The 72089-nt window shown below is 41.2% G+C and overlaps 1 pseudogene; it reads right to left on the reverse strand.

Annotated features, from left to right (window-relative positions):
- Positions 1–71864: 71864 nt before the first annotated feature.
- LOC125156692 (meiotic nuclear division protein 1 homolog) overlaps positions 71865–72089 on the reverse strand; it is a 1945-nt pseudogene continuing 1720 nt past the window's right edge.

Below are 72089 nucleotides of genomic sequence, written 5' to 3' on the forward strand. Positions count from 1 at the left end.
TGCCCCTCTCCCGCTTGCGCACACGCTGTGCATGCTTTCTCTCAAAATAAATAAACATAAAAAAAAATCTGAAAGACGTACAGTCATAGGTTAAGATGTGTTAGAGGTGGGTAATGGATAGCTTGGGTATTCATTACCTTGGTATCTATACTTCTGTGTTTGCTTGAGATAGTTCCTATTTTTAAAAGGAAAGTTGTGATCAGGTCTCCAGGACATATGAATATGCGTTCACACATATTCATATTGAATGTTTATTTGTTGGCATTACCAGGGATCATAAAAATAAGGAAGAGACAGTTCCTCCCTTTTAGAGATTTAATCCTGATTAGGAGGCATAAGAATATTATTCAACAGGCTACCCAGTGGATAGGAGAGCAGGGTACGTCACCTCACCCCCCCCTCCCCTCCCCTCCCCTCACCTGGAGTTTAGCTCGCCTTGTCTGTGGTGGGGAGAGGCATGAAGAGTTGTAACTTCCTACAGTGCCGAACTTTATATGAACTTTATATGAACTTCACCTCGCAGCACTGGACAGCAGATGAGGAAACTGGCCTTTCCCTTTTAATCTCATGATTTCTCATCTGGCCCAAGTAATGCCTTACTGCCTACTCTATTTTAAAGTGTCCTTAGGTGGCCTTTTAGGTCCTTCCAATGAAGATCCTGACCTACATGAGGGAGAATTGTGGGCGGACTAAGGACTCAAGCTGGCTTTGGAGCCTACGAATGCTTCCTACTGGCTGGATGATCTTGAGCAAGTACCTTATGTCTCTGTGACTCTGTTTCTTCAAATCTAAAATGAAAACTGTATCATGATCCCAGGGTCGTGGGACGCAGCCCCGTGATAGGCTCTGTGCTGAGCATGGCGTCTGCTTAAGATTCTCTCTCTCTCTCTCTCTCTCTCTCTCTCTCTCTCTCCCTGTGCCCCTCTCCCTGGCTCCCGGACTCATGCACTCTCTCTCTTAAAAAAAAAAAAAGGGGGACACCTGGGTGGCTCAGTCGGTTGAGCATCCAACTTTGGCTCAGGTCTTGATCTTGTGGTCCGTGAGTGGCCCTGTGCTGACAGCTCAGCCTGGAGCCTGCTTCCGATTCTGTGTCTCCCTCTCTCTCTGCCCCTTCCCCGCTCATGCTCTGTCTCTCTCTGTCTCTCAAAAATGAATAAACGTTAAAAAAAAATTTTTTTAAAAAGATTGTGCAAAATGAAAACCATAGCACTACTTTGTCAGGATAGTGTAAAGAACACTTATAAAGAGTTGGAGATGATACCTACCCTGTGGTAAGTGCTCAATTAATTCTGTCTGTTATTCACCCTAGATATAATCTTTCCTGTTTTACTTTATGCCTTTGCTCAGGCCACCGCTTTTCCTGGAATTTTCTCTGGCCACCTGTCAACAGGCTACCAGTTTTTCAAAATTCTTTTTTCTGGGTCTGCCCAACTGAATGTCATTTCTTTGTCCTCCGAAACTTCATGGAACTACAAACCTTCTAGGGTGCTTTTTACTCTGCCTTTCTGAACTCATCTGGGAACTTGTCTCCTTTCCCACTTTATAGATCTATAAACACACACAAATGCACACACTGACAATGATCTAGCAGAATTCTTGCTGAAGGCAGGCCAGGGTGATCAGACATCACCTGGGGGATGGTAGAGGTCACATATATATCTATCTCCTTACAGATGTTTTTCGAAGTATATATATGCATGCATACACACATACATCACTAGACAGATTTTATTGAATTTCTTTCAATACCTTTACAAACTTTATGTTCCGTGTACTTTCTCTGTAAGCCTCTTTGCCATAGACATCTTTCCCACAAAACATTTTTTCTTTCGTTTTTGCCAAGAACATTTTTGCTGCATAATTGGCTAAAAGGCAAATTTTCTATAAAAGATAAAAGATAACTGGTTGACAGTTTGGTTTCATTTCTCCATTGACGCAGTGCTCCCGTTTTTATATATGTCTTCACAGTGGTGCAGAGTTTTGAACCCCCATTTCCCATTGAACTTGGGAACATCTATCAATGGACTGGGACAAAACGCCAAGAACAAATGACAGTGTAGGAGGCTTTCACAATGCAAGACTGAGCTCAGTTACAAACCCGCATCCTAGTATTTGGAAACGGCTACCTCTCTTAATAAAGGAAGAGATTTTAGTGAAAAAAGAACAAAGTGTGATGCTGAATGAGGGGATGAATTGATAAGCAAAAAAAAGAAAAAAATGTTTAATACTGTGAGAAATGAAATGAAATGGGCTCATGCATGACAAGAGTTTTAAAATGGAGCTGGCAGGACATTAAGGACAGGGGCCTGATGTACGTCCCCGGCAGGGCCACCATGAAATTTTGGACTGGGCCAAACCACAAATATTCCAAGGATTCAGCCTGGACACCTGCAACCTGCTACAGTAAGACATTTTGCTTCGTAACAGCCTTAGCCAGCAGTTATATTCAGTCAAGATTACTTTTCTGCTGTCGACACCAATCAGAAATTCTTCTGTAAATAACACACATATGTGTTCCCTTTTGCTTTAAAAACCCATGACTTCTGTTCCCTAGTGGGACACTATTTGGACTGCCACCGAAATCTGTGTGCCCAAATCGCAACTCTTTGATCCTAAATAAACGCTCTTGCTTAACTATCGCTCACAGACAGTTTTAGGTTGGCACTACCACGAACAAAAGGCTTTGGAGACAAGTGCTTAGATACAATCCACAAAATGAATCAGGGATTTGCACAGTACTCCATGAAGCTACACACACTTTAGATGTATTCAGATGCTGTTTTCAATTTTTTGACAGTCTCTTTAAATGTCACTCATCTGTCACGTTGCACCACGTCCTTTTGAACGAATGTCCTTTTCTGTGTGATTTTACGTCCTACGGCAAAATTGCCTCATGGTCAGCTAGTTGTGTGGCGAAAATGGCTGTGGAAAAAGTGCTTGGGGCAAAGATGCTTACAGCGAAAATACTGGACATGCTTTGTAGTATTGCATCATATGGAATATTTCTATATCCATCTGTCCCTACAGTTTACAATCATACGATTATTATGAGGAAATGTGTTTTTTTCCCTTTCCTTCCCTTTATTCCACATTAAGTCACGAATAAACTACGCACAATCATAAGGTTGCTCCATATAGCCCAAGGTCTAGGGAGTGAAGAAATATTGCTGTGATTTCTATCTCTGAGGAATCACCCACCTTCTGGAAATACTATTTAGAACACGTGAGTGCTTTTTTTGCTCTTTCTCCTTTGGGCGTGTTGGTTTGGCCACACTTTGTCTCCCTTCACTTGCCCCTTTGGTCTGTCTAACCCAGTGACAGTTCTCTCCTTTTGCTTGCTTTTGGTGTAGTATTTTTTTTTTTAATTTTTTTTTTTAACGTTTATTTATTTTTGGGACAGAGAGAGACAGAGCATGAACGGGGGAGGGGCAGAGAGAGAGGGAGACACAGACTCGGAAACAGGCTCCAGGCTCTGAGCCATCAGCCCAGAGCCCGACGCGGGGCTCGAACTCACGGACCGCGAGATCGTGACCTGGCTGAAGTCGGACGCTTAACCGACTGCGCCACCCAGGCGCCCCCGTGTAGTATTTTTTCATAACCCTGGCTTTTAGGAAAATTGGTTGCCAGAAAGTTAGTGTTTATTGCCCCCAGCTTTTGTTTCCATTTTTTTTCTTAACCACCTCTTTCCTCTCTCCCATCCTTCAATTTCAGGCTCTTAAGAAAAAGGTAATCATAGACGTTAGTAAAAATGTTCGCATTTTATATCGTCTCTTATACTTTTGTAAGAACCCTGTGTTCTAATACGGAGTTTCAGCAATCATCTGAGTAACCAGGGGAAACCTCTTGGGGTCTGGAGTGTTCTTACAATCCGAATTTAAAAACCCATAGACCTGTTTGCATGTTTGACCTTATAGCTATGCCGTAAGCCTCGCACATCACCTTACAACTGCTGTATCTCTCCATGGGCTCCGTGAACTACCTCCAGGGTGGAGTACTACTTTCTGGAAATACACAATGTTACAATTCCCACGTATATGGTCTCCCTACAGGGCTAGCTGATGGAGCGAGATGACATTATACATGTTACATTATACATTCTGCAGAGTTTTACTCAGTTAACTTTCGATAGATTAATGAAATTGCCAATATCTGATGACCCTTTGACCAAGGGTCTCTCTCCTTGACCGAACTTAAATCAGACTCCTCTGAATCCTTTTCCTTAATACACCTCGACTTTCGGGCTTCCATGTTTGTCTCTGTGTTGTCCTGTTTTAGCAAGAATCCTGCTGAATCGGTTTAGCCAGTGTCCCCGTCCTCAATATCTGACCATCCTCCCTATCTGACTGGGGTCCTTATTCTCTAGCAGCCCCAAGTGATCTCTGATTGCCCTGGCCTGCCTTCAGCAAGCATACCGCCAGGTCAGGTTGGCTAGGCTCTCCCACTATCCCTGAGGTTTCTTCTTAGTAATTTTTTACCTGCTGACCCCCACCCTGCCCCTTTGCTATCCAGAGTTGAGGCCGATCTCTCTCTCCTATTGCAAAACCCACCATAGTAGTCCCCCTGAATAAAGTCTGATTTACCGTCCTCTAACAAGTGTCATTGAATAATTTTGTTTTCTTTCAACACCTTTCATCTGTTCAACCTAATGCATGTTAGGCGTTGCAAGAGGCCCAGTGAACTCAGTGGTCATTAAGCCCAAACTCACAGGAGGCAACTGTCCACTTAACATATATTGTTTTCTCTCCTCTTCCTTCCTGCCTCCTTTCTTCTCTCTTTCTCCCTCCTTTCATCTTATCTTTTTTCTCTTTGTCCTTCTCTCCTTTTTCATCCCGCCATGTTCCAAGAAGACGCGATGTGAAAACTTTGTTCTCATTACCAATAGCAAAGTCAGAAGTAAATGTTATGGCGCACGGTACGAGTTACCTAGATTTCTCTCTCATTATTTAGACAACCGATTTCTTAAATTTGCCATTCTTGGGAGAACACCTAATTCTGCGTGATAATGGATTTTAAGACGCTTGAACGATATCTTTTATCTTTTATCTTTTTGGATAATGACTTCTATTACATTAAGGGATAGTTAAGTTTGAATTCCTATGATCACTTTTGTTTTTCCAATTAATTGCTTTGCTAGTTGAGATTTGATAAAATGAATTTCATTCCCAAGAGGTTTTCTTGTAGATTTTTCAAATAATGTGTACAGATATTACCTAATATAAGGTTGCTTTTTTGTATTTTTAGCGCACAGAATCTAATTTCCAAGGGAGAAATTTGCTCTTTACCCCATCGACTACTGGGAACGAACTGTTTTATAGAGTTTGCCCACTCATGCAAAGAATTATTGCAATACATGGTCTTAAAGAGGAGAGAGTATACCATACTGCATATTTTTCAAAATAACACCAGGGGTCGCTGTGGGCTAGAAACCTTCAAACATGTTCAGACATGTTAATCACAAAATTTTTATCTGAATACTTGCTAATTGATGAGATCACAGTTCATCCCTGGTTTCATAACAGCCCATATTACCTTTAATCACCTTTAAATTGTCCAATTTTAATTCAACAGAGAAAAACCTCTCCCTTTGGACTTTTTAGAAGCACAGCCATGATAAGATCAGTAATAACTAAGTGTTACACTTCCAAGAAAGCCGGGAATCCCTTTTCTTCCATCAAAATTAGGTATGATAACATAGTTCAGTAGACAAAGTCAGATTTAAAATCAAGAAAGACGAATTTTACATCTTTCATTTCCAAATCTTACCTTTGCTGCATGTAGCATAACCTTTTTGCCTAAATTTCCATTTGGTAGGGAGAGACTAAGTTAGAGGATTTCTAAAATCCTATCCAACTGGTTGTGATAACACAATTAAACTTGAAGTCTATTGCTTTCAGTATTTTTTTTTAAATGTATATTTTTATTTTTGAGAGAAAGAGTGTGTGCGCAAGTCGGGCAGGGGCAGAGACGGAAGGAGACAGACGATCCAAAGCAGGCTCTGTTTGCACTGACAGCAGAGAGCTCAGTGTGGGGCTCAAACTCATGAACCATGAGATGATAACCTGAACTGAAGTTGGTTGCTTAACCCACTGAGCCGCCCAGGCGCCCCTGCTTTCAGTATTCTAATATCATATAGAAGGTCACAGAACTTTCCTCAAGTTCACAGAGGGCCATTTTGCTTTGGGACGGGGTTGGGGAAAACTGAACTAAACCTAGGGCTCTTTTAGAGAGGTAAGTCCAAAAAAGAGACAGTTCTAGGATTCATGACCAGAGAGGACAAGCCTAAAATCTTCCCTTGAAAGGAGCTGAGTCTCCACAAAGCTTGACTCTAACGCTTTCCTTCAGGTCATATGTTCACACACACTTCCATGTCCATTAAATACAATATAACTCCCTCTCCGTCCAGCTGTGCTTACCCTCTATTCCCCACCACCCCCCCTGGACACACCCAAGCCAATGGATGAAGCCAATGAAACGTTTCTTTACGTCAAGGTCTTGAACCCAGAGTTTTAGAGGACTTCCTCAGGGTTGTTTTTTTTTTTTTTTTTTTTTTTTTTTTTTTTTTCCGGCCATGTCTTCCAGCTTCTCCAACTGTCTTTGCTTACGCCAGTCTTCTTCCAAAGGACCGTCCCTTCCATAAGTTGATAAATCACTTTTCATTTCCCTGCTAACACGCATTCCCTCAACGGTTTTTGCTCCTCCTTTATTACTTAGCCCCAAAGCACGAATTCATGTGCTTAGTGAACTTTCACAGAAATTAGTGTCACTGAGCTATTGTCTGCCAGCCACCTTAGCACCCTCACTTCACTTCATGCACATTAATCTAGTTATTATACACAGGGATTCTTTGCATCTGCAGTAAAATTTTAAACCTGCATGACAAGTGGCCGAGTCACATACTATAGCGCAGACCCTCAATCAATGTCCTGGCAGTGAACGACTTTCAAAGTAAATCTGGTGGACAGAATAATTGTTTATTTTGACCTCTCAGGATTTCTTGATAGCGTTATGGATTATGAATTATATTAACGGCAGAATTTCGTGCTTTTGGCCACATCTGATTTACCTTGGTTTCACTTAAATCTGGTTACATACTTCTTCGGGATTAGATCTCACAAAAACCCCCAAAACTTCTCAGTTTTTCACATGCCTCAGGACCCTCTAAGTGAATACAAAGGCGATGCCTAGCAACACATTAGTCTCTATACGTGTTTAACAATAAATGGAAGAGAATCATTATCAATCCTAACAACAAGAGAATTTTTCTTAGTCTTATCTAGTTCAAAAATGGGGGGTGGGGGTGGGGTTATTGAAGATTCACAAATATTCTTTACGAGTATCTAGGTTTAATGATGGGGAGTCCACAAATCAGAGACACGCCTAAAGCTGGTTTCATTCCAGCTCGAGAAACGGTTGCTTTTCTGCTTCCTCCTTCCAAAAAGTAGTCTTTACTGAGTGGCAACTGCTGTCCTGGTGATTTTATGGTGCTTCGCCTCGAGCAGTTTTATGAGACCTCACCCTCTCTTTCTTGAAACAAAGCCAGAGCTTGTTTATCCGTTGCGCTCCAGTATGGAGCTTCCGCTGCAAGGCCTACCTTCCTGACATGATGGTGTTGCAACCCCTATTGGTAATTCCAGAGACAAATTGCTGTCGTTGGGAATGTAGTAGAGGAAAGGTGTGGAGACACTCGTTTGTATCTCGTGTTGAAACCCTCGGGCATTCACGACGATGCTCATCTCCCACTCTCCCCAGACGGTTGACAGCAGGATTAAAGGTTCAAGTGTAAGCGTCAGAACCATAGTCGTAGTAGAAGATAAGTGTGAAGGGAAACCCACTCCTGGGTCTCGTCCATTTGACATCCTACTGCAACACGGCTTCACTCACACACCAGGTGTGATGGTCGTCTACACATCAAGAAATTCTGCGACAGCAGTGGGGGGTCTTACAGTATAACGCAATTAATTATACACTATCTGCCTAGAAGGGCGTTAGATCCCACGGGTTAAAGGTTCAGTCCTACAAGATTGCTCTCCCCCCAATTCCCCTTCTCGTGCAACACAGATATACAAATGAATCTTACTAAAGGCAAAGGGATGTAGGATATGTTGAGATCCCATCTACTTTGGTAATTCCATAGTCAAGAAAAGATATGCCCCACCATGGCCATAGCAGCATTATTTACAATTGCCAAGACAAAGAAACAACCTAAGTGTCCATCGACAAATGAGTGGATAAAGAAAATGTCGTACATATATAACGGAATATTATTCAGCCATAAAAAAGAAGGAAATCCTGTCATTTGTGACGACATAGGTGCATCTTGAGGGCATTATGCTAAGTGAGATAAAAAGACAGAGAAAAAACAAATACCACATGGTACCACTTTTTTGTGGAATATAAAATAAAATAAAATAAATAAAATAAAATAGTCAAACTCATAGGAAGAGAATAGAAAAGGGGTTGCCAGTGACTGGGGTGGGGGGAGGAAATAAAGAGAGGTTGGTAAAAGGGTACAAATTTTTAGCTTGAAGATGAGGTTATGGAAAAATTATTAAGTTTTTTTTTCAATTTTTAAGTTTATTTATTTATTTTGAGAGAGACAAAGACAAAGAGAGAGACAAAAAACTGACAAACCACGAGATCACGACTTGAGCCGAAACCAAGAGTTGGATGCTTAAACGACTGAGCCACCCAGGCGCCCCTACGTTTGTGTAGAACAACTTGGATATACAAGTTTACTATTTCAACTGTAAATTTTTGAAATCTAGATATAGATCGGATATTTGAATAAAATCTAGGGTCTGAATTGAGATGCACTTCAAGGGTAAAACAGTGGATTTTGAAAGGTTGGCATGAACGATTATAACATATCTGGACAAAACTATTTCGTATTAACTACACATTGAAATAATATTTTGAATATATTGTGTTAAAATATATTAAAATTAACTTTAGCTTTTTCATGCGGCTGCTGGACAACTCGTAATTACAAATGTGGTTAACATTACCTTCCTACTGAAGGGTGCTGACCTAGAGTCATTTTTGGAGGAGCTCATACATGTTACATATTTTTCCTATGGTTTTGGGCATCCTTGAACTAAATGTTAGCCGCATGTTTGAGGGTGTAGACCTTCAAGTGTTGGGGCTTCTCTTAGAATATAGAGCATATGTCTTATAATTTGATTTTCATGATTATGCTTAGAACACCAAGAAGGGCTGAATTCAAACAACTCCTTGTTTTGGTTGTACACTATTGAGATTTTCCACTTACGGCTCATTGATTTGCTTGTCTATGGATCTTTGCAGGGACCTTGGAGTTTCCTCCAAAAGGGTCAGAGGAGGACCTCGTGACTGTGAAGGAAAGTAAAATATCCGTAAAATGCACATTACGTGATGATATGGCTTCATGTGTGTTCTCTTCAGTCATAAAAATCATACGCACTTCAGTGATAAAAATCACATTGCTGGGAGAGCCTGGGTGGCTCCGTTGGATAAGCATCTGACTCTTGATTTCGGCTCAGGTCTTGATCTCACAGGTTCGTGAGACTGAGCCCCGCATTGGCCTCCATGCTGATGGTGCAAAGCCTGCTTGGGATTCTCTCTCTCCCTCTCTCTCCGCCCCTCCCTCACTCGTGTGCATGCTCTCTCTGTCTCTTTCAAAATAAATAAACTTAAAAAAAAATACATGTTTAGAAAAAAAAAAAATCACCTTGCTGAAAATGTGTTAAATAATGCCCGCAGGCCAGACATGATCACAGACATTTTCTGCATGACTCTAGTTTTTAAAAAGATTACTATATTTGAAAGAGCGTTTCTAAATGATCTTTGTGCTAAACATGTTAACGGAATTGTATTGGATGTTTGATATGCAATACGTGTCTATTCATGTTAGCAATTTAATACATCCATCAAATAATCTACCAGGTCAAGATAAAGTTGATGTATTCATCTTAATTTCATTTCTGAAGAGGTAATACGCACATTTGGAAAAAATCAGGAGATACAAAGTATTCAGTGAAAGTATCTTTCCCAGGCCTGTTTTCTCTCCATCTGCTTCCCAACAACCTTCTAAAACACACACTTAGGTGACCACCTACCCAGTGTTACTATTTTTGGTGGATGTGGGCAGAGTTTCTTTAGCATATTCCTATAAATCCTGATAGTCTTAAATTCCCCTTTTTATACAAAAAGAAGAATATTGAAAACATTTTTAAGCCTGTTGCTTTTTTTTTTTTTTTCTTTTTTTTCACCTCATGGCTTGGAGATCTTTTCGTGTCAGTAAATGGACCCCTTCCGTTTCTCTGTTTTAGAACTATCTAGTATTCCCTGAGCAGATATCCGATAATTTATCCAACCGGGCTCCCATTGACAGACACTTGGATTGCTTCCAGTAACAATTTCACAGTCAACAATCTTGGGCACAGTCACTTCACATGTACAGCCACGGAGCTAGAATGACTGTGCGAAAAGTATAATCATCTTTATTTTTAGAGGATGTTACCAAAACGCCCTCCAAAATGGAATTTGGACTTTTACCGCAAGTATGAGTGTTTATTTCCCCATTGGTGTTTTCTAACTTTTACTTTGTTTGTTTGTTTGTGTTTCCTTACAAAATCACGACCAGGATACTAATGTTCACATAGTCAAGATATAAAACATTTCTGTCACCACAAAGATCCTTCCTTTGGCCCTTTTGTAGACATCCCACTTACCTCTCACTCAAAGCCTCTCCTTAACTCCTGACAACCACTAATCTGTTCTTTGTTTCTATAATGTTGTCATTTGAAGAGTGTTATATAAATGGAATCATGCAATATATAATATTTTGGGGTAGGTTTCTTTCACTGGCACAATTCTCTAGCAATCCATCTAGGTTGTTGCATAGATCAATAGTATCATTCCTGTCTGTTGCTGGGTAACATTCATTGTATGCATGTTCCATGCATACATTTAGTTAGCCATTCACCCATTGAAGGTTATCTGGGTTGATCCTAATTTTTGGCTATTGCCAATAAAATTGCTATAAAAACTCATGAGCAAGTGTTTGTGTAAACATACATTTTCATCTCTCTGGGATAAATGCCCCAGAGTGCACTTTTTGGTCACATGATCGTTACATGTTCAGATTCTTAAAAACTGCCAAAATGTTTTTCAGAGTGATGCTGCCATTGTTATAGCCCTATCCGGTTTCTCCAAATCTTCATCATCCTTAAAAAAAAAAAAAATTTTTTTTAACCTGATAGATGTGAACTAATATCTTGTTTTGGTTTCAACTTGCATTTCTCTAGTGGCTAATGGAGCTGAACATCTTTTCAGGTATCTATTTGCTACCTGTATATCCTCTCTGGTGAAATGTCTCTTCATGTCTTTTGTCATTTTCAAATTGGATTTTCTGTTTATTTTAGGGTTTGAAAGTTCTTTATATCTTCTAGTCCTTTGTTGAATATATGGTTTGTAAATATTTTCTGAGATCCTTTCTTGTTACGACATGGTGTGACTTATGTTTCTAAACCACTAGAGTGGAGATAAATTAGCAGATTAAAGCCCAAATTACACATTATTTTTCGTAGATTTTCAGTGCATAGTCCATTTCCAAATCATTGGTTCACCATCTAAACCGTGAGATTGGGTGTTATGACAGAGTACTTTATCTTTTGATGTTTAATCAGTATCCATTATACAGTTAGCATACTTAGTAACAGTTACATGTTTGCTTTTAAGTTTCTCTGAAATACAGCCTGCCTGATACCTGACATATTTAAGGAATCCGGGGCTTTAAATTATGATAATGACCCCAAATATGCTGTATTCCTTATTTTACTTAATCTACCCAACCACTGAAAGATACTATAGTTGACCCTTGAACAACACAGGGTGCCCTGTGCTGTTGAAAATCCATATATAACTTTTGACTCCCTCAAAACTTAACTACTAATAGCCTACCGTTGACTGGAAGCCCTACTGATAACATAAAACATCAATTAGCACATATTTTGTATATTATATATATTATATATTGTATTCTTGCAATAAAGTAGGCTAGAGAAAAAACGTCATTAAGAAAATCATAAGGAAGTTGGGGCCCTGGGTGGCTCAGTCGGTTAAGCATCCGACTTTGGCTCAGATCATGATCTCATGATTCATGGGTTCGGGCCCCGCGTCAGGCTCTGTGCTGACAGCTCGGAGCCTGGAGCCTGCTTCGGATTCTGTGTCTCCCTCTCTCTCTGCCCCTCCCCTGTTCACAGTCTGCCTCTCTCTCTCTCTCTTTCAAAAACAAACATTAAAAATACATACATAGTAATGTATTGTAAAAAAAAACTCTGTGTATAAGTGGACTCCGTGCAGTTTGAACTTATGTTGTTCAAGGGTCAACTGTACTGTTACTTTTATTTTACAGATAAATGAATCAAAGCCTAAAAAGATTAACTAGCTCAGGTTGCACTGAAACAGAAATAAAATTTAAACCAGGTCTCAATCATTCCAGAAACTCTTAGCTACCATTCAGGATTGTCTCTTTGGGGCTAGGTCTTGTTGTGGAATGGTCTGGCTTGCGAAGAAGTCATGTTACAAGTTATCATGTGCCTTCACCCAGAGAGGGTCTGAGAGAAGTACCATCAAAGAGGCTCTGATTGGATTTCCATTTTGACCAAGATGGATAAACGGGATTGAATTTGCCCTCAGGCCCGCCCTAACAGAGTTTAAAAGTGAGCCTCGGACACAATCCAGTGGATTTCAAGTAAGTTACCTGCATCTTAGAACTGAAACCTACAAGTATTGAAAGGAACACCAAAAGCCAACATCCAATAACATGAAACTGACAATGTTGGCATCTAATCGTAGGATTGCCGGGTGTACAGACAGATACTACACCATGTCCCGACGCCAAGGGGAAAAGAAATTAAGACACAGATGCAGAAATGACACAGCTAATACAATCAGCAGACAAGACACTAAAACATTGCTAAAAACGTACTTCATATCTCAAGAAGGTTAGAGAAAAACACGCGTGTGATGAAGAACAACGGAAATTGTAAAAAGACCCAAATTACACTTGTAGAGGTGAGAAATGTAATATCTGAGACGAAAAAACTGTAGACGGGATTAACAGCAGATAAGGCATCACAATACACCCCTTGAAAGGACTTGAGAAATTGAAGACAAAGCAATTGAAAATATCCAAACTGAAACTCAAAATGCAGGGGAAATGATTTTTAAGAAAATGAATAGAGCAGGGGCGCCTGGGTGGCTCAGTCGGTTGAGCATCTGACTTCGGCTCAGGTCATGATCTCATGGCTCGTGCGTTGGAGCCCCGCATCCGGGTCTGTGCCGACAGCTCAGAGCCCGGAGCCTGCTTCGGATTCTGTGTCTCCCTCTCTCTCTGCCCCTTCCCTGCTCATGCTCTGTCTCTCTCTGTCTCTCAAAAATGAATAAGCAAAAAAATGAATAGAGCAACATAACGTGTCCTAAAATACATCACACGTAACTAGTGTCTCACAAAGGTGTAGGTGGGGGTTCAGACAAAATGCTTGAAGAAATAATGGCTGAATATTTGAAACTCAACAAACCCCAAGTAAAAGAAACAGGAGGAGAAACCCAATCAGGCACAGGACACTAAAAAGTAGTTGACAAATTAGCACATGAAAAAATGCTCGTAATTATTAATCATTGGGGTCTTATAAAAAGAACTAACAGATCCAAAATAGAGTCACTCGTGCTCAGCCCCATGTCAGCAAACAGATTTAATACCTAACCTGACTATAGGTCTCTTCAAGGAAAGTAACCTAATAACCAGCCAGTCTGGAATGGCCTGGTCAGGACTAGTGACCTTATAAAGCCCTGCCTTTCCTTTCTTTCTTTCTCTTGTTCCCTTTCTGCCTAGGAAAGCCTTCCATTTTGTACAAGTCTTTGGAGTGCCTTTCTATTTGCTACACAGGATATTGTCCAATTCATGAATTGTTAAATGAAGCCAATTTGATCTTCAAATTTACTCAGTTGATTTTTGTTTTTTAACGAGGGAAATGAAAATTAAAGTCATAATGAGAAACCACTCCATACCAACTAAATGCTCAAATTAAAAAGACTTCCAATACAAGAAGTTGGCAAAGATGCAAAGCAACTGTAACTCTCACACTTTTCTGCTGGGAATGTAAAATGGCACACCCACTTTGGAAAAAGTTTGGTAGTCTTTTATAAAATTAAATGCTTCCATACGACTTAGTAGCCCACTCTTTTGTATTTAGCCATGAGAAATAAATTCCTATGTTCACACGACACCAGTACAGCAAATCCTCAAAGCAGCTTTACTCACAAAAATCAAACCCTAGAAACAGCCCCAATATCCTTCAATTGGTGAGTGGATAAGTAAGTTACAGTATGGCCATTCAATAGATGTGTTAATATCAAAGGACCGAACCAGAGATTCAGGCAACAATGCGGAAAAATCTCCAAAGCATTATGTTAAGTGAGAGAAGTCCAACACTGAAGTACTCCCCTCACACTACTCCTGGCCCTACACCAAAGATTACATAGCGTAGGGTTCCGCCTAAACGAAATTCTAGAAATGGACAAACTATAGTGACAGAAAGCAGATCAGCAGGTTCCAGAGATGGAAGCAGGAGACTGACTTCAAAGTGACCCAGTGGAAGTTTCTGGAGCGAAGGAAATATTTTATATCATAATTTGGGTGGTAAATACACAACTGAACACATTCGTCAGCATCAAATTATACACTGAAGGTTGGTGTGTCTTATTTTTTGTAAATTATAGCTGATCAAAGTGAGAGTGAGAGGACATTCTAGAAGCTATGATCCAAGCAGTAAGATGGGGAAAATAGGGCAAAGTGGGAGCCTGAAATCTCTGATAAGCGCTGCTTGCTCTGAAGCACTGGTGAGATATTTAGGCTGAGACAGTCTGTTTGCCAGGATGGAGTTGGTCTGTTTGCCAGGATGGAGTTGAGTTGGTTAACATTTGTCCAACCTGGGCAGAAGAGGGGAGTAAATGTGGTCAGTAAGGCTTGGGGCAGGGACAGAAAAGGGAAACAGGTCCCATGAGTGATTCAGAGAACTGCAAATAGATCATGACCGTTAAGTACATTTTTGGAAAGAAGTAGACGCAAATACAAGGAGTGGAATGCTGTAACAGAAAAGCAGTAAATGCTTGTCCCCTTTGCTCACAGGGCACACTTCCCTGAAAGGCACTTCTCTAACAGTGCTCACAGTCATTTGATGGAAGACATTTGTATTCCACTTCAAAAGATAATAATACTCAAGATAAACACGCTGCCTTTCTTAACACACTCTAGTGAGCCAACGGTTTCAGGATCAATTGAATATATCATTCCTCAGATAAAACCAGAAAAGACTCCTCTGGGGAACGGTTAGTAAGCTAAGAATGATTCTAAGAGTAACTGCTTTTGACACATTTGATCGACAATAATAATAGCTTATTATTCTAGAATCATCCCTCTCCGTAGAACTCTTCTAAGGGTTGATTTGCAAAGAAGTTTCTAGCCCAAACATTTCTGTTTAGGCTTATGGCTGTACGTGCAGACGTCTTGAAAGACTGAGAAATCCCACAGCCCAGGAGAACCCAAGCCACCTGAAGAAATTTCAGATCTTTCTAAAGTGTGTATTCCAATCGCAGGAAATGTATTTCAGTCGTGAAAATTTGTACAATTTCCGCTAAATGCTGTTCTTCTCTAAGGAAGAAAAATGTCGTTTTGCTCTACCTCAAGTTTGTACAAAGACCATGCAGAAGTTAATTTTACTTTGAAAAAGTTTTGGTTTGAAGAAGCTTTGATGGAAAGCCCAGTTAGCTTTCACATTCAAAAAAGAGTCTTGTGGGGCGCCTGGGTGGCTCAGTCGGTTGAGCGGCCGACTTCAGCTCAGGTCACGATCTCACGATCCGTGAGTTCGAGCCCCGCATCGGGGCTCTGTGCTGACAGCTCGGGGCCTGGAGCCCGCTTCGGATTCTGTGTCTCCCTCTCTCTGCCCCTCCCCCATTCATGCTCTGTTTCTCTCTGCCCCCAAAATAAAAATAAACGTTAAAAAAAAAAAAATTAAAAAAAAATAAATAAAGACAAAAGTACTTATTAAAAAAAAAAGAGTTTTGTTTGAAAATTATCTAATTCACAGTTGGATAGAATAAACTGCAACAATGTTTTTAATAATTTTATATACATTTTTTGAAATTTCTTTGATTTAATAGCAAACCAAATGTTCAAGAAACCAAATTTCCCTCCCCCCCACCCCCCCACTTTTTTTTCTTTCTTTTTTTTTTTTTTTTTGGCCTGGCAAGAAATAAATTCAGTACTTTTTGTTTAGTATTTTAGATACAAAGCAATTGGAAAAAAAAAATATCTCAGTAACATTTGCAAAATCTAATTTCACTCACCTTTTCCCGGTAGATTGTCAACAGGCAGAAGAAAGCAAATGCTGTAGAAGTGTTAGTGTAAATTAATAATCTTCTTCACATTCTCTTTGGGGTATTTAACCATAAGCCCCACCTCTTGCCTTTTGATTTAAATGTAAAAGACAAAAGAGCTTGTTGGTCTTTGGGTAGGAGTTACTAATACCTCTGAGGAGATGGAGTACAGATTTATCCCCAGAGGCAACCTTACCTTATAAAATTCTGTGCAAAGGGTGTCCAGTGTTGTGCTAGAATAGTTTAGATTTATACGTTGCCTCAATGAATAGTTATTGGGTCAGAATATTTACTGTGCTCCAGGAATTAGTAGGCACTAGAAATGTAAAAACAAAATCCAGTCAGGCCAGGTCTTGTCCTCAACTAATTTAGTGTTCTAAAAAGGAATGATAAATGAACTATCAGGCACAATGACAGTTCAGCAGGGTAAGGGCTACGGTGTGCCAACGCACTGGGTAGTTGTGTGGTTAGCAGGAGGGATGCTGACTTTGAGGTATAACAAAGGGTAGGAAGATGGGAGTCCGAGAGGGGGGTTGGAAAGGCATACTTTGGGAATACTCTACCAAATTGAAAGACAAAACTGGAAAATCTGGCCCAGAGGGAAGGAAGGGCCTCTTTCCTCTCCCCAGGCTGAGGGTCAGTATTTACAACACTCCCAGGCTAGAAAGGGAAAAAGGACAAGGTATCATTGGAGTTGAGAGTTTTGATAGTAGAGGATGTAGTATAAAAGGCAGGTGGGAGAAGATGTAAATTGAGTCAGGATTGTAAAGTTAACTTACGACAAACTGAAGGCACTGAATTTGATGAAGGGAGCTGTTGAAGGTCTTTTAACTGGTTGATGACATAATGAGATTGATGCTATAAGGGAGATGATGCCCCAACCCTATCTCCGATCGGCTTGGATTAGAAGGGTGCCGGAACACGGAGTATTTACAACGTGCAAGAATTCCAAGGTGAGGCCATGTGTACCTACGGCCAATAGAGAGGACATAAAGGCCATGGAATGGTTCCCCGCCAGAGTGTCAAAGACTAACGTGCAAATGGGTGAATTGTCCATTTTATAATAAAGCCACTTAGAACGATGGCAAGACTTAGGAAAGAAAGACTCTGAGTCCAAGTTTAAAATTAATAATAACAATAGCTAGTAAGTATCAAGTCATTAATATGTGCCTGCCACAATCCTAAGAATCTCATATAGATTGTATTATCTAATTCCCAAACATACCATAGATGGTGAGAAGTAATCAGGAGATATATAGTTGGCAGTCATAACTGGGAGTATGGGGTGGCTAGAGATTTAAGAGTGTTTCTTGAGCACGAGAGCAGTTAATGATCTGGAAGCAGTTTATGGGAGTGACATCACTGATACGAAATGATGAGAGGGCCGGGGGGAGGTGGTATCCTCAGAAGAGAGGCAAAGGTATAGAAAGGACTTTGTGGGTTTTTTGTTTTCAAATTTTCATTTAAATTCTAGTTCATTAACATATAGTGTAATATTGGTTTCAGGAGTAGAATTTAGTGATTCATCACTTACATGTAACACCCAGTGTTCAACACAAGTGCCCTCCTTAACCCGTCACCCACGTAACCCATCCCCCCCACCTCTCCTCCATCAACCCTCAGTTTGTTCTCTGTAGTTAAAGTCTCCTATGGTTTGCTTCCCTCTCTTTTTCCCCCTTTCCCTATGTTCATCTGTTTTGTTAGAAGGGACTTTGAAAACCCAGTTGTGGACAAGAGCTGGCTCACCATAATGTAAAATTGCCAGAGGGATAGGTTCAGACACAGAGTGGACAAGCTTGGGAAGGTGAGAAAAGGGAGACATTCAAATTTGGGAAAAGGAAGCACAGAGTTACAAGGAGCTGGTCTGAAGATTTGTAGTGTTAAATAACAAAATTTCAGCCGAGTATATTTTAAAGAAATTGGCATTGATTGATGCATAAATCAGGCAGCACCCCATCTAACAAGTAGAAGGGAATTTCAAAGGGCTACACAATGGGAAAGTTTTAAAGGAAGGACGAGAAAGTCATAAACAGAAAAAAAAATTATTTCAGATGAAGTAACCTTTCTTTGGGGGAGAAAAGGGCCTTATTAGGTGGATTACATCATCTTCCTTTGGGGGATGGAGAGGACCCATGTGCCCAGGTCGGCACCTTATTATTGGTGCTGACCAGAAAATTCTGGACTGACCACTTAGGACTACATTTCTGGGAGAGGTTGAAACCACAATAAAGTAAGGTATTAAGCCCTGATTTGGTGACTTGGCCAAGCATAAGTGACTCCGTTTTGGACCTGTGGTTTTCTTCTTAACAGCAGACAAACACAGAGGACTTGAAGATACCTAGCACCCAGCAGGCCTGCCCAGTATTGGGGAAAACTGAATTTTTACATATCCAGACAATCCTTGTGTGTTTAACAGCCACTTCATAAAATCTACCAATGTTTTATTGTAGTTTTGTTGTTGTTGTTGTTATTGCCGCCCAATTCATGTTTCTACCACTAAACCCTGACTTAGGATCATTACCTGGATAATTCCATATTTACAGTAGCCACTTGATGAATGTACCTGTTATGGAAAGCAGTGAGTTTTCGTAGAAGCAGTGTGGGGTTAAGATCTGAATCCTATATTCCCCATGCCTTAACTTTGTGTAAATGATTAGCCTTTCCAAGTTAAATTTCCCATCTATAAAAAAGGGATGAAAATATCTACATTTTTTTCTATACTAATTTTTTTCCATTATACTAATTTTTTCCATTATACTAATATTTGGCATTTGCATGCTTTTAAAGAATGAATTTCAAATTCATTTATTTCTCTCCATCTACTTCTTCTGCATTATTTATTTATATATATTAAATATGTATTTTATATTTTATAAATATTATATATTTATATTTTATATTATATATATTATATTTCATAAATATTTTATATTTATATATTAATATATATTTATTTATATATATTAAAAATAGTTTCAAACATAAGTGGAAAGGATGAAAAGATCTTTTATCTTTTACAAGAATACAAAATATAGAAGACAAAAATATCTTTTATCCAGATTCCCCAGTAGTTACCATGTCACACATTTTTTTTTTTTCTTCTTTCCTCCTTTCTCCCTTTCCTTCTCTCTCTCTCTTCTCTCTTTCTTCCTTTCTTTCTTTCTCTTTCCATCTTTCCTTCCTTCTTTTCTTTCCAGTTTTTCCTAACCCATTTGAGAGTCAATTGAACGTCATTTAATATTTCTAAAAACAAAGACTTTTTAGAAGGACTCTACAAACATCGATACAGTGCCATCATCCTATTGTATACATTGACATTCCTGATTCAGATTTAATATTTCTTTTTGTTTTCATCTTGCTAATTGAGGCTTGTTTTATGAACCAATCTAATTTTTTTTTTAATTTTTAATAATTGAATTAAGTTCATTGTTTTTTTTTTCCCCCTATGACATATTTCTGGTCTCAGACCCCTCATATTATTTCTGGTTAAATTTACTTATATACTATGTTATATTTATTATGTATTTTTCACTAGGTGGTATATATATTTTTTTAATTATTTTTTAAGTTTATTTATTTATTTTGAAAGAGAGAGAGAGAGAGATTGGAGAATGCATGCTGGGGAGGGGCAAAGAGAGGGAGAGAGAGAAAATCCCAAGCAGGCTCTGAGCTGTGAACGCAGAGCCCAACGCAGGGCTCAATCTCACAAACTGTGAGATTGTGACCTGAGCCAAAATCAAGAGTTGGATGCTTCACCAACTGAGCCACCCAGATGCCTCCTGGGTCTTAATCCGTTTTGATAGGTGTCCTGCACCTGCGAGTACTACTATATTAAAAAGGGGTCATACAGGGCCCAGGGCCTGGCCCTTCAGCAAGTGTTTTTGGTGCAGGCTGCATGCACCCTGTTGTTGCGTTTTGGCTGCTCTATCCCACAGGTTAGTCCTCTGCAGAGCTCCTCCTCGCTTGTAGTGGAGACTGTTTGGACCTTCAAACGGGTGTGCTTTAATTTGTTTGTTGAAATGAACCTGGGGGAAAAAAAAGAAAAAGGGCGGCATTGGAATCTGGGGGGGGGGGTGGGGAACCTGATCCCATAAAAAGAGAAAAATGAAAGGGGTGAAAAGAAGACCAAACAGAGAATCAAAAAAAAAAAAACCCAAAAAATAAAAAACCATAAGGCTAAATCCAGAGAAAGAGAAAGGAAAATAAAGAAGAAGAAGAGAGAGAAAAGGTGGAAAAAGAAGAGTAAAAATGCCTGATCAAACTATGTATATATATAAATTAATTATATATTAATTATTCTATATATTACGTATATAATTAATTAGTATATATTAGTGTATATGCATGTATATATACACTAAGATATATATGTATATATATGTGTGTGTGTGTGTATATATATACACACACACACACACTAAGATATATACACTTAGAATTGACCATATATACACATATATATGTGTATATATATATATATATATATACACACACACACAGATATATACACTTAGAATTGACCAAAAACAAATCAGAAACTATGAGCCTGATTCCAAAAGAAAATGAGGGTAGAAAGAAAAAGAAAAGAACAGAGAAGGAAAGAAAAGAAAGCAAACAAAAACAAAACCCAAAACGTTTGTCTGCTGGTGCCTGGGACAGGTGGCTGTGCTGGTCTGGAGGAGGGCCCCTCTGGTTGGGTCAGTGTCAGTCCCATCCGGGTACAGAAGCAGTTGCCAGGCACGGAGGGGCGGGGTTTGGTGTAAGTCCCGCCTCCACTGGGGGTCGCCGTGCTGCTCTCCGAAGCCCCGCGTGTTGTTGACGGGGAGAAAAAGGGCGACACCCCACTCTCCTCCCCAGGACCGGATGCCTCCTACCGGCTGTTCAGGCCGCCCTCACGGAATCGAGAGGGCGGTGAGCGTGTCGTGCCACACGGCCTCCGGGGCCTCCTAGGCGATCGGTTGGGCTGGGGTTCAAAACCCAATGTCCTAAAGGATCCTGCAGCGCGCAGACCCTGTTCTGGCGTAGCGCCACTCTGCCCTGCCGGTAAGAGGCCTTTGGCTCGCACCTGCAGGATCTTCTGTCCTCGGAGAGGCAATGAACCCTCTTCCCAAAGCACTCAAGGAAGGGGACTGTTTTCTCCCCGTGCGCCCCTGAGATCCCTCCAGCGCCCCGACCGGCTCCTTCCTCCCAGGGGCGTGCCTACGGCTCCCGCCTTGCTCCTGAGAAAAGTCCCGCACTTCTGCATCTCCAAGTTTCATCACCTAAGGCTGTTCACGAAATGGCAACTGGCGCTCTGCGTATTTCTTCTTCCCCGGTTCCCGGTCTAGAGACGTCTTCCTCTTGTGCTAACGCGATTAGAAAGCCCTCTCTCTCTCCCTTTGGTCTCTGCACAGAAGAGGTTCTCTCCCCTCCATGCCCCTTCTATCTCCCCCAGTTCACATACATGCACTGGATCCCACCAAGCTGTCTCCCTCCAGCTATGGAGATCCTTCTGCCTCTCCACAGATTGATTCCTTGGAATTGAGGTGTTCCAAGGATCTGACCTCAGTTCAGCTGTGAACGAGATACAAGGAAAATCCCGGTCCCCCTACTTCTCCACCACCTTAACTCCGCCCTCTGGTCTTCGTCCATTGTGAGTTGATTTCTGTGTCTGGTGTAAGAAAGTGGTCCACTTTCATTCTTTTGCACGTAGCTGTCCAGTCTTCCCAACACCATCTGTTGAAGAGACTTTTTCCCATCGCATAGTCTTGTCTCCTTTGTCAAATATTACAAGTATGTTTCTGGGCTTTCTATCCTGGTTTATCGATCGGTGTGTCTATTTTTGTGCCAGCACCCTATTATTTTGATTACTGCAGCTTTGTAGTGACTTGAAATCTGGAATTCTGGTATCTCTAGCTCTACTCTTCTTTCTTCAAGATTGCTTTGGCTCTCAGGGCCTTGTGTGGTTTCATACACATTTTTGGATTGTTCTAGTTCTGTGAAAAACGCGGTTGGTGTTTGGATAGGGATTGCGTCAAATGTGTACGTTGCTTTGGGTAGCATGGACATGTCAACAATGTTTGTTCTTCCAATCCGGGAGCTTGGTGTATGTCATCTCAGTGTTTTTCATCGGTGTTTTATAGTTTTCAGAGTACAGGTCTTTCACCTTCTTGGTTAAGTGCATTCCGAGGTATTTTATTATTTTTGATGCAATTGTAAATGGGATTGTTTTCTTTTTTTTTTAATTTTTTTTTTCAACATTTATTTATTTTTGGGACAGAGAGAGACAGAGCATGAACCGGGGAGGGGCAGAGAGAGAGGGAGACACAGAATCGGAAACAGGCTCCAAGCTCCGAGCCATCAGCCCAGAGCCTGACGCGGGGCTCGAACTCACGGACCGCGAGATCGTGACCTGGCTGAAGTCGGACGCTCAACCGACTGCGCCACCCAGGCGCCCCTGGGATTGTTTTCTTAATTTCTCTCTCTGCTACTTTGTTATTAGTGTATAGAAATGCAAAATATTTCTATAGATTTATTTTGTACCCTGTAATTTCGCTGGATTCGTTTATCAGTTCTGGTAGTTTTTTGGTGGAGTCTTTAGGACTTTCTATATACATACATGTATACATACTAAGTATAGTATCATGTCACCAGCAAATAGTAATAGTTTTGCTTCACCCTTACCAATTTGGATGCCTTCTACTTATTTTTGTGGTCTGACTGCTGAGGTCAGAACTTCCAGTCCTGTGTTGAATAAAAGTAGTGAGAGTGAACATCCTTGCCTTGTTTCTGATCTTAGGGGAAAAGCCCTCAGTTTTTCACTATTGAGGATAGTGTTTCCTGTGGGTTTTTCATATATGGTATTTATTATGCTGAGGTATGTTCCCTGTAAACCTACTGTGTTGAGGGTTTTTAACGTGGACGGATGTTGTACTTTGTGAAAAGCTTTTTTGCGTCTGTTGAAATGATCATATGGTTTTTATCTTTTCTCTTGTCGATGTCATGTATCTTGTTGATGGATTTGCAAATACTGATCCACTCTTGCCTCCCAGGAAGAAATCCCACGGGATCGTGGTGAATGATTCTTTTAAAATGTGTTGTTGGATTTGGTTTGCTAGTATTTTGTTGAAGATTTTTGCATCTAGGTTGATCAGAGATACTGGCCTATAGGTCTCCTTTTCGGAAGTGTCTTTGGGTTTGGCATCAGGGTAATGCCGAACTCCTAGAACGAATTTGGAAGCTTCCCTTCCTCTTCTATCCTTTGGAATAGTTTCGGAAGAATAGGTACTATCTTTTCTTTAAATGCTTGGTAGAATTCACTTGTGAAGCTGTCCAGTCCTGGACTTTTGTTTGCTGTGAGTTTTTTTGGTTACTGATTTGATTTTTTTTACTGGTCATCGGTCTATTCAAATTTTCTATTTCTTCCTGATTCAGTTTTAGGAGGTTATATGTTTCTAAGAATGTATCCATTTCTTCTAGGTTGTCTAATTTGTTGGCATATAATTTTCGTAATTTTCTTTTATAATCCTTTGTGTTTCTGTGCTGTCAGTTATTTCTCCTCTTTCATTTCTGATTTTGAGTCCTCTCTCTCTCTCTCTTTAATTGTTTTTTGATAAATCTGGCTAAAGGTTTACTAATTTTGTTAATCTTTTCAAAGAACCAGATCCTGGTTTCATTGACCTATTCTATTGTTTTGTTTTGTTTTAGTTTCTATTTTACTTATTTCTGCTCCAATCTTTATTATCTCTTCCTTTCTACTGGTTTGGGGTTTTGTTCTTCTTTTTCTAACTCTTTTAGGTGCAAGGTTAGGTTATATATTTGAGATTTTTTTTTTTTTTGCTTCTGGAGATAAGCCTGTATTGATATAAATCTCCCCCCTAAAACAGGTTTTGCCGTATCCCTAAAATTTGAGAGCATTGTGTTGTCATTTTCATTTTTCTTCCTGTATTTTTTTACTTCCTTTTTGATTTCTTGGTTGACTGATTCATTGTTTAATAGTGTGTTATTTAACATCTAGGTATTTGTCCTATCCATGTTCTATCCATAGTTTTCCTCATGGTTGATTTCTAGTGTCATGGCATTATGGTTAGAAAAGGTGCATGATACGACTTTAATCGTTTTGAATATGTTGAGACCTGTTTTGTGGCCTAATGTGTGATCTATTCTGGAGAATGTTTCATGTACACCTGAAAAGAATGTGTATTCCCCTGTTTTAGGGTGGAATGTTCTGAATACATCTGTTAAATCCATGTTGTCCCCTGTGTCACTCAAAGTCACTGTTTTGTTGATTTTCTGTTTGGATGATCTATGATTGATGGAAGTGGGGTGTAAAAGTACTCTACTAATAATAGTAGAATATTAAATTATATTACTCTTGATTATTTCCTTTATATTAGTTAATAGCTGCTTTTATGTATTTGGGTGCCTCATGTTGGGTGCATAAATATTTAAAATAGTTATGTATTCTTTTTTTTTTTTTTTAATTTTTTTTTTCAACGTTTATTTTTATTTTTGGGACAGAGAGAGACAGAGCATGAATGGGGGAGGGGCAGAGAGAGAGGGAGACACAGAATCGGAAACAGGCTCCAGGCTCTGAGCCATCAGCCCAGAGCCTGACGCGGGGCTCGAACTCACGGACCGCGAGATCGTGACCTGGCTGAAGTCGGACGCTTAACCGACTGCCACCCAGGCACCCCTAAAATAGTTATGTATTCTTGTTAGATTGTTCTCTTTGTGATTATATAGTGTCCTTCTTTGTCTCTTGTTACACTTTTTGTTTTCAAGCCTGTTATGTCCAGTAAGCATTGCTACCCCGGTTTTCTTTCATTGCCATTTTTGTGATTAATTTTTTCCCATCCCTTCATTCTCAATCTGCATGTGTCTTCAGGTCTGAAATGAGTCTCTTGTAGGCAGCCTATAGGTGAGTCTTTTTTTTTTTTTATCCGTTTCATTATCCTTTGTCTTTTGATTGGAGTTTTTATACCATTTACATTCAAAGGAATTATTTTTAAGTATGTACTTATTGTCATTTTGTTGCTTATTTTGTGGTTGCTTTTGTAGTTCTTCTCTGTTCCTTTCTTTTCTTGCTCTCTTGTGGTTTGATGGCTTTTTTTAGTGATATACCTCGATTTCTTTGTCTTTATTTTTGCATATCTATTACCAGTTTTTGAGTTGTGATTACCATCTGGTTTGTATGTAACATCTTAAGCATACAGTAGTCTATATCAAGTTGATGGTCACTTAAGTTTGAACCCATTATAAAAGCACTAAATGTTTATTACTCTTCTACACATCATATTTCATGTATATGGTGTTATACTTAACATCCTTTTATTGTGTTAATTCCTTGACTGTTTTGTATTGATAGCCTTGATTTTCCTGCTTTTGTACTCATGGTCTTTCCTTTTCTTTCTTTCTTTCTTTCTTTCTTTCTTTCTTTCTTTCTTTCTTTTTTTCTTCTTCTTCTTCTTCTTCTTCTTCTTCTCCTTCTCCTTCTCCTTCTCCTTCTCCTTCTCCTTTTAAGTAATCTCTACACCCAAGGTGAGGCTTGAACTCATGACGTCAAGAGCAAGAGTTGTATGCTTTTCTGACTGAGCCAGCCAAGTACCTCCATCGTCTTTCCTTTTCACGCAAAGAATCCCCTTTAACATTTCTTTAAGGCTGGTTTAGTGGTGATAAATTCTTTTAACTTTATCTGCGGAAACTCTATCTCTCTTTATATTCTGAATGATAATCTTGCTGGATAGAGTATGCTTGGTTGTAGTTTTTTTCCTTCCAGCACTTGGAATAAGTTCTGCCATTCCCTTCCGGACCGCGAAGTTTGCTGGAAAATCAGCTGATAGTCTTACGGGGTTTCCCTTGTATCTATTTATTTTCTTTTCTCTTGCTGCTTTTGAAATTCTCTATCGCTACTTTTTGCCATTTTAATTATGATGTGCCTTGGCATGGACCTCCTTGGGTTGATTTTGCTGGGGACTCTTTGTCCTGTGGATCCAGATTTCTGTTTCCTCCCTCAGATTAGGGCAGTTTTCAGCTCTTATTTCTTCAAATAAAATTTCTGTCCCCTTTCTCTCTCTTATTCTGAGATCCCTATAATGAGAATGTTATGCTACATTGTGTTCCCTCAACCTGTTCTCACTTTTTGTAATTCTTCGTTCTTTCTCCTGTTCAGTTTGATGGCTTTCCATCACCCTGTCTTCCAGCCCATTGATCCATTCTCCTGCCTCCTCTAGTCTTCTATTTAAAGTAGTTCTACTCTACCGCTACCCGCTGGTGTATTTTTTATTTCAGTCATTGAGTTCTTCATCTCTGAGTGGTTCTTTCTGCTTTGTTTTCTAGCTCACTGATGTATGCCACTCTTTTCTCAAGTCCAATGAGTATCTTTATGACCATCACTTCAAATTCTCTACCTGCAAAATTGCTTTTCTCCATTCTGTGTAGCTCTCTGGCTGTGATTTTGTCCTGCTCTGTCATTTGGGACATGTTGCGCTGTCTCTTCATTTTGTCTGACTCTCTGTTTCTATGTGTTAAGAAACTCAGCTAAGTCTCCTGCTCTTGAGAGGAGTGCCTTATGAAGAAGAGGTCTTGTGGTACTCTGTAGTGCAATATCCCTTGTTTACCAGAACGTGGCACTTCAGGGCTGTCGCCTACGTGTCCCGTGTGCACCTTACTGTTATCGTTGAGCCACATTTGCCTCCAGTCCAGTCATCTGCAATGGCTCTTTTTGTGTGAGCGTGATTAGTTGCCTGTGTTGTTAACGGGCCAGTCCGGGGCCGCCTTGAATTTGATTCGGGGTAGACCAGGTGCCGGCCAGAGCTCCAGCTGCGTGAAACGACAGCACACTTTCCCTGTGTTGTCCCCTGAGAAGCTTTCATTGGTGGCCAGGGCCTGTAGTCAGACCAGACGTCTGCCCCCAGCTCACTGCTGGGGCTGCAGTTGATCGAGTGTGTGTGATCACCTTCCCCTCTCCCCGAGGCAAGCGTCACTTTGAAGGGGTGCTGTCCGTTGGGGCTGCTTGCACAGTGCCATGCTTGTGGCGCCACTTTGGATGGATCCCGGCCAAGGACGGGTTGGAGGAGGTGGCCCGCGGCGGAATGTGGGGCGCAGGTATGTGGGTATTAGGAAGGTGTGCATGGGTCTGCTGTGGGAGGGGAACCGGAACCACTTTGGAGACCTGCCAAAGGTGGGTCCTCCTGCGCTTGTCCTGATATCAGTAAGTAAATCTCCTTCCCTATACCCCAGGCATCTTTCCAACTGCTGCTTCTGTGAGGTATCTCAGCTACGTTGTTTGCGATGCTGTCTCTCTAAGGGCAGAAGCTCAGTTTCCTGTCGTCCCCGGGCTCTCCCAGAGCAGAGCTGTTGATTTTAAAGTTCCAGGTGTCAAGTCCCGTGATTTTCAAAGCTGAATGTCATGGGGATTTGTCTTCCCAGTTCGGGTCCCTCATGCCTGGGATGCTTGTTGAGGGGTCTGCGCCTCCTGTCCCTTCTCCGTACTTGAGGCGTCCCTCCTTCCCGTGGTCAGTGCTGCGGGTCAGTTTGGTTCTGACTGTATTCCCACCCTTCTTACCCTTTCCAGTGTGGCCTCTTCTCTATGATTCGCTGTGGAGAGTCTGCTCTTAAAGTCTTTGGGTTATTTTCTGGGTTAACACTGATGTGGGTGTCATCTAAGTGTGTCCGTGAAACAAGGGGGGCCTGGGATCCTCCTCCTTGATCATCCTCCTGGAGATTGTTATTTTTTCTTTTCTTTTTTCTTTTTTTCTTTAAAAAATTTTTTTGTAATGTTTTTATTTATTTTTGAAGGAGAGAGAGAGACAGAGCATGAGTGGGGGAGGAACAGAGAGAGAGGGAGACACAGAATTCGAAGCAGGTTCCAGGCTCCAAGCTGTCAGCACAGAACCCGACGCGGGGCTCGAACCCACGAACCTTGAGATCGTGACCTGAGCCAAAGTCGGACGCTTACCCGACTGAGCCACCCAGGTGCCCCCTTATTTTTTCTTTTTTGAAAATTAATTTGCCTTCATTTTTTTCTAATATTTAGGAAGGCTTATATTTTAATCCTAATAGTTAACTTTTGACTCATAACTTTTATACTTTATTCTCCGTCTTTTTCTTTATATTATTTAATTTGATGAATTTAAATAATATGTTTTCACTCCCACTTATTTCCCAGACAGTGTTCAAAATCATTCCTCCCCCTTTTCTCTTGTATCTATTTTTTAGCTTTATTTCTGCTTTGTTATAGCATTTCACATTTACACACTTTTTGTTTCCTTACCCTCACTTTGTTAACTCTTAAATCTACTTTTGCCAAAGCTCCCAATTATTTTGGGCAGAAGAAACCTGATATTCTATGCATATCTCAGGAAGGGCTCATGTGTACAATAGTCTTTGAGTTCTTATATGTTGAGCACTGGTTTTCTATTGCCTTGATAGTTTTTTTTTTTAATTTTTTTTCAACATTTATTTATTTTTGGGACAGAGAGAGACAGAGCATGAACGGGGGAGGGGCAGAGAGAGAGGGAGACACAGAATCGGAAACAGGCTCCAGGCTCTGAGCCATCAGCCCAGAGCCTGACACGGGGCTCGAACTCAGGGGCCGCGAGATCGTGACCTGGCTGAAGTCGGACGCTTAACCGACTGCGCCACCCAGGCACCCCTATTGCCTTGATAGTTGATGGAGAGCTTGGTTAGATAGAAGATCCCTGGTCCTTTCTGTTTTTTAGTTTCTTAAAAATACTGTTGTGCTATTGCTATGTGTTTTGCTGTCCAGAAGTCTGTTGCCAACCCAATTTATTTTCTTCTTGTCTTTTGGATTGAAACATAGAACTCTTCTTTATTTTAAAAGTCTTAGAGTTCTATTATGAAATGTCTCAAGAGTTGATTGACACATTTTCCCCAGTTACATGATTTTCCCCAGGGGCTTTCAGGAAGGAGATTTAAGTTTTCTTTTCTGTCAGGGAGGTTTCTTGAATTATATTTTACAATATTAGTTTCATTTCAGTTTTGATTTTTTTCCCCCGAGTGAGGTAAATATTGAGTCTTCTCTGCCTGTTCTATATGTACATCTTACTTTCTGATGCTTTTCACCTCTTTCTTTTGACATCTGAATTCATGGTGTTCCGTCACATATGTAGTGCTTGTTTAATTGTATTTAATTTTTGTCAAAATGTTGTATTTTATTTTTCATTTGCTTTGAGGGTTTTTTTTAATAGATGCGGAGATGCTGTTTTTTTAATAGATGCTGTTTTCAGCTGAAAAGATTTGATTCCAATTTTCTGTTGTCTTCTTTTAAATTCATTGCACGAATGATAAGTTTTTGCTTGTTTTTGGATTCTCTTAAATCAGCGTCAGCAGGTAATTTTACGAAGTGCAGATGGACACTTTAGGAAGTTTACCTGTTCGTCTTTTGTTTTTAATTTCAAGAGTGCAATCTTTTGCCACAACCTTAAGACGAAATTTATTTAATAAGTATCCCTCCTGATTTGTCTTCTTTTGATTCCTTGGCTGCCTTGTTTTAGCAAACCCTCTCATATGCCTGTTTCATTTTCCCTTAAACACCAAGCCTCCGAAGGACACTTCATTTCAAGAGATATCATCGAACCCCAAATGGTGCTTTCTCTGAATCGCCCCCCTTGATCCCATGTATTTTACAAGTTCTTTCCTTTCTGTGCTCTGGTAAATAATCCTGTGATCCAGTGATCAAAACTGTCCTCAGGTTAGACTTATATACACTCATGCCGGGACATTTTCAGGACATAATCTTTGTGCTGTCACCACGAGGACCTCTCTTCTCTTCTGGGGATCCTTTCCTGACTGTGCTCCAGTGTGGTCCGCTACTCCAGATGTTTGTCCATTTTCATGGATGTGAAGCTTATAGTTTTCCCTGTCTCCTGGGTGCACTGTAAACGGGGTTTGGATAGTTTTATTTGTTCTCTTCGTTCTTTGGGGGAGGATGTGTGGGTGAACTTCAATTTAGGTGGCAATTGGATCTTATGTGATGGCCAGATTATATTTCTTTTTAAAGAGGAAATAGACCTTAAGCTTTATTCCTACTTGAAATGTGGATTGACACTGTTGTACCATCATCTCATTTGATAGCTAAGGAAACAGAATCTCAGTGCGGTAAGTTAACGGGCCCAAAGTAGCAGAACTACTTGGGGACTGGGCTGAATCAAAGAACTGTCTCTTTGCAGACCAGTATAGCTTAGTCTAGTTCATTGGTTCTTGAAGTTTGTAAGTTTCAGGATGCCTTTGCACTACTCAGAATTACCGAGTACCCCAAAAAGGCTCTGTTCATTCCAGTTTTATTTATCAGTAATTACCATATTAGATATTAAAATGTTTTAAGGTATACATTTTAATTTATGGATGCCTTAAAGAAAAGCAAACCCATTGCATGTTAACATAAGTAACATTTTAAATGAAAGATAACCACTTCCAAGGCGAACAAACTACCATAACATCTAGTGAGAAGAGTCGTATCGTTCTCTTTTTGGCAAGTCTTTATAATGACTGTCTTAATAAAAGACAGTCGTCTTTTCCTATATGCTTCTGTAATCGCTCAGTAGCAATATGTCACTTTTGTTGAAGTATATGAAGATGATCACGCCCACACAAATACGTAGTTAGGAAAGGGAAGAGTATTTTCTTAGCCTTTGCAGATGATTATTGGATTCTTCTTTGGTGCTTCCTCCAAACTTAATAAGTGATAGTTTCTTAAGGGTTGGTTGCGATGTTGAACCTTAAATACCCACACATTTTTTTCAATACATTTATGTCCATTGCTGTCATATAATCCGGTGGTCTAGACTGAATGGATCTTTTACCTATATCCGGTTTTGCTGCATCATACATCAGTCATGTGAAAAGCATCAATTTACTGAATGATGTAGAACTTCTAAGTGTTGACATTTCATTATACAACATTTTTAATGTAACATGTCAAAATATGATCGCTGTGCTTGAGGGTTAACGCCAACAAGCTTAGAATCGGCTGAGATGTTACTGACCTCTAGTCAAGGCATGACATACAGTGATTACTTGATTCACAGCATTTTTGCAGTGATGGGTCTGAGGTGAGTTTTGAGGCTGTTCATACTAGATTATCTGCATTGTATACTGGTAATTGTGAGGCTAATGTCTGGCACCTGATTTCAGTGGGAGCCCCAGGGGTGGGGAGAGATCTGACGGTGGGGCTGCGCATGGAACAATAATGTTGCTTTCACGACTGGTAGAGTACAAGAAGCCCTGGCTGGGACTCCAAGTTAGGTTGTCTGGTTTTGAGATGTTCTGTGCCTGTTAATGGGTCCTGGATCCAGAATAGAAAGTGTTGCCTTCCTTGTAGATGCCGTGATTACTTCAGGCGATCGAAGAAAATTGACTGAAAAAGATGCAATATTCAAAATAAAAAGAGATTCCAGCAAGGCAGCAGAATAATCACTATAATAAAAATGAATAGTTTTATGATACATTGGCAATATCAGTTAGAAATATAATAGAAAAAAGGATGCCACTTCCCAAATATTTTTAAACACCCCAAGATAAATCTTACAGGAGAAGTGTTTGTGAAAATTTTACGTAGAGGAGACTATAACATTTTGCTGGTGATTAAAAAAATTGCATAAAGGGTGCCTGGGTGGCTCAGTCGGTTGAGCTCCGACTTCAGCTCAGGTCGTGATCTCTCACTTCGTGAGTTCGAGGCCCGCGTCAGGCTCTGTGCTGACCGCTCAGAGCCTGGAGCCTGCTTCGGATTCTGTGTCTCCCTCTCTCTGCCCCTCCCCTGCTCATGCTCTGTCTCTCTCTCTCAAAAATGAATAAACATACAAAAAAATTTTTAAAAATTGCATAAATAGGAAGATATGCTACATCCTTGAATGTAAAGGCTTGACATTATTTAGATACAAATTTTACTTAAATTAACCTGTACATTTGATTGATGGAATCCACCCCAAATCCTCTAAGACATATTTAACGGATGTGGCAAGATGGAAAAAGCATTTCAGGCAGAGTAAATAACTAGCGCAAAGCCCTTTAAGTGGGAATCTGTTTTTTGTGTTTAAGAAATAGAAATAAAGGGGGTACCTGGGTGGCTCGGTCGGTTGTGTCTGACTCTTGATTTCTGCTCAGATCATCATCCCAGGGTCATGGGATTGAGCCCCGTGGTGTTGGGCTCCCTCCCTCTCTCTCCGCGCCTTCCCCGATTGCATGAGCGCTTGTGCGTGTGTTGTCTCTCTCTCAAAATAAATAAATAAATAAACACTAAAAAAAAAAAAAAAAAAAAAGAAATAGAAACAAGGCCAGAAATGTTGGAAGTTGTGAAGGACTGGGAAGGATGAAACAGATGGGCCGGGATCAGGCAATCAATGGCTTTGTGAGATGTAGAGTTTGGCTCTTATTCTAAGTGCAACGGGAAGCCCCAGAAAAATAACATGATTATGAATTATATTTTAAATTAAAAAAAATTTTTTTAACGTTTATTTTTGAGAGACAGAGAGGGGCAGAGAATGAACAGGGGAGGGACGGAGACAGAGGGAGACACACAATCCGAAGCAGGCTCCAGGCTCTGAGCCATCAGCACAGAGCCCAGCGTGGGGCTCGAACTCATCAACTGCGAGATCGTGACCTGAGCCGAAGTTGGACGCTCAACCGACTGAGCCACCCAGGCGCCGTTATTTTAAATTTTTGTTTGGATGTTGGTTGAAGAACAGATAGCTCAGGAAAAAGTGTAAGAGCAGGTGTACCAGTTAGTAAATCACTAATAAGGCAAGAGATGATGCTGGCTTGGATTAGGGTGGAAATGTAGGCAAGTGGGTGGATTAGGGATGTATTTTAGAGGATAATTAGCAGAACTTGCTGAAAGAAAGGATATTTGGGGATAGGATAGGGTGGGGGAAGGAATGAAGGATGAGTTTTTGGTCTAACACTTGAATGAAGGGTGGTGCCATATATGGAGTTGGGGAAGATTTGGAAGGAGCATGTTTTGGTGGCAAAGTATGAAGTATTTTGGATGCGTTTCGTTTGACATGCCAGTTTTTCCAGCAGAGATGTCGAGTGGGTGGTTCGTCACGCTGGTCTTCTTCAGGAGAAATTGGATGCCAGAGATATTAACATGAGAGTTGTCAGGATATTGATGATAATTAAAACCATATGACTGGACAAGAAAAACTCAGAGAAGCTGCAGATAGAGAACAGACGTGGGACAAAGTCAGAACCCCAAATCTCAGAGACTTAACACAATAGGAGTTTCTCACTTGTGCTGCACATCTCCTGCCCAGTTTGGGAAGCATTAGGCTTGATGTCTTGTAGTTGGCCCAAGATCTAAGCTGACTGAGCAGCTCCCACCTTCCACACTGCCCATTATCATACCAGAGAGAGAGAGAGAGAGAGAGAGAGCCACACACATCATTTTTGCTCTTAACTCATTGGCCAGAGCAAATCTCCTGAAGGAGCCATGACGTATGAACTTCCCATATACATAGAGGGTGTACAGTTGGAAATGTTTGGCAAATGTGTGTTTGATTACCACAAAGCGTTCCATTTATGATGTCCATTCATTGCTTCTTTTCTCCTAATTGGAGACTGATGCAAGAGTATTTGCTCTGAATAAGAGGGAGTACGTTGAAGAGAAAGAATATTGTTTTGCTGAGTCTCAAAGTGAATATTATCAAGGAAAAGTAATTGTTGAGTGCCCATTTAGGATTTGTAGTCAGAAATCCAGTGTGATTTCCCAGAACAATTATGGATTGATCTCCATCAGGCTTTAGCTGCTCAAGTGAAGATTCTGAGTTGGCAGTTATTTGGGTTTGACCAGTGTTAAGGTTTTACTATGTAAGAATGATGAAGAATATGTGGGAAAAGGTAGTTAAAGTCACGAACAAAAGAATGATTATAATGTTGATGGACGGTGGTTGAAACAGGTCACTGAATGACCCAGGTAAGAAGTAGTAAGTTCTTATTTTGCAAAGTAAGGATTTGTTTTGTAATGTTAGTGACCATTGTCTAATGTGTCGACCAGAGAGGACAATTATTGGTTGTGTACCCAGCATGTCCCTGGGAATAGTCAGCTCCTTCTTTGGGGACATTGGACTTCCACTCCAATTTCAAATCTTATGATGCAAATGGTGGCTTTATCTTGACACGTTACCATTTATGATTGGGTAGACCTCTTACCAGACCTGGGTTAATCTCAGTTGTTCACTTCCTGGCCACAGTGATTGGCCCAACAAGGGCAAGATGACCCAAACCGGGCTTACCAAAGCCCTTTCCTGGGTACCATCTAACTGGATGTCAGTTTGGAGGGTCTTTCTTCACAGTGGGAATGAGATTAACAGAAGGGGTGACCAGTGCCATTCTCTGGATAGCGTATTGCTTTGTGGAGAAACAGATTTCAGGGAACAGACTTGACAGAGCAGGTGAAATGAAGAGCTAAGAGATTTCCACCTCTACTAGGCCCTCATCCTGCTTAGCTCTGTGGCCACTGTTGCCTCTGCTATTCTCATGCTCTGTTTATGTGAACCAATAAATTTCCTTTTTTTGTGTAACTGGCTCTGGGTTGCATTCCTTTCACTTGTGACCAGAGAGTCTAATTAATATGGCTGGGAAGTAAATTTGTATTTTAAAAAAATTTTAGGTTTGGGGCACCTGGGTGGCTCAGTAGGTTAAGCGTCCGACTTCGGCTCAGATCATGATCTCACGGTTCATGAGTTTGAGACCCGCGTCGGGCTCTGTGCTGACAGCTCAGAGCCTGGAGCCTGCTTCGGATTCTGTGTCTCCCTCTCTCTCTGGCCCTTACTCTCTCTCTCTCTCTCTCTCTCTCTCTCAAAAATAAATAAACATTAAAAAAATTTAAAAAAATTTGGGTTTTACAAACTGACACTGAGGTGTGAGTGGGGGAAGGAAACTCAACGGAAGTTGTCCACAATTATCTAAAGATGGCACGTAGGAGTAGTCGGTAGACCCGGGGTGTGCTCTGGAGGGAGGAGGGGCAGAACTTGCTCCCGGGTTTGGTGCTAGTGGTGCTGCCCAATGTCAACCAACCTAAGAGGTAGAGCCAGGATTTGGGAGTTGGGCTGCACCTGCCAGCATCACAGTGAAGGTTAAGAACATGCATTTTGACCCAGACAACCTGGGTTTGAGCCCTGCTCTGCCCCTCACATTTTCTCCTCAATAAAATGAGGTAATAACAGAACCTATTTCATGACATTGGTGGGAAGAATGTATGAATTGGTATATGATCCTTCAAAGTAGACCGATGCATTCAGAATTAATATCATTGGTAATTGGCTAAAGGATACTAATATATGCACATCAGAGGAGTGATACTATATCCAAATAACTTTTGAGAAAGCATATCCTTGCACATGACAGGACACTCTCTCACCAGGTCACTAATGTATCTCGTTTATTTACATAAGGTTCTGTTAACTGAAGCCAGAAAAATGTTATTTTGGGTGGCAACTCTACGGGAAGATATTGGTCTTAGATTAATACAGAGTTGTTTTAAAAACGACAATATAAAATAAATGTCATACTATAAAGTTGGAAGATAGAACATCTAAAATGTATTTCTTTTCACACTTCTGGAATTCCGTTCTAAGCTATAGGCAATTCAGATCAATTTTAAAAGTCAGTCGTGGGTTAAAAGTGGCTGAATGTTGAGTGACTGTTCAAGAGACCAGATGTCACATTTGTGTTGGGTGCAAGCCTCGAAGGGGACATTAGCTTGCTTTGTGTCTTAATACTACAGGTCTTTGGCTGTTTCCAAGAGGTGCACAATGTTTGGATAAAGGGTGTTGAATTTAGACAGTCATTCGCATGTTTTGTCTACATCCTGTCAAACATCCAGATGCCTGTACGCAAATAGATACCTCAGGGAATTATTCTGTTTTCATCTAAATATTTGGCATCACGTAGTCTCAACTTAGCAGTCTCTGAAAAAGGCATGCCTTCTTTCAGAATTTTATACTCTATAATTTTGTCACCTTACGACAGCACTCCCCTTGTTCTGGAGTTGCAGTGAGCTGAAAGTGACATTGATCTGATGTAATATACGATTCCCAGACATCTCAAGAGGCTGATGATAGCTAACACGATTGAATTCAGAGTTCCGTCATGTCATGGAGCTATGTGTTTTTGAAAAGAAAAGGCTTAAAGAATATTCTCCGCCATAGCTTGTAAAGAAGATCTAAACAGGTAGATGTATCTTTTCCCATGAGAGTCGTCACATCAGTAAACGAAGTGATATTGGCTCTACAGTACCTTCGATAAAATTGGTTTAACCAACGTTAAAGACGGTAACATTTCCTAATTGTGGTGTGAGAAGGAAATCGGTGTTATTTGTTATTTGTTATTGTCGTCGTGTGTTATTTTTTCTCAAGAAGGTCTTTTGAAAATCGTTGGTGCATGTAAATCCCAGTGGCCGTTATATTCTTCTTGGTGCTACGTGTATACTGAGGAGTCTCAGTGTGATGGGGGTGTAAACATAAAATACTTTTTATCTAATTCCTGTGCCCCAAATGGGTGAAATTAAACGCGTACCCACCTTTCTCCCTGGGAAGTGGGTTCTTTAAGGCCACCTGGGTCGTATTCCTATCTTAGCATTCAGTGTCGGTATTAGAACACTCAATTGCAGTAGGTACCTCTTTCTTTTTTTCTCCAGTTTCAAAGCCGCCTCCTCCAGGGCAGATCAGAACAGTGGATGGTTTACTTTTCTTCTGTTCCCTTGGGGAAGTGAAAAAAAGGGAGAGAAGAATGTTTAAGGAGATGGCCACTGGGTGCAGATTGCGCCCCTCAATTTGGTTATAGTGGCGACTGCTGTTGAAATGTATTATCTGTGGATGCCATTAGGTTATGTGATGTACAAACATGTCCCCGTGGTGACAGGTCATTCCCTGGCACCCTTCTGGGCTTTGCAGATCTTGGGCAGCCTTGTTCTGATCTCCTGGGGACGTCACGCGGGGCTCCCTGACGTACCAGGTGGTCTTGGCAGGCCTGTAGTTGCGAAGTGTCTGCTTTCCTGAGGCCCACTCTCGAGACATCGGACACTTGGGGGTCCGTTCCTCATCTCTTCGGAACTAAGAAGTGGCTGGCTAGTGGCTCTCCCCCATCTCATCTCTCACACTTCTTTTCCATTGCCACCGGAGCCTAGGGGAGATCTTCCAGCTCTAGAGTAAGCAGACATTGAACCAGAGAACGAAACGCCGGTGTTTTCTTTTCGTGCCAGCCTTTTACAACTGACTCCCTGAAGCCCTCCTCCCTTGGCTGAAGGGAGGAAAGCCCCCTCTGTAGGAAAAGGAAGAAGAACGCCTCTCTAGCAGCACTGCGGTCCCTGATGCGGGCCTCCCTTCCTGCAGACCCAGGGTGGTAGGAGGGGGTTACGCGAGGGGTGGTTGGCAGGAGAACCCGTTCTCTGACCCTCTCAGTAAGCAAAGCGAGACAATGACTGGCCTAGACAGCAGTCTGAACTTCGAATGTGGTACCTTAGCAGCAATTCCATGGCAACGCCTACGCAAATTCTTGTCACAATAGTTAGCTTTTCAGGGACTGCTTGTTATGGATCTGGGTTGCTCAGGCCCACATGTGCACCATATAAGGAATGTGTGCTTGGGTGGCCCACTGCATCTGGTGTACTGATCAAATCCTGCTTGGCACAAGGTGGTGCATGAATGATTCATGATATATCAACACTTGATTTTCACTATGTGCTCTTACGACCATGACTAATAATAGCACCGGTCTCCCCATCAGCGCTCAGTGATTACATAGAAACCAAGCTGCAAATAAATACACATCCTCCTGCAGAGAGGTACAGTCATTTTCCTGACCTTTTAACTTTGTTTACACCATATATACAATCCCTCTAAAAATATCATTTGGTCTTGTGTTTGCGGAGCTGAAATTCTGTCCTCTGAAGGGCCAGTGCGTTTTTCCGCCTCTGGCAATTTGGAAGGGCTTTCACAGCATCCATGCCTGAACCCTGGATCCACTTGGCATCCGGGTTGTTGGAATGCAGATCCCTGAACTTCCTCAGCCATGTAGGGAGAGCTGAAAAGGTGTCAGACATCAGAGAAGAATTTGTTAAGCGAGGAAACGCTTTCTTCTATCTTAACTTCTTAAGTCATCATATATCTGTGCCAGTGATAAGTGTGAATCGACCCAGCCAGGAAATAAAACTTTGCATGTAAATGATTACTTTTTAAAATACCACTTTTTTTTTAACAAGGGTAAAAACCAGCATGTTTGAAAGTAACTTTTGCTTCCTAGAAAGCTTAGTCTCTCAAAATCTCGGGCTTTGTCTTACTTTGTTTGGTTTTCAGTAAACTTTTGACTTCAGAACACATTTATAGAAAATTTCTCTTTTTTGAAAGAGAGAGAGAGAGAGCGCATGCACATGCACGAGTTGGGGAGGGGCAGAGCGAGAGGGAGAGAGACTCTTAAACAAGACTCCATGCTCAGCGCCAGCCCGACATGGGGCTCGATCTCATGACTCATGGCCTGAGTGGAAATCAAGAGTCAGGCACTTAACTGACTGAGCCATTGGGTGCCCCGAATATATAGAAAATTTCCAGGGAGAAAAAGGTGAAGGAGAACTCTCAAAAACCCTATAACCAATGTCCCATAGTATTAACATTTTGCATTAGTATGGTGCATTTGTTACAATTAATTAACCAATACTGAGACCCGAATTTTAACTGGAGTCCATATGTTAATCAGGTTTCCTTAAGTTTTGCCTTCTTCTCTTCCAGGATGTCATATTACATTCAGTTATCATGTTCCCTCAGGTTCCTCTTGGTTGTGACAGTTCCTCAGACTTTCTTTGTTTTTCACGATCTTGACAATTTTAAGGAGTTCTGGTCAGGTATATTGTAGAATGTCCCTCAGTTGTATTTGTCTGATGTTTTTCTCTTGGTTAGAATGGAGTTACGTGTTGGGGGAAGAAGACCATCGAGGTAAAGTGCCCTTTGGACCATGTACATCAAGGGTACATACCATCAGTGTGACTTATCACTGTCAGTGCTAATCTTGACCAACTGATTGACCTACTATTTAGTAGGTCGCTCCACTGTAGAGTTCCTCTATGCCCCTGCCCCTCCATAACTATATTCTTTGGAAGTCGCCAGTCACAGACCACACTTAAAGAATGGAGAGTTATGTTTTACCACCTTAAGGGCAGTGTATCTGCGGAAATTATTTGGAATCCTGCATAGAAGATTTATTTATTCTCTCCCTTTAAAAAAGATTCAGTTATTTATTTATATCAACACGGGCACACGGGTATTTACCTTTTAGTTTAGGTTAGGATCCAACATTACTATGTGTATTTGTTGTTCACGTTGTTCCAGTTTTGGCCATGAAGAGCCCATCCATGGCTCCTCTGTCAACTCTACCAGGCAAGGTTGCTTAGAGGTCATGAGCACAAAGCGTGTAAGTGAAATTGAAATGCTGGAGGGACAAGTTTATTTGAAGAATCTGAAAAACAGAGAGAAGCAAGGAGAAGAGGAAGAAGGAGCGCTTGAACACAGTTAGGGGACGGTGCCTGTGGGGTGGAAAGACCTATCTCTTGCATCTAGTGCACACGTGCTTATGTGTCCTGTCTGTCCCAGTAACTCATCAGCCTTCCCCGCTAGCGATGTGGTCGTGAGGACCACAGCTGGGATTCGAGCAAGAGGCTCGTGGACAGAAGGGACTCGGGGCCAATGACACACACGTGCTTTAGCAGAAAGACATGGTGATAAGTACCCCTGGGCACAGCCGTGGCTCTCCTCTCAGCGCCACGGACAGCCTCTGCTGCTCCTTGTTTCTTTGGTGGAGAGCACATGAGTTGAATGGTGTTACCACTGGGTGGCTGACTTCAGACCTCCTCCATATGGAGTCTTTCCATCCTTTCCTATCTATGTTCACACACAAATGCTCTACTTACTTACCTGTTTAATATATATCTTGGGTTACTGATGTATTTCCTATCTATGCTTACCTCATCTCATGAGTTTCATTCGTCTATCCCATTTGTGTGTCTTCTATAGAATTAAATATTTTCCAAAACACAACATTACATAGACACACTGCATATTACATAGACAAAGAAAACGTAGTTCGATTGGAAGACACTATTGCAAGTAAGGCCCCCTTTGCAGGAAATGGGAGCTCAAGGGACATTGAATAGATAAATCGATCAAGAAGTTGAAAATATCGAAAATACCAGCTGTGCTTTCAAATGAGGATGTGGTATTTGATTCCAAGGCCATATGGGGGTCAATTTCCTCTGAAGAGCTAAAAGTTCATCCAGGACAATCTCCTATGTTTCTTTCAAAAATTTTGCTGAAGACTTTCTTCTAAGGGATCCTGTAGATGGGTGGAACCGATTGCTGGCTTCCTGTTGTGAAGGGATCTGAGAGAAATAATTTGACAAAGGCACAACTGTCTCCACCCTAGAGATGGTCTTGTCAATTGCTACAACCTCATTTAGCCTCTGCTTGGCACTTGTGATATAAAAAGTGCCAAATTCTTGTACGGTCAATGTTCTATGGAGCCTTAGTAAGAATTGGTCAGGTCTGAGCCCTGGTAGAAGTAGGACCAGCAGAGCCAGCTCCGTGGGAGGAAGTCTTGGTGGAACCAGGCCCTGAAAAGTTTGATAACATTTTCACAGAGAAGATGGCGAAGGGCCTGCTTGAAAAGGAAGCAGCGTGAGCCCAAGAGGAAGTCGGCTACGTGAAACAGACTGGCTTTAACAAATGCTCCCAGGGGCAACTGGGTGGCTCCGTCGGTGAAGCGTCCGACTTCGGCTCAGGTCATGATCTCACAGTCGGTGAGTTCGAGCCCCGCGTGGGGCTCTGTGCTGACAGCTCAGAGCCTGGAGCCTGCTTTGGATTCTGTGTCTCCCTCTCTCTCTGCCCCTCCCCAACTCTCTCAATCTCTCTCTCTAAAATAAAGAAACATAAAAAAATTTAAAAAAACAAAACACACACGAGTGCTCCTGTAAGGGAATAGAGTCCAGGTGATCTACATGGCTGAAAGCCCAGCCCGTAATGCCCAGTCAGATCAGAGGTTCGTATACAGTTTTCTAGAAGTTGTTTATTGCCCAAACATTAAAACCCCCTGTTACTCATTGGTGTAAGGGGAATACGTGCATATTACCTTTTAAGGGGTGTTGCAAACATCCTCGGGGGAGGAGATGCTCTAAAGCTGGGTGTCAGTTGGCAAGGCTGCAAACCCAGAACAAAAGGTACCAAGATTTTCTGATTGGTAGGGATAGTTCCAGGGGCATCGTGCAGTCTACCATCCCATGAATTCTTCACAACCGCCCCTCTCTTACGTCCATGTTATTATTCTCTCCACTGTCTAGATGGTGAAACTGAAACCCGGAGGAGATGACTTTTATTCATCTTTATTTCTGTTTCTAAAACGTGATCAAAATATTCCAGACACGTTGACGGTGTGTGACAATTGAGAATGCCCTAAAGTGCAATATGGCACGAAGGCCTGGGAGCTACGGATGATCATTTCATGTTGAGTAAGCCAATGACCGGGTCGATGAATGAGCGAACGCACGTGGCTCTGGTTGAAAGGGAGAATCCTCTTGGCTCTGAAAGGCTGAGAGCATTAGAGGACGCAGGAGAGAAAGAAGAGGAAGAAAATCTCTTTATTTCACCTTCCTGAGAAGCTACAAAGAAAGGAGAATTGCTTTAAAAATCTGTATAAAATCTAATGGAAGATCGGTCAACATAAGCTTGTTGACTTTTTGGTTTCGGGTACAAAAAAGAAATGTAAATGTGTGTGGGCAGAGGCCAGAATCGCTCTCAAAGGCTATTGACCATTACTTTAGATTTTTCTTCTCTACATTCGGGCTTTCCCTGGAAATCTGTTTCTGGTAGAGTTGGAAATTATTGATGCCTTTTCCTGTTCTGCAGTCTTGAGCTTTTGAGAACACGTGTTTCTGCAAGCCTGTGCCTCGACAGTAGTCCTTAGTGACTCTTCATGACAGAATTGTTAGTGAGGATGTGAGGCAAGTTACTCAAATCAGAGGACTAAAAGCTATCAGCAGAGCGGAGAAGGGGGAAGGGACACAAGGGGGAAGGAATGTGTTTTGTTTTGCTGAACCAACACTTCCAGTCAAGGAGATACACTGCTAAGGGTTTCTTAGCCCCTTGCTAGTTGTGTCTAGCCTGGTATCAGGTTTCACGGGTGTGTTTGGGCCAGATTGGAGCTGAGGACCTGCGCAGAAGCCCCCTGAGTTGTTCTGAAGTTACTTTGACTCATCAGAATACTAGCATCTCCCCCTATGGGTGGCGTTTGCCGCCATTTTTGGAACAGAGGATGTATGAACTAGCACGTTGCCATGCTAGACATGCACAGTTGAATCGAAGTGACTAAGTCATAGAATATGTATAAGTTCCTTAATTTATATGCAAGTTCCCTGTCCCCATCCCCTACTAAAAGCTTTTTGTTCTAACCCCATAGGAGATGGCGCTTTGAGAGGTATCTCTCTGTCTCCTGATAACAAGCAATAAAAACTTCTTGGCTTCAACACTTCCTAGGGGTGGGTTGAATTTAATGCACTCCAAGAGGTGAACCCCTTGAGTTCAGTTATGCAGTTACCTTGAAAACACAGTGGATCATACTGACTGTATGAAGACCATTGGGGAGACGATCACGCTGAAATTAGTTCCAAACTGTCAATTCGGTCACCGTGAACTCACAGTTTGGAAAAGGTGGGAAGGTAACAGAAAGAATATCTTTCTAATCTTTTCCCTTCTTGTAGTCCTTTTCAATATTTGGCGAATATTTGTATATTAACTATTCTCTTTCTTGTTTCAATGAATCTATAAACCCATTAGGTTTAACATGAAATTATATCCATCATGTTTTAAAAGGCTTTTGTATGTTATGGTATTCTGACTTCGTAAAAATCTTGCAGGAACCACAGAAACTGCTTCTCCTGGGGCTAGCCAATTCTTGGAGATGACAAAAGCCTTGCCCTAGACTGCGCCTTTCATATGCAACCCAATCTATTCCCAGTCTATCCTCCTAACCACTTCCCAAAGCCAATATTGTCTCCAACTCGTCCCGGGGCCAGGTACCAGACTCCTGGAGATCACCCCATAGCCCAAAGCCTAACAGAATTATTCAGATGAGCCAATCCTAAACTGTCCAGTCTGCTCCATTTTGCCTTTTTCTGCAGAAATGTCAATAAGGGCTCTGGCCTAGGCTTTCCTCTTTCTCCTGCTTCTGCTCCTGACCAGAACCTAGTGCTGCTCCTGTGGTCCTGGGTGGCATGGCATACGTCCCTTCTCTCAGGAAATGTAGGTAACCAATTGTTCTTCTAATGGCATTGAACTCTTCATGTTGACCCTGTCACTTCCATAAGTTCAAAGCACGTGGGTGCAAACGAGGTGAGAACGTGACTGAGAAAGCCGTGACATGCTAACATACGGACCTTAGTGGTTTTGCCAAAAAAATAAATCCATTCGCAAATGTGTGTACATATATGCTATGAAGATGAGCTTCCCCGTATTTTATTTTAAAACTGGGGAGAATTTAGCTATATTGTCAAAGAAGGAAAAAGAGCAGAAAATACAAATAAATGTGACCTGCGAAATTCATATGTTGAACGACATGATAAGAAAAGCAGAGATTATTAAGCCATATTTGCACAGACCTTTAATGCTTTCCAAGCTACTGTCAAAAGGCAAAAGAAACTAAATGCTATTGGTAAAGGTCAAACCTAGAAGAGAAATTATAAAGAAAGAAAAGTCGTATTTGTGTTTTATCCTAGAAAGATTTATCATCAAAGAACCTCAAACCAGTAGTAACTATGTCTTTGATAAGAGCTTGCAAAACCACCTAATTACAGGAAAAGAGCTACTGGAATTCAGTTCCCAGCTGGAAACATCAGAGGTTGCTTGCTATGAGATTACCTATCATGGAGCGCTTCGGCATGAGGCTTTTACATTTGACGAGCACCAACCTAAGGCCATGTTTGTTCACACAAAGTTTATAAGTGTTTTGAAATTCACCAACCACTTTATACCTAAACTCGGGCGACCATATATACTGGCATAATTATTAATACGCCTCCTCACACTCTCAAAAGTGTGCCAGTTTGGACAAAAATTACAACACATTGCACGTTTACGTAACTCACCTTTCTTATTGCTGGGCAGAACTTTCTTTAGCACATGATTAGTGCTGTATGTACTGAAAAAACGTCACTAGAAAGTGTTTACTCTAAAAGACACACGGTTGGTAGGATCTCTAAGCCACTGCTTAATATAAACGTTTTTTTTTTTTAGTTGATTAAAAATTCTGGAATTTTCTGTTTTAAGGTTCCATTAACACTGTAAAGTTATATATCACCAATGGTCACTAAAAATTATTACCATCACCAAACCTGATTTCTTGATTTGGTTGTAGATTGACTTCAGTGCCTTTGAGCTGCAGTCAGATTTCATTATCTGGAAGATGCCTCTGAAGTGTCTGTGGGCCTATAGACTTCTAGGCGAACTCTCCCTTCACAAAAGAACCATTAAAAGGCTTTTGTACTCAGATATGTACTGCGTGTAAATCAAACCAGCTAAGACTTTTCATAAAACATTGTGCCCCCAACACCTCATGGATATTGAAAATAACTGATTTTGATCTTATTCAGAAGATGCCTGGTTTTTAGTTTCATATTTGTTCTGAACTTTCCCTACTTCAACCTCAGAATAACTTCCTCTAAAATTCGACAGATCATGACACCTTTAGTCTGTTTCCGGGGGACACAGAATAAGCCCCCGCTCCCTGGCCCGGCACAATCCCCATCGGGATCTGTCCCTTCCCTCCTCAGCCTCCTGTCCTGCTTCTTCATTCCAGGTTCTCTCTGTGCCGGGCAAACCAACCCGGAATAGTTGCCCAAAACGGAAAACTTCAGTCTTCAGGATTTGGAGTCTTTACCAGCATCTGTGAAACTCCAAAGTCATAGAAAAATTTATTTTCCTGGGAATTATTTGATTTAAAATTTTATTTGTTAATTTTCTTAATAAATAAAGTGATTTTGAAAGCACTTCCTTTTCCCACTTCCCCTGCTGGAGGCAATTCACTGGTACCCATTTTCAATGTAGAAGCAAGCAGTGAAATTCACTGTGAACCTGTCCTTTGATGAATGAGCCTATCCCACTGTTACCCAGAGAGCAGATGAATGAACCTATCCCACTTGATGAATGAGCCTATCCCACTTGATGAATGAGCCTATCCCACTGACACCCAGAGAGCAGACCCTGATCGTGGCATCAAGGTCACCGGGAAGCTTGGTAGAAATGCACGTTCTTGGGCTCTCCTCCAGACCAGCTGAATCCAGACCTTTAGAGATGAAGCCCAGGAATCTTCATTTGAACAAGCTCCCCCGGTAATACTAACGCGCATGAAGATTGAAGAGCCATCAGTTGGCCGAAAGCTCCAGATCTGCTTCTCAGTGTGGCTTTATTTTCTACTTATTGGTCATCTACAAAAGGATTATCTACAAAGGTCATCTATAGGTTGGGTGGGAACAATTGCTTTTATTATTCCTGCTATTATAAATTGTCACTTTATTTATTTATTAATTTTAATTAGAGAAAGAGTGCAAGCAGGGGAGAGGGTCAGATGGGAGAGAGAATCTTAAGCAGGCTCCATGTTAAGCATGGAGCCCCATGCGGGGCTCGATCCCACAAACCTGGGGTTATGACCTGAGCCCAAATCATGCACAAGTCATGTGCTCAACCGACTGAGCCACCCAGGCACCCCTGATATTGTCACTTTAAATTGAGAGACAGAGAAAGAAGCACGTCTAAGAAAGTAACGATTCTTGCCTCATAATTACACTTTTAATTTAATCAGAGTGTCATGTCTGATTCAAAGGTGGCCAAAATCTAAGGCATGAAGTCTTGTTAATCAAAGTGTGGTCCTTGGATCAAATGCATGGGTGTCACCTGAGAGCTTGTTAAGAATGCCATGTCTCACACTCCCCAGGCTACTGGATCTGAACCTGTGCTTTGACAAGACCCTTGAGTGGTTAGTATGCAATTAAGGTTTGAGAGAAGAGCCAACAGCCCCCACAGGCCCTTTGTGACACAACTAGGAAGGTGTTTCATGAGCCTTGTATCTGTTTACAGCCAGTGCAAGAACTGTCTCATCTGAAGAGAGAGGAAATGTTAGTAAAGGGGGGGTATATATTCCAACAGTCATATATTCCTCTGGAATGTATTTGAAAATTCATGTAGAGTCTGAGGTACTTATTTTAAGTAATAATATGTCACTGTTTTGTACGGGGGGAATTTTAGACTTTATAGGTATTAGTCATGTAGAGGACTTGACAAAATTTTGGGGTGAGCTCATGGCGCCCCATTAATGCATCATGCACGTTCAAGCTGCCATGCTATTCCTTATGCCTAAGGGGACCTTCTCTCTTTTTCCTTGGCATTATCCTTCCTTGCCCTGGCAGAATTTCTTTCTCCTTCTACTCTAATTCTTGTAAAGACAGACCAAGCTGCATGCCTGGGCTTCATGGCTTGGGCCCCTCATGGAATTGCTTGTTCTGAGTTGTTTTGGATTTATGCTCTTGACATTCTTTCAAGGGCATTGTAAGAAAAAGGCCCGTAATGTTTGTTATTCTAAAGATGTAGCTCTAAGAGTTGATCACTCTTTTGCTACTACTCTCTCCACTGATGGGACCCCAATGCTTTGGGTGGCACAGGGTAACACGGCAGGTCTCAATACCAGCTGCAGGTGAGGAAGCAGTGGGAATCTAGTGTCACCCTTCTGTCAAACACCCCCCAAATGAAGACTCTCCTGACCAGTGAGCTGCTGGAACGGGGCATGGACTCATGGACTCGTTTGATCCAGGGAGCAACTTCGGTCCTTAATTTGTGTAGATATGATGGCCTACCCATTGCGGGTGTTGTATATAACGTCTCCCGTTCTCACCTCCACGCCCACACGGACTTCTTCCCCTGAAGGTAATTCCTCAGCGATTTCTTCCCTCACGTGTCTCCCTTTGCCAGGCAAATGGTAAAAAATCAATGCTTGTTCTGTTGGTCATTGTGATGGTCTTTATCTCTCCTTTATCACGGGGGAGTTCATCGCAGAAGCCACAGCTTTAATCTATATACTTTGCGGGCCAACCTCAACGTTTCACGAGCCAGTGTAGAGAGGGAGTCCTGTGAGTCTTCCTGAGCATTTTTCAGGGAAATCTTTATGCTCTCTTCTGGGGAAGGGGCTTTCATTTCCAATGATGTGTTAGCATCAGTATTATAAGAAGATGAATGAGAACTTGTTATGTGCCAGCAGAGTGCTGTCATTCACATCAACTTGTTAATTCTTGGCATTCTAGTGTATTACTAAATACTTTTTTTGTTTTTTTCTTTAAGATAGTGTTACTTACAGAATTATCACATCTTCATCATTTGGGGTTGGGATCCAGGGCTTCAAATGGGACAGCTTATGAAATCTTCTTTGAAGGTCAGGGGGCTTCTCCGTAGTAGAAAACATCTACCTGGCCCTTTCTGGGGCCTCAGACTACTCTCCAGAGTAGAGGGAACGCGCAGCCTTTCCTGTAGATGAAGGGGGTTTGGAAGGTGTCACTCGCTGCACTTTTTAGCCCAGATCAACGCAGGTGACTTGGCAAGAAACTGCATTTGCAAAGCTGGTGGCTCAGATGGAAGGTCAGCTCTGTGAACTGCCAGGTGTTTGGAAGCTAGCCCAGATAGCGCGTGGTTTCAAGATAGCAATGGTGGGTAAGCTTCTCCAGGTCAATAGGGGCGGTTAGGCTGATGGTCATATCTCAGCAGGACCCCCGGGGTTTTAGCACAAAGCACACAGCCAAGTGGTAGCACTGCGGGCAAGCAGGACCCCCGGCAGGGGGCACTGGTGGCTGTGTTTGCGGAGTCTGCCTTTACGGGAGCATCTAAGTTCTGCCCTCTCGGTGGACAGCAGGCAAGCTATGTGGAGGACCAGCTTATGGACAGATGCTGGTAATATTTATAGTAGTGAGGGTTGGGAGATAAGGGGGATTCTTAGAAATGGGAAAGTACTTTGGGCATTGGGGAGCATGTGATCTTAGCTCTAATCACACACCAGTGAGGCTGGGACATTTTGGTTACCAAGGAAAGACCATGCCCAGAACAAGAATCACAATTCAGAACATCCCTAAGGAGCACACATAAATTTCCTAGAGGCTAAAAGTACCAATGTCATCGAATCATCCTAACTTGGAAGTTACTAGAATGACCTCCCTTTAAAAATAAGTTCTACACTAGGGGCACCTGGGTGGCTCATCAGTCGGTTAAGCGTCCGACTTCGGCTCAGACCATGATTTTACGGTTTGTGAGTTCAAGCCCCGCGTCGGGCTCTGTACTGACAGCTCAGAGCCTGGAGCCTGCTTCAGATTCTGTGTCTCCCTCTCTCTCTGCTCCTCCCCCACTCACACTCTGTCTCTCTCTGTCTCAAAAATAAACATTAAAAAAAAAGAAGTTTTACACTTTAAGTAGAGGACAAAAATTTCTATTCTCTATGAACAGAGCTGAAAAAAAGATCAGTCAAAATAAAGTATATTTTTGAGGGAATGGCAGTTTTCCGAAGCCCCTGTTACAAAGTCGCACACAACACCCAGACATCATGCCCCTGTTCCTAGAAGGTTGTGACATGCAGTGATTTGTGATCATAATCAATGTGTCTCAAAGTTTTTTTTGTAGAACTCTTGGAGTCAAGTAAATTTGGAAAACTTTGCCAGCCTTGTCTTCTTAAATATTCATAATGCATTTGAGCATATTTGATAGATCTGAGAAATGGAATGATAAGCCTCTCAAACCTTATTTAACCAATAATTTCCTAAAATTATTTGATCTTGAAATGCTACTTTCACATGACATCTGTCAAGAGTTTGCATAGTTCTGTTTGATATGACGTGTAGGAGTGCTTCTCTCTCTTTGGTGGGGGGGGGGGGGGAAGGAGTGGGTATTTGCCAGATCTCTTAATGCTGACAAGAGGGAGGCCTCAAGGAATGTTCTTGGGGCAAGATGTTGAACACAACATCGCAAGATGTTTAGAACATGCAAGAAGAAACTGAGGATGGGAACTGTTAGAAGATCAATAGACTATGGGATTCTGTGTTGCCATTTGGAATGTAGACTAAATGCCTAAGCGTCTGATAAGTAGGAAGCAGATGGGACCGAGTGAAAGAAAGGCTGAAGCCCTGGTGATCAAGATGAACAAAGTCCATAAGGTGTGAGAGAACAGAAAAGACCAAAGGCTATACAATTTTAAACAAGACAATCTCAGAGTTGAAGATCTTGGAGGGGCAGGAAGTCTAAGTGACAGGTGTTGCCGTGTATATATATATATGAGTTGCTTAGGTGGAGGTGAGGTGAAGATCACTGGAGGTGAGGCAGCTGTGACATGTGCTGGGAGGGTGTTGAAGAATCAACAGCAAGGATGGTGGCAGAGGACAGGGTGAGAAGGTGCCTATAACTCAAAGGTTGAGGTTATTAAGGAATAATAATCGTGATTTGTTTTATTTTGGAAAGTGTGTGAGCGCGTTGTTGGTGCCCGGCTCATACTCAGCGCTTCCTGCTTCATTACCCAGAAGCTGCAGAAGAGGGCTCTGCCCAGGTGTAGGGCAGGCCAAGGGTACTGGGAAGCAAGCACCCTGAAAACATCCCTCAACCAACAACTCAGCTTCCTTGCATCTTGGGCAGGGTAGCTCTGAGACATACATTTTCTACTTTTCCCCACAATTTCCTTGAAGGATCCAACTCCAGTGACCCACACAGAGGTTATTTACGCCTTCTGGTGTCACGTCTTCCCTTCCTGGTGTTACTTTTTCCCTTCCCTAATAAACCTTCCAAGTAAAGGTTTGTGTTTGAATCTTTGCCTCAGTCTGCACGGGGGAACCCAAATTCACTAGCATTGTGTCATTTGGCCAACAGGACAACTCTAAAAGGATGGCAAAATAATATCATTTACTTTTCCAAAAAGGAAACAAAGGCTGTGCATTTCTCAAAGCCACCCACACAGTAAGAAGCTGAACTATTCTTTGGATGAGTGAGTCTTCTGATTTGGGGCTCTGTGTTCTCTTCCTTAGGTCTTGAATCCCTATACTCAAGACGTGTTCTTGTCCACAGAGTTGATGGATCACAGCAAGGAGGATGGAGACAGGAAAATATAAATGGATGTGTGAATACCGGTAGGTAAAGTCATGGGAATATGGCAGAGAGACAATGGCCTAGGGTCAAAAATGGACATTGTCATTATATGCGAGTCAATTGTAACGCACAGAATTACCCAAAATACAGGATGGCCCAGCAGCACAGGATTGTTGAAAATCGTGTCTCCACTAGGTGGTAAGAGGAAAATGACCAAAGATAGAGAGGTAAATTCATTCGCTGTAGAAAAGTAGATTTGATAAGAAAAAAAGAACGGATTGACAGGTAGTCCCTGGGCTCTAAAGGGTAGATGCAAACTGGGTGAGAATGCTGGGTGTCGTGATTCTAGTTGCTGTGGCCAGATTGGAAGCTCCTTAGGCACTAGTAATGGTGGGGGGCCCTGCTGCCAGAGAAATCTTCCTCCAGAGTCTTATAGAAAGTTTCTGAATTTACATTCAAAAATATCTTTGAAAGACCAGACTGGGGAGAGGTCTGGAATCTCTTGAGAAGTGCGCGTGGCCATTCATAAGATAACATTCTAACATTACAGAATTATAGAAAATGGCATTACAGACTTGAAAAGATTCCCAGAGAGGTTTAGTCTGTATTTTCATTATTCGATTCCCTTTCTCTTTCTTGTCTGACTCTTTCTCCCCATTCATATCTATTCGCCTAAGAATCCTGACAGCAGTTGGCTATTGGCATTCTGGCTATTTAGTTGCTTCCAATGATTGCCTTTGTGAGTCAGCAGACACCCAGCTTTCTAACCACACAGAAATCCTACTGTGCTTTGTAAGATGTTGGAGCAAATGTGTTCCTATAAAACATGATTTCCACAAATAACCATTGAATTAACATCTATATTGTCTGAATTAATCACATTAGGGCAAACTTTCCCTTTATCTCTACTCTCTCTCTCTCCCTCCCTCTCTCTCTCTCTCTCTTTCTCAATCAATCAATGGGGATTAACTAGAAGGGCGTTTGTGAAATCATGCCTGGATTTCTGTCTTCATTTTTCCTCTAATTGTGATCCGATGAGCAAGCCATATAATAGTCTCATTAAAAGACCCTGTTGAGAAAAGCAGAAGCAGGGAACCATCTGGTGTGTAAAGTACCTGCTGGTTGAAAAAGTTATGGGGCTAAAAATAATCTCAATATGACGACTCTTTTGGAATTAGGCATCAAATTGGGCAAACAAGCTGGCTATTGACCAACCCAGGACACTGCCATTTTTCCCGTACAGAGTTCAGACACGATAAATCACCTTGGAACAACCACTGCCCTGGTTGCGGGGGTTTGGAAGATTGAGAAGTGTATGGTTTAAAATGACCATAAAGATGGATTATTAATGATAAATAATCATCATGAGGCTTCTTAACAGATTTGAATAGAGTATAGAGCACACGGGGAAAAAATGAACTAGAAACAGAGAGAGGGGTGCTGGACTGAGAACATGATTCACAATGTCAAATATGGCTGAGGATTTGGAAGATGTAGATAATCCCAGATAAATGTTAATAATAATAATAATAATAATATCATGCTATGTTAATTCTAAATTTATAAGGAGTATAAAAAAATTTTTAAGTTCATATTTTCTATCCTTTTATTATGGAAATACACAGAAAAGTTTAATTCTACATTATAAACCTATATACCCACAACCTAGCTTTTCCTGTTAACATTTTATTATACTTACTTTATTGCTTGTCTATCAATCTACCCATTCCTCTGTCATCCATCAACCCATCCATTTTTTGATGGATTTCAAAGTAAGTCGCAGGCATTAGTATAATTCCCCTAAACTCAATATTGTTGACCATTCCTTTTTTTTTTTTTTTTTGAGGTAAAATTTACACACAATAAAATGGGCAAATCTTAGGTTTACTTTTCTAGGAGTTTTGACAAATGTGTACACCTATGTATCTTAAATCTCTATCAAGATATAGAACATCTCCTTCACCTTAGACAGTTCCCTCAGGCTTGTTTCCAGTCAATCCTTGTCTTTTCTCACCCAGAGGCGGCCATTATGCTCATTTCTATCTCCATGTTAGTTTTTCCTGTCCCAGAACTTCATATAAATGGAATCACACAATATACACTTTTTTGTGTTAGGCTTTTACCCAGCTTAATGTTTTTGAGATTGTCTTCACGTTGTTGAATATATTAGTAGTTTATTCCTTGTTTATTTCTGATTAGTGTTCCATTTTATGAATATATCACAGCTTGGTTATCCATCTATTGATAGACAGTTGGCTATTTCCAGTTTGGTTATCATGAATAAAGCTACTCTGAACATTCTTCTATTTTGTGGATATGCATTTTGATTTCCCTTGGGTAATAGGGAGGAGTAGAATTGCCAGGATAGATGTATGTTTACTTTTCAAAGAAACTGTAGAGTCATTTTCCAAAATGCCTGTTCCATTCACACTCCCACCAACGACGTATGGGTTCCAGTTGCCTCACCTTCTTGCTAGCACTTGGTACTACGCTGTGTAATGGTATCTTACTGTGGCTTTAATTTGAATATTACTAATGACAAATGACGCTGGGCAGTTTTTAATGAGATTATTGACGATTTATAGATCTTTTCTTGCATTCAGTATCTGTTCCACTCTTGTCCATTTTTTCATTGGCTTGGTTATTTGTTTTCATTATTAAGTTGTAGGGGGTCTTTACTTATCCTGAGCGTGAGACATCTGATTGACATATGTTTCTTGAAGCTTGTGGCTTGCGTATTCATTTACTGAAAAGTGTCTTTTAAGGAGAAATTTTGAATTATGATTAAGTCCAACATATCAATTTTCTCTTTTAATGTTTCTTGTGTTTTTAATGATTTTTTTTCTATTACACTACTGGTTTGTATATATTTTTTCTAAGAAACCTTTACCTAGTCCCAAGTCACAAAGATAGTCTCTTATGTTTCCTCCTGAAAGTTTTATGCTTGAATTTTTACATTTAGGTGTACGATCCATCTCAAGTTAATTTTTGTATATGGTGTGAGGTAGGACCCAAGACTTCTTTTTTTGCATGTGGATATGCAGTTGTTCTGGCACCATTTGATGAAAAGATTGTATTTTCCAAATTTCATTTCTTTATCTTCTTTGCTGAAAGTCAAATAACCCTATAAGCGTGGGTCTATATTTCTTCTGTGTATGATCCCTATGTGAGTATGATACTGTTTTGAAAACTGGAGATTTTTGTTATGTCTTGAAGTCAGGTGGTGTAAGTTCTCCAACTTTAGTCTTCTTAAGATTGCTTTGCATATTCTAGATCCTTTGCACTTCCATACAATTTAAGAACTAGCTGGTCAATTCCTACAGAAGAGAATGTTGGGAGTAAAATTGGATTTGTAATGAATCTCATTTATTTTTGAATGCAGAAAAAGCTGGTGGGTTAGTTGAGTATTTGATTTAATTCTGACTACGCTTTCAATAGGAACAAAAAGAAAATAGAATACAAAAGAGAGAAAGATCAAAGTGATTAAATAACCGTAAACTTGGAACAAGTAACGGGTGTAGGAATGCTTTGGGTTGTGTCTCTAAGGGGCATAATTTCTCTGAATTTTTGCCTAGGATTATTATTTTTTTTTTTTACCGTTTGGTGATTCTTCTATGTGTATTATATAAGGCACAAAACAAACCACATAGCTCAATCTGACTTTGCTTCCAAAATTATTTACTCATTTACTATGGCTTTTACACTAGGAATAACAGAATGTATGCCCCCCTGATTGAAACATCAATGGAAAATTCTGCTCCAAGATGGGGCTCAAGATTCCTATTCCAACCCTGTTTCTTAACTTCCCTTAGGAAACCCGAGACATTTTCTGTATTGTACTGTGTCTTTCTCTTCTCTTTTGGTTCTTCCCCTTTGATATCAGAAATGCATGACCTTGTCTGCATGACTCAACCTTAAAATGGAAATGGAAAGAAATAATAAACCAGGAGGGAAAACGAATGTACTTCTTCTATTTCAATCCAGCTTCTTTTTTGTTTAGGTTTTTATTTATTTATTTTGCAAGAGAAAGAGAGAGAGAGAGAGAGAGAGAGAGAAAGAGAGAGAGAGAGAGAGAATGTGAGCCTGGGGAAGGGGAAGAAACAGAGGAGACAGGAAAAAATCCCAAGTAGGCCCTGTACTATCAGCACAGAGCCTGACGTGGGGCTTGACCTCACAAACTGTGAGATCATGACGTGAGCCGAAATAAATTAAGCAAAATTTATATTCAAATTATGCAAAGGGCATACACGTAAGACAGGAGTTTGTTCTGGGCTTACTAGGCCTAGCAGACCAGTTAACTAGAGTTCTAAAGAGATTAATTTTCTATTTTACTGAAAACATCTCTTTAATATGTCCAAATATGTATACTGGGTATGTGTATTAAGCATTTTGTGAGAGCAAAGAGTTTGGAGTTTAACACCGTATCTTCTACTGTCTGCCTTATTTGTTATGACCAAAACTTTGAAATGAGCTAAAAGTCTTAGTCTTGGAGTATCTCCAGTATTTCCATAAGAGAGGTCATTACTGGGCTTTTTTTTTTTTTTTTTTTTTTTTTTTTAACTTTGGGGACAGAAGGGATCAGAGACAGTTTGGCCAAGGATTATTAAATGGCAAAGTGAATTTCCCATCAGATGTTTAGAATCTTTTGCCTTTGTGTACACTCATCTTTTGAAGTAGTCTACCTGACGAGTGTAGTATCTAAAATGTAATATGTGCGTTATTGCATATTTGTTGAATCGAATGTCCTTAATCTTTGGGGCCTTCTTTATTTTGGCCAAAAGACAAAGAAATTAGCAGGATGACCTTTCCAGATTCTTGTCTAGCGTGCCGTTCTGATTTTAGCATTGAAGACGATTTCACAGTCATTTGATCTTTTAAAAAGTTTAGAATGTTTTTGTGAGCCTGCCCGGAGGGCCCTCTTCCCCCTGCGCGTTAACAGAACATCTGTGCCAAAGTGCTCTGTGCATATGGAATCGACTACCACCGCTTCAGGGCTGGGACCGGGTTGAATGCAATAGCCATCATTCTAACAAACTGCTCCATGTTCTGCTACATAAAACAGCCTTAGAATTTACGTGCTGGTAGGATCTTCTTGCCGCCTCCCCTAGAACCGATCAAAATTAAATGTTTCTGTGGACTTTCTAATCTTTCCCCCCCCCATCTTACCACCTCATTGTAGTATTTTAGTAGTGAAAAAGAATTCAGGGCAGTCTGTCGTGCATCCCGATTCAAGGGAAGGAGAGAAAGGAGAGGAAAGTTTTTCAGAAGGGCATGGGGGTCAGCATGATTACAATATTTATTTTCCATATAAATAGGAAGCTGAGGTCCAAAGCAATGAAATGGTTTACCCCTGGAATGTGACTCTAAACCCATTTGACTTTGAAGCCCAAGGAGTCTCTATTCTGTCACCTTACAGAAAGAACAAAGGGCTCCTGTTGCCCAAAGGACCGCATTTTACAATGTTACAGGAAGGGTTCTCGGTTTGATTTCCTTTGAGTTTACAGAAATCTGCATTTACTTTCAAGGCCCCAAGCATGGGGGAAAGATTCGGCTTCTTTCGTAGATTTTGGAAACAGAGTTAAGTAATCATTTTTCCTGGTTCTCACTTTTACGTCTTCTTTCTTAGCTGCCTGTTATCTGTGTTGGGTGTGGGGGATCTGGGTTAGTGACAAAAACACAAAAGGAAAAAGGCAACCTTTGGGGTAGCAAAAATGCCATTTTGGTAGGAAGTTTCTACGTCTTTAGTGCAGTGATTGCTGTTGGCTGGGATCACCCAGCCAGGAGAGCAACCTGGCAGTGTATTTCTGCCTCCTGCCCGGAAAGCACCTATTGTGTTCATGCTGGTCCTTGGCACCCTGGCAGATCCCCATCCTTACACTGTGGTATTCCAATTAGTTTTACTCAGTGTGGCTGGCACCCATCATCCAAAATTATTTCTTTTTGCTCAGCTACAGAATTATCATTTCTATTTCCAACTGGCAACAGCTTGTCACCCTTCCCAGATATATTTCCATCTTAATGAAGCTCTTATCATGCCAACCCTTTGCATAAAAATTTTCAATGTTTTCCCATTGTAGGTAGAATAAAACCCTCCTCCTTGCCATAGCCTGTAAGGCCTTATGTGATCTGGCCCATCTCCCCCATTCGTGTCCCATTACTTCTCTCCTCACTCGTGGGACCCTGCCACACTCCTTGCTTGTTCTCAAACCAAACTCATTTTTATTTTCATTAGCTGTAACCAGGTTCCTTCTCATCAAACAGGACTTTTAGTTGATTTAAAATCAGAGGGGGTCCTTGCTCACTTTCACCCTTAACCCAGTTTCTCTCCACTCCACGTTGGCTTTACTTCTATCACATCATCTTTTCCATGGTTTCCAAAGGACGTTTCACAGTCAAACAATCATGTCTTTATTTGTTCATTTTGTTTTCTGAGTCTCTTGATCACATTGTAGGCTCCGTTTGTGAGGGGCCGTCTCTAGCTATTTCCCACCGTATTCCTTGTGCACAGAACGGTAAACATTCCGTACTTATTGGCCAAATGAGGGCCGTGTATGCGCGCCAAGGGGTGGCTGATCATCAGCAGACATCTAGCCACGATGGCGAGCAGTTCAAGGAAAGATTTTTCATAGAAATGGCGAATAGGAGGCAGGGATTGCGTCCTGTTCACTCCCCAAAACGGCTCCAAATTGTTGACATATGCAAGTCAAGACCAAATACAGGCACTTCTCGTTCTGCATGGCTCTGAGATGCATGAATGTTCAGTTACCCCGGTGTAGCTTAACCAGCCAGTCCCCCAACAGCACAGTTCAAATTTCGGTCACCAGGATGCATTAACTGCAAATTGCCAGAGTGCCAACTTAGCTGCTCGCTCTTCGGCGCTCACGTCATTACATAAGCGACAGTTGTACCCCGCCCGCCCGTGATACCCCGCGTCTTCCAAAGTCAGTGGGGGACGGGTCGTTGCACGTCTGTTATTCAGTCCACACACAGACAGTAAAGCGGGTGGTTGTGTTGCCTCCTTTGTCTCCCAGGGATAAGCCCATGCGCCATTTTGAGAAAATAGATACTCAAGGAAGGAAATTGGCCAAGAAAGATGAATGTGCACCCAAAACACAAACGTCGCTAATCTTGGAAGTAAAATTTGGATCGAACCTAAATGGAATTACAGGCTGTATGCCCGACTGTGGGGATGTTAACACTGACCCCAAAGGAGAGGACCGAGGTGTGCAGCCAAGGAACTTAGTGAGGGGAACTTATCGACGACATTAATGCGCAACGTGGTGTGGCGGAAGGACAACAGGGACCCAGAAGAAGTGATGCTGGTAAAGACTTCACATTAAAGGAGTTCTTGACGACGTTTCATGGCATCAAAAGCACAAAGGGTAAAATAGCAGAAGCCAATCCGCTTAGAAGGGAAAACATCAAAGACATCAAGATAGAATGACATCAAAAAGATGTTTACCTCACATTGTAAGTCATAGGAGAAAAAGAAGGCAAGCGGCGTTCAAACTGAAGTTGTTTTTCCCCAAGATATAAAGTGATTTGCTTCCCAATCTTCCTCATGTTTAAATTACAGTGAATGAATATTTATTTGGCTCTTTTTCACTTTTGCATCTATAACTGGCGGTAAGGCCGTAGGCGGTATTTTGACAAACACTCGTAGAAGTCACAGTCCGATCTTACTTTTCCCCTCTGATGGCTGGTTGCTTTGGATGCTTTCAGTGCGCATGCTCGTTCTGCAGCCCCGCACCTGTTCTTGTGGAGCGAAGACTTCCTGTTGACTCATGTGGTCACTAGCACCTCCTCGCACTTGGGTAGGTTCCCCCAGGAAGAACGAGCAAAGACGTTTCCCTTTAAAGGATAGAATTCCTTTCAATGGAAAATTGATCACCGAGTGTTTTTCTTTAAGGGTGCGCATTTCTTTCTATACAATAGGGCGTCATTATAATGAACTGTTAAAAATTTGGAAACTAAAAATTGTGAAGACGAAAACGCAAATCACCCTGAAGGCTGCCGCTGTCTAATCGCTCCTTAGGGGGACCTGGGTGGCTCAGTGGGTTAAGCATCCAACGTTTGATTTCAGCTCAGGTCATGATCTCACCGTCGGGAGATGGAACCCAGCGCCAGGTGCCCCGTCAGGCGCCATGTGGCTGTGGAGCCACTTAAGATTCTCTCTCTTCCTCTCCCTCTGCCCATCCCCCGCTTGCACGTGTGTGCTCTCTCTCTCTAAAAAAAAAAATAATCATTAGTAATATCTTGGGGGATGTTTTTCCATACATTTCCCTATGCATATATTTTGATGAGATATGGAGCATTCTGTACATGTTTCTTCATTTGAAAATTCTTTTTAGCCAAAATGTTTTATATATATATATATATATATATATATATATATATAATTATACAAAAAAATGATAAGATAAATTATCTGAGAAGGACTAGTGCTCATGTATATATGCATAAGAGAGAGACACAGAGAGAGACAGATCATAGATGTTACTATCTCAGTGTGGAAGTTTGTGTAATTTTATTTAGCATCAGAGTTGGTTAGACGGGCTAGCTCATATACTGATGGTGATAGTGAAAATTGGTACAAACTTTCCAGAGAACAATTTGGCAACATGCATCAAAATTTTGAAAGTAAACGTCCTTTGACCTAGGGTAAATTCAAGTCTAGAAATTTAACCATAGAAAATAATGGGAAAACCACAAGGGTGTCCATCACATCTTGGTTTATGAGAGTAAGAGGAGAAAACAGCAGTTTAGGGGTGCCAGGATGGCTCAGTTGGTTGAGTGTCCCACTCTTGATTTTGACTTAGGTCATGATCCCAGGATCATGGGACCTAGCCCTGCATCAGGCTCTACCCTGAGCAACTTTCCAAATACATAATATAGTATTGGTAATTATAGTTACCATGCTGTACATTACATCCTCAGGACTTATTTATCTTATAACTGGGAGTTTGTACCTTTTGATCACCTCTGCCTTTGTGAATGATCAATCTGTCCAATCTGCTCTCTGTATCTGTGAACTTACGATTTCTTAATTTGGTCTGTTTGTTTATTTACTTACTTATTTATTTGAGTCTGTATATCCATAAAGTATTTGTCTTCCCCTTACTTATTACACTTAGTATGATGCCCTTGAGGTCCACCCATGTTGTCACAAATGGCAGAATTTTCATTTTTTTTTTTTTTTACAGCTGAGTAATATTTCATTGTATATATACAATACATCTTCTCATCCATCTATGGATGGACACTTAGGATGTTTCCATGTCTTGGACTATTGTAGATAATTGTGTAAAAAAAACTCGGGGTGTAGATACATTTTCAAATTAGTGTTTTCATTGCATTTGGATAAATACCTAGAACTGGAATTGCTGAATCATGTAGTAGTTCTATTTTTAATTTTTTGAGGAAACCCCATACTGTTTCCCACAATGATTGTACCAGTTGCCATTTCTACCAACAGTACACAATCATTCCCTTCTCTCCACATGTACACCACAATTGTCATTGCTTGTCTTTTTGATCATATCCATTCTAACAGATGTGACGTGATACCTCATTGTGATCTTGATTTGCATTTCCCTGATGACTAGTGATGTTGAGCACCTTTTCATGTACCTGTTGGCCACCTGCATACTATCTTTGCAAAAGTGTCTATTCAGTTCCTCTGCCCAATTTTTAATGGGATTATGTGGGATTTTGTTTTGTTTTGTTTTTGTTTTCGTTTTTGCTCTTGAGTTGTATGAGTTCTTTATGTATTTTGGATATTAACCCGTTTTCAGATTTATGATTTGCAAATATTTCCATAGGTCACCTTTTCATTTTGCTGACTGAGGCCTAGAGACATTAAATAACTTGCCTAAGACTCATGTTTTTTCCTCGAAGTAGCAAATCCAAATATTTATTTCTTCATAAAAATTGTAGAAAACAACATTTCAATAAGGATAATATGCCTTTTGAAACATGTTACTTTTTATCTAAATCATCTTTTTACTTAAAAACCAATAAGAAAAGTGGAGAATATTACCAGATGTTTTCCAGAGGTTTTATAGATATGGCAGAAGACCCCCTGATGTTAGTTACATTGAGTCATTTGCCATTCTTTGGTCACAATAGGCTGATCGCTAAAACTAACGCTTGATCAAATTGTGAAAAAGATGGTTTTTGTCCCAGAGATCCTTCCACACTGTCTCCATGATGATTAATTTTCTATGTCAGCTTGGCTGGCTATGGGTGTCCAAATTAAACATGATTTCTATGTGTGTCTGTGAGAATATTTCTAGCTGAGATTAGCGTTTCAACTCTCGGTTTAGTAGATTATCCTTTAAATTGTGGGTGGGTCTCATCCAATCTCTTGAAGGGCTGAAGAACAGAAAGTGGAAGAAGAAGGAATTCATCCTTTCCCACCCCCACCCCCCGCTACCCCCCCCCCCCCCCCCTCACCAAGTGAGCCAGGACATCTCATTTCACCTGCACTTGGACTGGAATATTTACACCAATGGCTTTCCTGGGTCTCCATCTTGCAGATGACAGATGGTAGGACCTCTCAACCTCTCATCTGAGCCAATGCCTTATAATAATATTTTTTATACACTATTGGTTCTGTTTTTCCAGAGAACCCCAACCACTTATTACCTGACCCAACCACAGTAGTTACATTATTTTATCCATCCCTCTTCTATCCATGTTCTATCAGAGTCTTCTAACTAAAGGCAATCAGTGCTCATTCATACTTGTATATAAATTACTGATAACAGTTGAACATTTTTACTTGGGCTAAATAAGTACAATTTCAGATGAGAAGGTATAGGCATTTTCAGCACGGTCCTTGGAGAAGCTCAGAATCATATTATGTAGAGGGTAGTCTACTCTATTTTTGTGTCAGGAAATTCCTCTGTAAACAGTTAGATATTGTATGACTGTTGCATGAGTTTTTCTATTGATGTGTAACACACCACAAATTTGGTGGTTCAAGAGAACACAAGTTTATCTCACACTTCTGTAGACCAGAGATTTAAATGCTGGGCTAAAATCAAGGTGTCTTGATTTAAGGAACTGCATTCCTTACTGGGACTTTGAACTCATTTTCATTATCAGTTTTGGAAGATGAAGCTCTGTAGAATTTTTTTAGATATTAAAATGTTTATTTTCAATGAATATATACATTGGGTATACTTAGTCTCCTTTCATTCTGAGTCCTTTGTGAGAAATTACCCAAAAACGTTAGATTCACCGTGACATGAACCAGCATGGCTTTATTGGCTCTAAAATAGTCAAATCCTATGCGGAGTGAATTTAGGAACCAGGAAACACCTTTGTGCTCCTAATATTTCCCTCTCTCATAAATTTGCCTGTTAATTACATCTTTAAGTCCTTGAGAGTAAGTTTAAAAATGGCAAAGTAGGAGTGAATGCAAACATTTTTTTTTTCTTTACTCTGTTACTGGAAATGGGAATATTATTTATCAGTTTAGCTAATCAGCCACCTGGTGTAGGCAGGTGCGATGGGAAGGGGTGGAGGCCTGGGAAAATGGTGCTGACTGGTCCCCCACCCAGCGGGCTGGAGTCTCCAAAGCGGGGGGCTGCACATCACTTAGGCTTGTACTTTCCCAACTCGTCACAGGGTGAGGGAACCACAGGGCATTCTCTCAAGACTTGGTTATCGTGTACCTGAGGGAAGAGGCACTGTGCTGGGCTCCCACTTCCAGTGCTGGGCCCAGCAGGGGGCCAACCTGCTGGGTAGGTGGAGGGGGTGGTAATCTTGACAATGGGGTTGGCCTGAGGAGATGTGTTTGGGAGTGTGCTGATATGCATCTATAGTATTTTTTTACTATGGTCAGTTTCATGGGCCTCCCCCCCTCAGACCCTCTGTGCCTTCCATGGCTTACCACCCCCTCCTTAACTTGACTTTGTTGTTTTTGATCTTGTATTCCTGCTCTGTTAGGATGCACCTGATTGGGCTGAGGGCTCTTCCATTGGGAAAAAGCTGACTTACCCATCTTTTGCAAAAAAGATGTATTTGCCTTTGAAAACCTTCATGGCTGGTGTAAGGGAGGCAAGAGAGGAGGGTTATTGTATAGGACGACTTTCACTATCACTAGTGGAATCACTGCTCCCTATTGGCTCAGTGGAATCTCTTTCTGCATGGGGGCCATTGTATACACTCACATGGATGCAGACTACAGCACAGTATTAATATACTCTTGTCATTTATTGTCTTTAATGCAACTGGCAATAAGGCAGCAGAGGAAAGGGTCTATATCTGTAGGCAACCTGACTGAGAATGAAACAAAGCTTACTCTGCTATGGAAAAGCAAAGGGACCATAGATACTTTGAAGTGACAGAAAACACACTAGGGCCATTTGTGAGCACTTGCCAACGTTGTGAAAAATCACTGATTTCTGCCAAACACCACGGCCTGAGACTGAGCATCCGAGTGTGGGAGATGATCACTCACAATCCCGTAGAGAGAGAGAGAGAGAGAGAGAGGGAAAAGAACCACTGGGTCAGTGGTGATCATGTGACACTCGTCGTCACGTACTATCCATATTGCAAGACATGGCTCGTTTAGCAAGTTAAAAATGATTAGAAATGTTTGCGCATCTTGCAGAACACTCACAGAACCAGTTACTTGCAACCCAAGGTTTTACTGTACTACCAAATAATCACCACAGTACGTCTACTTACCATAGGTCACCGTACACTTGACCCCCTTCACCCTTTCCACACCCCCATCTCTCTTCCTTTGTGACAACACCAGTTTGTTTACTGTATCCATGAGTTTTCTTTTTGTTTTTAGATTCCACATTTCGGTGGTATCATATGTTTGTCTTTCTCTGTCCACCCTATTTCACTTAGCATAATGTCCTCGAGGTTCATCCATGTTGTCACAAATGGCCAGATTTCCTTCCTTTTTTATGGGTGAGTAGGTGTCCACTGTGTATGTACATCACTCGTTATCCATTCATCTATCGACGAGCACTTAGGTTGTTTCCATATCACGGCAATTGTCAATAACATAGACATCGCGGGTGCATATACATAAACATAAACATATCATACATATCCGTAAACATGGTGGGTGCATATACCTTTTCAAATTAGAGTCCATTTTCTTCAGATAAATATCCAGAAGTGAAATAGTTGGATCATACGGTAGTTGTATTTTTGATCTTTGAGGAAACTGCCTGCTGTTTTCCATAGTGGCCGTACCAATTTACATTCCCACCAACAACGCATGAGGGTTCCCTTTTCACCACAACCCCTCCAAGACTTGCTATTTCTTGTCTTTTGTTTTATTTTTAAATTTTTTTTAACTTGTAATTTTTTTTTTTTTTTTATTTTAGAGAGAGAGCGTGTGAGCCAGGGAGAGGGGCAGAGGGAGAGAAAGAACCTTTTTTTAAAAATTTATTTTGAGGGGCGCCTGGGTGGTGCAGTCGGTTAAGCCTCCGACTTCAGCCAGGTCACGATCTCGCGGTCCGTGAGTTCGAGCCCCGCGTCAGGCTCTGGGCTGACGGCTCAGAGCCTGGAGCCTGTTTCGGATTCTGTGTCTCCCTCTCTCTCTGCCCCTCCCCCATTCATGCTCTGTCTCTCTCTGTCCCAAAAATAAATAAACGTTGAAAAAAAAATTTAAATAAATAAATAAATAAATAAAAATTTATTTTGAGAGACATCGAGAGAGAGAGAGAGTGCACGCGTGCACACGTGTAAGGGAGGGAGGGGCAGAGAGACAGAGGGAGATAGAGAATCCCTGGCAGGCTCTGTGCACTGTCCGTGCAGGCATGGGCTGGATCTCATGAACCAAGAGACTGTGACCTGAGCCAAAATCAAGAGTGGGACACTTAGTAGACCGAGCCACCGAGGCACCCCAAGAGAGAATCTTTTTTCTGTTTCTTTTTTAAAAATTTATTGTCAGGTTAGCTAACATACAATATGTACAATGTGTTCTTGGCTTCAGCAGTAGATTCCTTTGGTTCATCACTTACATACAACAGCCGGTGCTCATCCCGACAAGTGCCCCCCTCAATGCCCATCACCCATTTTGCTTGTCCCCCGCCCTTCACCCCCATCAACCCTCAGCTTGTTCTCTGTATTTAAGAGTCCCAAAAGAGAATCTTAAGCAGGCTGCACGCTCAGCATGGAGCTTGACGTGGAGCTCGATCCCACAACCCTGGATCGTGACCTACGCTGAAAATCAGGAGTCGGACGCTCAACTGACTGAGCCACTCAGGCACCCTCATATGCCCTTTTTAAAATTAAACTTTTTATTTGGAATATTTTCAGATTTACAGAGAAGTTGCAAAGATAGCACAGAGAATTCCCGTATACCCTTTCCCAGTTTCCCCTGAAGTGAACACCTTACTTCATGTCTTTTTTTTTTTTTTTAAACTTTTTTTTTTCAACGTTTATTTATTTTTGGGACAGAGAGAGACAGAGCATGAACGAGGGAGGGGCAGAGAGAGAGGGAGACACAGAATCAGAAACAGGCTCCAGGCTCCAAGCCATCAGCCCAGAGCCCGACGTGGGGCTCGAACTCACGGACCGCGAGATCGTGACCTGGCTGAAGTCGGACGCTTAACCGACTGCGCCACCCAGGCGCCCCACTTCATGTCTTTTTTTATTCATCAGCGTTTACTGGGAGCCTAAACTCAGCCTTGGCTATCGATGAGGCATTGTCATTAAAATCACACTGCAAATATATCATGTAATATCTGTTTCGTGGCTCTCATCGGTCATGCTGTTTCAGCCTCTGGTCTGCCTTTTACATCAAGAAGAATCTAGCGTAAGTCGTTTGGACCTTGGAATTGAAGGCCTGAGTTTAGGTCCGGACTCTGCTGCTTACCAGTTTCTTCCTCTGTAAACCACAGACAAGACCACTTACTCTGCCAAACTCAGAAAACTGGTTTGAGAATTTGTCAAGTGTCAGCTCTGCGAGGATAATGGCATTTCTCATCTCACTCATTACTGATTCCCTGGTGTCTCGTAAAGGGCCGGAACACAGCAATACAGTACTCTTACAAACATGATTGAAATGAATGAACGATGCAACAAGGTAATGCTCGTAATGTTTTTTATAACTTAAAAAATGGCATAAATACATTAGGAGTTTTAACTACTCATCTACAGAGGATAATGTGTGTGTTAGTTGACGTCGGTCATGATGATTGAAACCCATTCACCAATTCCCATTTTGTTCACGATGGAGTCAAACCCTTCACGGGTCCCTCGCGAGGAGCGGGCATTTTAAAAAGTGGGCTGTTTTTAAAAGTGCTGGGCCAAGAAGAAGTTTGCTATTTTTGCTAACATTTTCCGGCAGCTCATGAGAACCTGAAAACAAATATTGTTCTTTCTTCAGATGTTTACTGGCCTAGCGTGCTGATTTGCATATTTGTTATCTGTTGTGGTCTTGATTCTACCTCCTGAGAAAAGTAAATGTTTATAAACCATGCACCTGCGTTTTGTTACTTATTTCAGAAATGTCTCCGTCTCAGCCTCGCCTTTCACCTGTAATGAGTTTTGTGTTTCATTTTGATTTGATTTTCTTTCCAGTCTGCTATACCAATAGACAAAACCTGAGATATTATATTTAGGATCCCTTTGCTGGAAAGGCAGACTGAACCTTTTGTTTGTGCTCCAGCCCCTGGAGGTCCCCTGGGGACAATGTCACTATTTCCATTCTCATGATTGTTGTGTGAAAATGGTCTCTTGTTATTACTAAATCTTCCGAGCTTACTGGTTCTGGGGAGGAAGGAAAAGGTGTAAATATTCGAGCCTCCCCTGCACAGAGGAACCCAAAAGTGTCACATCAGTCCAATACATCCATGAGTCAGTCCATTTGCATAGAGAATAAGGTCACGGGAAATAAAGCTTTCAGTAATGTCAAATTTGAATATAAAAATGCTACCCTGAGTTTAAAATATGTATACAAAACCGGAGTTCACTCATGTATAACCTCAAACATTGCTCCGAATGACAATAATGCCGGTATAGAATTATGAAGTTTTAGAATCAGAAGTTCTATTTTGATCCCCTGGTTATATATGTGAAGAAACGGAGGCCTAGACAGGCTGGACGCCTGTCAACGTTCAGACAGCGAGCCACTGGCAAAGTCAATAAAGAAATACAGGCCTTGGGATCTGAACACTAGCTTTCTCCAAACACAGTTGCTTTTTAGTGGTTATTAATTATTCAGTGTAGAGGTTACCCAGGGCTGACTGCTTGCCCTCCTTGGTTCTGCCTCTGTTTTAAAATGTTTTCTAATTGTATCTGATAGGGCGGGGAGGTAGACCCTCAGTCAGTCAATTTTGCGCTCTTTAGTAGATTGGGTAACGATTTAGTGGGAGGGAAGGAGTTATTTAAAAGATAAAAGATAAGCTCTTTACAAGATTCTGTGATTTGTATCTCCGTGATTATATCTATTTTGATCTATTTCCTCTTGTTAATTAAAAATATTTTAGTGTGTGTGTGTGTATTTATATATATTGTACCAATATAGACTTATATCAATATATTATCAGAAATACGATTCCAGATAATATTATTGATTAACAGGCTTCATTCTATGATGTAAACAAAAGAAACAGAAAATAGCGCTTTCCAATCTGGTTCAGTTGTCACACATGGGTAGCAATAAACAGTGCACGTCCGTGTAATTCATGCCACATTCTTGGAAATAAAATTAAAAAAAAAATCTGAAGCTAGAGATGGGTTAGAGATACAGGTGTGGCAGAGGTTGGATTGATGGAGAAAGATTTTTAAAGTATAGTGTGAAAATGGGGCGCCTGAGTGGCTCAGTCGGTTAAGCATCTGACTTCGGCTCAGGTCATGATCTCACGGTTCGTGAGTTCGAGCCCCATGTCGGGCTCTGGGCTGACCGCTCAGAGCCTGGAGCCTGTTTCTGATTCTGTGTCTCCCTCTGTCTGCCCCTCCACGGCTTGCACTCTGTCTCTCGCATTGTCTCAAAAATAAACATTAAAAAAATTAAAACAAAAAATATAGTGTGAAAGTGGTTCTGTTAGTTGAATAAAATTAAATTTTTTTCATGTATGTTATACACTAAAGGCAATTATAACATTTTTTTCCCGGTTTTGCATAAGATATTTTTAAAAAGACTTGCATAGGATTACCACGATACCCATCATAAAATTGTCATTGTCAGTATACTTATAGAAGACATAATTTCCAAATTTACTTCTGTCTTGGGTTTAAAAAAATACTAGAGATATGTCCAAAAAGAAAAAAAAAGTGAAAGTAAGACAGAAATACAGAGAGAAAGAGAGAGGGAGAGAGAGAGAGAGAGAGAGAGAGATCCTTACAGAGGCTCATGTTTAAAAACCAGCCAGTGATGACAAAATTGCCATACACACATGGTTCTTAACACTTTGGTGGCTTGATTAGGGGCGTTTCTTCAGCAATTCTCTTCTCCGTAGCATCAATGTTTCTTTTCATACTTAGTTACTCCCCTCATCTTTAAAAACACAAATAAACTTCTCTTGAGGCCACCTCTTCTCCAGCTACCACCCAAGAGTTACCTCCTTACCATCCTCAATTCCTTTGCTTCCTTCCAAACTGTGTCCTTTTTATTTCCTTTTCTTGTCTTGTTACATTAGCTAGAACTTCAGTTTGATGTTGAACAGGAGTGTTGGAAGGAGGCATCCTTTCATCGTTCCTGATCTTAGTGGGAAAGCATTGAGTTTCTTACCATTAATTATGATGCTAGCTGTAGGTTTTTGGTAGATATCCCTTATCAAGTTGAAGAAGATCCCCCTCTGTCCATAGTTTACTCAGAACTTTTATCGTGAATGGGGTAAGATTTTGTCAAATGCTTTTTCTGCATCTATTGATAACGATAATCACGTTATTTTGCATGTTCAACACGTCGATGTGATGTATTCTATTATTACATCGATTTTCAAATGTTGAACCAATCTTGCATACCTGGAATAAATCTCATTTGGTAATGGCGTACAATTCTTTTTGTATATTGTTGGATTGGATTTGCTAATATTTTGTTGAGGGTTTTTGCATCCGTGTTCGTTCCAGTCCCTTTTTTTGCCATTGTCTCTTAAACCACTTGAAAGTGTTTATTTCCACCCTGCCCGGAGACTGCTTTATTCACAGGCCCCAAAAAACGCAATATGTGAAACCAGTGGCCTTTTCCTGTTCCCATCTGCTCTAGCAGAGGACATGGATGCAACTCGTTACTTCTGATCCTTGAAGCTTTGTCTTTACTTGGGCTTCCTCCAGAATCTTGTGCTCCTCCAGAATCTTGACCCTCCTCTTTGGACCTCATCTGTATCACACCCAGGTTCAAGGCATTAGATATCAGCTCTACAGTATCTATTCCCAAATATTTACCTTCAGCGCAGTCCCGTCCTCCAATATCTGATCATGTATCCAGTGTTCTAGGTGAAATCTTCAAAATCTGTCCAAATCGCACTCTTGATTCTCCAAACTCTCCTGCATCTGGCAACTTGATCTTCCAATTGGCTTGGCTCCAAATTCCAAGTTATCCGTGATTCTTTCGCTTTTGCTCTCACACTTCAAATTCAGTCATCAGGAAAATTCTCTTGGCTCTACCTTCAAAATATCCACTGACACTTGTCACTCCTCCACTCCTATGCCCTGGTCTAAGCCACCGCTGTCCTCTTCCTCCAACCATTTTAATGGACACTTAACTCTTCTGCCTACGTGCTCTCTTTCCCCATTCTCTCTCCCCAGCGTATTGTCAACTAGAGTGTCACTTCATAGCTGAATTCTGGGCATGTCATCCCCCTGCTCAAACCCTCCAACATCAAAGGATCTCCGGGCAGAAGCTTCTCTGTCTTCACTGTTGCTACCTTCCTTCTCCTGGCCACTTTGGTGCTCCTTGACCACTGGACACGTTTCACCTCAGTGTCATGGCGATGTTCCCATTCTGCTACCTGCGTTGCTCCTCCCCCACATGTCCCCATGACACCTGTTCTCAATCAGCGTTTCTAAGTCTTTGTTCAGTTGTCACCTTCATGATGAAGCCTTCCCATACTGTCCCTTTTAAAGCCTCAGCCCGTCCGACCTGTGGCACTGGCTGTTCTGCTTCTTCACTTTATTTTTTCTCCCAAGCATTTATCTTCTTCTTTTTAAAAAAAATGTTTTTTAGGGGCGCCTGGGTGTCTCAGTCAGTTAAATGTCAGACTTCAACTCAGGTCATGATCTCACGGTTCGTGAGTTCGAGCCCCGCGTGGGGCCCTGGGCTGACAGCTCAGAGCCTGGAGCCTGCTCTGGATTCTGTGTCTCCCTCTCTCTTTGCCCCTCTCCAATTCACGCTCTCTCTCTCTCTCTCTCTCTCTCTCTCTCAAAAATAAGTAAACATTAAAAATAATGTTTATTTATTGGGGCCCCTGGGCGGCTCATTCGGCTAAATGCCTGACTCTTGATTTCAGCTCGAGTCAGGATCTCACAGTTTGTGGGATTGAGCCCCAGGTCAGGCTCCACGCTGATGGTGCAGAGCCTGCTTGGGACTCTCTCTTTCCCTCGCTCTCTGCCCCTCCCCAACTTGTGGGCACTGGCACATGTACTCTTTCTCTCAAAATAAACAAGTATGCTTATTTATTTTCTCAGAATAAAGAAAATGTTTACATATTATTTCTCTTAAAATAAATAAATAAGCAGATTTATGACAGAAAGAGAGAGAGAGAGCAGGGGGAGGGGCAGAGAGAGAGGGGAAAGAATCCCAAGTAGGTTCTGTCCTGTAGTGTGGAGCTGACGTGGGGCTCGATCCCAAGAACCGTGAGATCGTGACCTGAACTGAAATGGAGTCAGACTCTCTTAACTGACTGAGCCACCCAGTTGCCCCCCCCCCCCGCAGCCCAACATTTCTCTTCTAATAGCATATTGTTTTACTTATTTTTGTGTTTATGGGCTGTTCTCCCCCCCAGGATGCAGGCTCCACTGAGGTATATCTTTTTTGCCAGTTTTTTCACTGTTCCATATCCTCTGCCTCGTGCAGTTCCCGTCGCTCGGCAGACACTGAAATGTTTGTTCAGTGGACGCATGAAAGCAAATTGGGGTCCTATAAACCTGCTGAAAATCCAGCCGATGTAACTCAGGGTAGGTAATGGCCCTCCCTTGGGACGAAGTTTATTGATTTGTAAAACAAAACCAGTAAGACCTCTCATATGTTGTTTTGAGGCATAAATCTTATAATTGTGCATAAAGCGCAGAGCAGAACCCGTAGTGAGCTCTTCACATATTGTAATTGCGTGCGTGTTTTTACTCACTTTCCACCTGTGTATTCTTTCAATAGTGGGTTTTTTTTTTTTTCAAAGTCAAGTAGAAAAATTTCAGTGACTTGTTTCTTCCCTGGCTGGTAAAATACTGGCCATATAACCTTCAGATCTTCGTAGTTGTAGTTGAAAATATTTTGAGTTATTTTTCCTAAAATTTCATTCAAGAAAACTTTCAATGCTGTTATTTATAAGTTGGGTTTTTTTTCCTCTAGAAAATGTTTGCACACATTTTAGTATCACTGTTCATGGTGAAGAAGCATATGTGGTCTCCAGAGATTGCTGGCATCTTACTCATGGTGTTTCAGGCTACATAGAGCATTTCGCTTTTCCTTTCATAAACCATAATAAAGTAAATTTTTAGAAAATTAATTGCCTTTTGATGTTTAATATTAAGTGGAAAAAAGTCAACAGCATGAATGCTAGATGTGTTTTCCTTCACTGCTAATATTTGATAATAGCTTTAGTTTTAAAAAATAAATTGCTAATGATTTTCCCAATGGCAGATACCATTTATTATTTTAATCAAAAATAGATATTGTATTAACATTTAATATTACTGCTTGTACCCATCTTAGCTAACAGTTTAAAACCAAACTTTACTGTGAATAATACAGTTTTTAAAGGCTCAGTGCTGTAATGGTACACAGCTGCCTAAGAATATTGCTCAAATTGAAAATAATTTGCTTATTTCTATGATGCATGGTTTTGACAAAATTTTACAGATACCTCAAATGCACCCGGCCTAAAATTAAGTGCACATATCTTCTGAACTGCTCTTTTCCCTCTGTTCCTTCTCTCAACTAAGAGCATCCCACAAAGCTGGGGGGCAGGTGATTACCTGGGGGTGATCTTAAATCTCTTTCTGTCTCTGCACTCTGACAATACCTGGTTAGGAAAAAAAGATTGACGTTCGCCATTCAAATATCTCATAATAATTCCTATTACCTTAGATGAATATGAGTTGCTCTTTCCTATAAAAACTACTTTGAAGACAAGCTCGTCATTGAGCCTCTGGTTTTGGCCCCTTTGGATCTATTCATCTGGTTCCTCGAGTGATGTGTCTGTAGGTCTCGGTGACCGCTATGCTCCCGTCCAAATATCTTAACAGAACACATACCATCTGATGTTCAGACCACTTGGGGCTGGAGTCCTGTTAGACGATGAGCTGAGGAGAGCACTTTAGCCAGAGCAGACAAGTCTCCCTTGGTCACCCAGTGTGTGCCATGTTGTTCGTACAAACACAGTCCTCCGCAAAGGGGAG

This window comes from Prionailurus viverrinus, chromosome F2 (assembly GCF_022837055.1).
Source record: "Prionailurus viverrinus isolate Anna chromosome F2, UM_Priviv_1.0, whole genome shotgun sequence".
Taxonomy (NCBI): domain Eukaryota; kingdom Metazoa; phylum Chordata; class Mammalia; order Carnivora; family Felidae; genus Prionailurus; species Prionailurus viverrinus.